The following is a 72089-nucleotide window of genomic DNA, read 5'->3' as shown; positions in this document are numbered from 1 at the left end:
TAGATAGACAGACAGATATAGATATAGATATTTATTTTAAGGAATTGGAGCTCTTGCAGTTATGGAGACTGGCAAACCCAAAATCTACAGAGTGAGCCTGCAGCCTGGAGACCCAGAGAAGAGCCAAATGTTGCAGTTCAAGTCCAAAACCATCTGCTGCAGAACTCCCTCTTGCTTGGGGGCGGTCAATCTTATTTTTTTCTATTCAGGCTTTCCACTGATTGGACAAGGCCCACCACACTATGAAGAGCAATCTGCTTTAGTCAAAGTCCACCAATTTAAATGCAAATCCCATGTAAAAACAATCTCAGAGAAACATCCAGAATAATGTTTGGCCAAACAAACACCTGAGCCCTAAGGTCCAGCCAAGTTGACACATAAAATTAACCATCACAAATGTAGCTTAGGATTAGACCAACCAGTGTTTGAATCCCAATTTTGCCACTTAACAGCTTTGTGATTCTCTGAGCCTTCCTTTATTTGTCAATCACAAATAATAATACAAATCTTGCAGGGTTGTAAGAATTAAATTATGTAATGAATATAAAGTATCTGGCATATGGTAAGTACTTAATAAATGACAGCCATTTTTATTATCTTTACTCATAGATTCCTCTTTCAGTATTCTAAGGAAATAACCTGAAACAGGAAAAAGGTGTTTATTGCTATACTATTATTCATAATACAGAAAAACAGGAAACAACCTAAATGTCCAACCACAGAAGAATGACTAAAGAAACTATAGTAGAAGAGAATATTAACCAACCATTAAAACTGATGATTACAAAGTATTCTCAATATTATAGGAAATTACTCATGTTATATAAAGTAATAAAAGCAGAAACAAAAATCATATACATTGTATGTGCTCGACTATATAAAAAAGGATAATGAAATATTACTAAAAAAATACTCCAAAACATTGTTTTGATTTCTTTTTCTGTACTTTCCAATTCAACAATGAATTTTCATGTTTTAATAATTAGACAAAATTAAAATAACTTTGTTTAGAAACATGCAGCATCAGATTACCCTCAGTGAAAACATACTGCTCTTTGGCGTGTGGCAGAGTGGTGACTGGGAACACCCTCTCCCCAACCTGGACCTTTTCACTCCAGCTGGGCCTGAGCTGCCCCTGGGCAGACATGGTAGGTGCAGCCCACGCTAGCTGCCAGCATTCTTTGGATAGTTTACAGCCAGATCACCCCACAGAAATGCTCCAAATATTTTTTCATCAGTTGGCTCCCTCACAGAGTAAGGCCACCTTCCCTACTCTGTAGCCTATATAATGGTAGCTCTATTTTCTTGATTTCTTGAGCAAAAGTGAAAGGGTGACCATGGGCATTGGGGCTGGCTGCAGTTTACTAGCCTTGGAGGTGCAGTTAGTAGACAGAAGTTCAATACACTGAGTTTCTGGCAGAACATGTGTCCACATGGCCTATGTGCTCAATCCACAGTACTGAGGTCTAATTACTATGACATCCAGCTAAAATTACCAATCTCTCCAGACGACAAAGGATTGGCTTACCAGGGATCCGGCATCCAAGAACTGAGATAACTCCTTGCCTTATCTCATGAGCTGCATGTGATTAGAAAAACAGATTACTCACCACAGAAATCACAGAGGAAGAGGTCAGGAAAGAAGGAAAGAGGCAGGTTGTCTTCTCTCTGCAACTAAATATGTATAAGTAAAGCATTAATGAAGATCATAATTTTGTCAGCATGACAAAAGTTGAATTTCTGCTTGAGATGAAAGGTTAAGAAATGATTTGTGCAGCTTATTAATAATTTAATCATGGTATCTGGAATTATCATGAATGAGCAATACCTTTCCCACAGGGGCAGGCCTCAAACCAGAGAAAAATGTGTGAGTGGACAGCATGGCATAACTGGGCTTCCACCTTAGGGGTCTTCACATAAGATGGCACCAGAGTGATCTTCAGCAACAGGCTGGTTTAACCTGCCAACATGAGGCATTAGTAAATGCTTCTGGCTCCAGGCGGAATGGGAAAGTAAACATTTCCTTGGCATTTCCCATCTTCCCTGCAGCGTCCTCTTCAATTTTCACATCTCTTCTTTTATCCTCTCCCCTCCATTTCTCCACCCTGGATTGCATTGCACTATTTCCTGCTAAGGGCTTGGCTAGATAAGAGGTTAACTAATAGAAGTATATAGTGTGTACAACCACCTACCCCATGCAGAGGTATTCACTAGTAACTAAAGGATTCTTTAAAAAGAGGGAAAAAAGGGAAAAAGAAACTCTTTCCCTTATGAAAAATAATATTGTTAACATTTCTGTATAACCCCTTTCATCCCTTACTTTAGGCATAATTTTCATTTGGTCTTTGCATATAGCCGAGATGACACTGTATGAATGATTATGAAGCCTGCTTTATTTTTATTTAACAAGCATTTCACCCAAATTATCATAGACTCATAGGAAGGATCATTTTTAATGTGTGTATAACATTCCACTGAGAGGTTGGACCATCATTTACTTAACTCCTTCTCTATTGTCATACAATAGTCGCGCCTTATCCATGGTTTTAGTTACCTGCAGTCAACCATGGTCTGAAAATATTAAATGGAAAATTTCAGAAATAAACAATTCCTAAGTTTTAACCTGAGTGCTGTGCTGAGTAGCGTGATGAAATCTCACAAGTCCTGCTCCTTCCTGTCCAGGATGGGAATTATTCCTTTGTCCAGCGTCCCCGTGCTATAGACGCTCCCTGCCCATTAGTCACGTGGTAGCCAGCTAGGTTATCAGACGGACTGTTGCAATAGTACAGTGCTTATGTTCAAGTCACCCTTGTTTTACTTAATGACGGGCCCAACGTGCAAGAATAGTGATGCTGGCAATTCAGGTATGCCAAAGAGAGGCCGTAAAGTGCTTCCTTTAAATGAAAACGTAAGTTAATACAATAAGATATTTTGAGAGAGAGACCACATTCACATAACTTTTATTACAGGATATGTAATAATTGTTCTACTTCATTATTAACTGTTGTTAATCTCTTACTTTGCCTAATTTATAAATTAAACATTATCATAGATATGTATATATAGAAAAAAACAGTGCATATAGAGTTCGGTACTATTTGCAGTTTTAGGCATCCACTGGAGCCTTGGAATATATTCCCCATAGATAAGTGGGGACTACCATATTCCCCTTAGGGAAGAATTGTCTGAAACTTAGAAAAATGCTTTTAAGTCCTAGAAGTAATAATAACAGCTAACATGTGTTGCATACTGACTACATGACAAATATTAGGCTGGTGCAAAAGTAATTGTGGTTTAAAAGGTTAAAAATAAAGGCAAAATCCTCAATTACTTTTGCACCAACCTAATATTATTCTAAGTGTTCTATATTTTCTAACTCACTTGGCTCATACAGTAAATCTTATAAGAAGAGTATGTACTATTGATTCACTGCCATTCTGTAGGTAAGGAAACGGGTATAGAGATGGTGAGTAACTTCTGGCTAGGAAGTGGGAGGGCAGAGCTTGTGAATCCATGCACTTTGGCTCCAGAATTTGGGGTCCGAACCACCAAGTTCTGGATGGATGGTAAGGCCAAGGACTGAGGCCTGAGCTAGAGTCACAGCTCAGGGATGAGGGCAGAACTGCTCAGCAGGAGCGAAGGAAAGAAATTTGTTGTTGAAGCAAGAGAGGATGAGTGGGGAGAAAGAATGGAGGGGAGGAGAGAAGTCAAAAAATGATGTGGGAAAATAAAACAAGAGAAGAACTGCCCCGTGGTTGGGAAGCCTAAAATAGGACTTTGGAGAATAGGAATATCTACACTGGATTACAGCTTTACTGAGGCATAATTGAGAAACTGTACATATATGAAGTACAATAAGATATTTTGAGAGAGAGACCACATTCACATAACTTTTATTACAGGATATGTAATAATTGTTCTACTTCATTATTAGATTAACTTGAAACCATCACCACAATCAAGATAGTGAAGAAATCTATCACCCCCAATGTGTTCTCATGTCACTTTACAATCTCCCAACCCCCTGCCCACCAAGGCAATCACTGATCTTATTTCTGTCATTGTAGATTAGTTTGTGTTTTCTAGAGTTTCATATAAATTAAATTCTTTCTGTCTGGTATCTTTTACTCAGTGTAATTATTTTAAGATTTATTCATGTTTCAGTGTGCATCAATAGCTTCTTCCTTTTCATTTCTGAGGAACATTGTATTTTATCAATATATCAAAATTTGTATATCCATTCACCTGTTGATGGACATTTGGGGTGCTCCCAATTTGTGGCTATTACAAATAAAGAGGCTCTGAATAGTCCTGTTTGTCTCTGTATGAAAAAAAAAATACTTTCATTCCACTAGGAGTGGAATAGCTGGGTCATATTTTAAGTTTATTTTTAACTTTTTAAGAAATTATTTTCCAAAATGTTTGTACCAGAAATGTAGGAGATTTCCCATTCCTTCACATCCTTGTTAACACTTGTATCATCAGTCTTTTAATTTTTAACATTCTAAAGATGTGTGATCGTATTTCATCATGAATTTAATTGGTATTTCTCTAATAACAAATTATGCTGAGCACCTTTTTATGCACTTATTTACCACACATGTATCTTCCTTGATAAACTGTCCATTAAAATATTTCCCTATGTTTGTTATTGAGTTGCTTTATTGATTTTTGAGAGTTATTTATATATTACTTGGATGCAAGTTCTTTATCAGATATGTCACTTGAAAATATTTTGTTCCAGTCTGTGGCTTGACTATTCATTCTATTAACAGCGTCTTTTGAAGCAGAAATTCTTAATTTTGATGAAGTCCAATTTATCGGGGGGAGTGGGAGTTTCTGTTTTTTGTTTTGTTTCGTTTTGTTTTTCCTTTTATGGACCATACTTTTGGTGTCATAGTTTAAAAAACATTGCCTAACTCAAGGTCACAAAGACATTATCCTATCTTTTTTTCTAGAAGTTTTATACTTCTAGGCTTTAAATTTAGATCTATAATCCATTCTGAGTTCATTTTTGCACATGGAGCAAGTATGGAGCACAGATCATATTTTTGTATGTGGATACCAATTATTCCTTCACCATTTGTTGAAAAATTATCTTCTGCTGAATTGCCTTCATATTTTAGTCAAAAACCATTGACCATCTATATGTCAGTCTATCCCTGAACTCTATTCTGTTTCATTAATCCATATGACTATCTTTATACCAATATCAGAATGTCTTGATTACTGTAGATTTATAATACATCTTGAACTAAGGTAGTGTAAGTCTTTGAACTTTGTTCTTATTCTTCAAATTGTTCTGGCTATCCTAGGTCCCTTACATTTTCATAGGATTGTTAGAATCCTTGTCAAATCCTTGTCAAATTCTATCCCAAAAAGCCTCTTGAAGTTCTGATTGGCAGTGTGTTGAATCCACAGATCAATTTAGAAAAAATTGGCAATTTAACAATATTGAATTTTCCAATCTATGAAATTGGTGTATATCTCTCCACAAAATGGATTTTTGAAATGTTATTTGGTATGTGCTGACTTCAGTACCCAGTTCTTCAGTGAAGTCATAAAATTATAAATATATGACTATAAATGATTTTGTGGAGTGTATGTGTGTGTGTGTGTGTGTTGTGTGTGTAAACTGTTGAAAGGGCTGTTTCATGTTTTGATCAACATGGTAAGGGCCAAAGCAACCTGTGTGGAGCCAAGAGCCTAGGGCTGTGGGAGGATGAATCCTAAGAATTAGTAGAAATTGACAGGGGACCTGCACATGTAGTAAAACTCTTATGTTATGTTAATAAGCTATGGAAATATATTACTGAAATCTCAGGGTCAAAAGTGCTTCTGGTGACATCTAGTTCACAGACTGAAAATGCCTTGTAAGAGAAAGAAATCCCCCTCACCATGCACTTGGATCTGGCCCCATCCTTTCAGAGGGATAAAAGCAAAAGTCCAGCCTTAGCACTTTAGAAAATCTGTTCACCTCTCCTCCACATGACACGCGGCTCTATAGCATTGAGTTGCAATTCCTTTTCCTAGCAACTAATGATACTTGTGCACTCAGCCACCTTACAGTCGTTCTCCGGTTTGGAAGGTCACTAGTGATGAATTAGAGAAGACTTTTTCTTTCTCTGTCTTTCTTCCTTCCCCCATTTTACTTCCTTTTGTTTTTGAATTTCAGTCCCCTTTTGATAAATTGATAAATGTAAAAATCTTATATCTCCCTAAACATCCTCCCTCCAAGATTCTGGTAAGCCCTCTGGTATGGGCTCTTCTCACTTATCATTCACACAAAGTTGATGCACCAGGCTGAAAGTTCACCAATCTCTACTTGCTTCTTAAACGGAGAAAAAGACTGTTGACTTGTGAGAGTTGCTAAATTTACCTCTGCCTGTACTATTTTATGTGGCTAGTCTCAATCTCACAATCTCCAATCATCCAGGGTAAAGTTTAGAATTAAGATCTGACAAGTAAGTTTGCGAACTCATCCTAGAAAAAGTGCTACATACCTCATTGCTGAATATCACTACGGTCACCTTCAAAGTACTCCCCTTGGGAAGCTATGCACCAACACCAGCACCTAGTCCACCCTTCAAAACAGTTTTGGAACTCTTTTCCTGGAATGGCCATCAGAGCTGTCATCGTATTACCCTTGATGTCCTGAATGTCATGAAAATGTCTTCCTTTAAAAATTTCCTTTATCTTCAGGTAAAGAAAGAAGTCACTGGTGGCCAGATCAGGTGCGTAGGGAGGGTGTTCCAATATAGTTATTTGTTTGCTAGCTAAAAACTCCCTCACAGACAGTGCCGTGTGAGCTGGTGCATTGTCGTGATGTAAGAGCCATGAATTGTTGGCAAAAAGTTCAGGTCGTCTAACTTATTCACGCAGCCTTTTCAGCACTTCCAAATAGTAAACTTGGTTGATAAATTGATAACTGTTAACTATTTGTCCAGTTAGTACAAATTCATAATGAATAATCCCTCTGATATCAAAAAAGTTTTGCAACATCATTGCAACAAATTTGCAAACTTAATTGTCCGACCTCATATCCACAGGACAAGGATTCTACCTTATTTTCAGTAATTCCTTTGCTACCTGAGGAACTTTCTACAGCTACAACCTTCCTTGAGTCCATTAGGATCTGAGCAACACAATGACAAAATGCATCTTCCAGCTGGGACTTGGAATCCTACTTCACGAGAGGAATGGAATTAGCATATAAACTACAGCCACCAAAAAGAGAACTATCTTAGCTTTTTTTCATAATCCCTTCCTTCTAAAAATGACTTTGGTTACTTTCAAAAGAAAAGCATTCTACTTGCCCTGAGCCTGGTGCAGAATAACATTCCTTTAGGACTAGTGACCTGGCATTCCCTGAAAGTCCTCCTCCAGGATCCAGAGCTATCCTGAACCTTACAATGGAGCTGGATATTGGGAGTGTAAATAGTGGCTCTCTTAACCAAAAACATGAAGGAAGGTACTTCAAGGTATACTCAGAACTCTTGTCCTGACTTTAATTTATTCAACATTTTTGTCAGTGACTTAACAGGAAAACACAGAAAATCATGGAATTACGATAGCCAATGTGGCAGAGAAAAATCAGTGTTCACCAAATATTTCATTTCCCACCCTACATTTCCCAGCCTCCCTTGAAGTTAGGTTGGGCTCATGTCACTAACTCTAGCCAATGGACTATGAGCCAGTGTCTTCTTCATCTTTTTCTTCCTTTGCATCAGAGACCTTGGGGGTCCTGCTATAGAATAGAGGGGGTTGGCCACACTGACATGGGACTTCACATGAATGAGAAATAAACCTCTTTGTATTAAGTCACTGAGGCTTAGGGTTTTATCTGTTCAGGAAGCTACTATTAATTATGTCAATCAATATAGCCAAACTTTTTAATACGGTTGAGAAACAGTCTCTTGGCATAATACCAAATCAGGATGAGTAGAGCTTTCAGTCATCAGATGTTGTTAGCTAAAATGGTAAAAGCCACTAGGGCCACCTTTCTGTGTTAGGTGTTTGTGACCTAGCAGTGCAACTGATCCCACAGACACCACTCAGATAACTGGAACCAAAGGCAGTGGGAGCAGACTTGATGTGAAAATATTAATGATGTCTTGAAATGTGCGATTCAGTTATCCCTCTAAATGAGAACTTTATCGCCTGCTTGTCTAATGTGCTTTGAATTGCAGCTGTGGAGGTGTGGGAACCTCTGCTAGCCCGTAGGCAGAGCCCAGGTAAGCAGACTTTCCTTCCAGAGACATGATGTTTTCCCATTCATGCCAAGGGCTGACATCAAAACTTTTCTGCAACAAAGAGAAAGCAGTGTGACACTTGCCTGATCACCACTGACAATCTCTAGCTCATTATCAAGGAGGAAAGAAAAGCCCTTCCTCAGTGGAAAGACCAGAGATAGTTTCTTTCTGATGTAGTGTTTACATAATACTGCCACCCTCAGAAATTATATTGCAATAGGAATATTGGCAGCACTACCAAAAATAAGTAAATAAATAAAACTCTGGTTCCAAGCTTACCAGATTTGCTTTATAGCTATGACAAAGAATATATTAGGAGAGTCCATCAGGGTTGGAGTCTTGTTCAAGAGAAACTGATACTAATCTACAGAATTAGGAAGTTGCAGCTTGATCATATTTCCTTTTATACAAGGATTGCTCTTTGTTTGGAGCAACGGTGAACCAATCTGTTTAGAGCTAATTGCTAAAGAAGCAAAGTGAGCTCTTGGAGAAAAGAAGAAAAGGAACTTTTAAACAACACATTAGTCTCAGAATAGCAAAGATATCCACGTCTAAAAGAAGGAAAAATAGTCGGGACAGTTTTCTGCTCACTAAAGAACTCAGATATTTTAGAATTCTTCCAGATTTGGGATGTGAAAAACTTTTGACAAGTTATCCAAAATGATATCCTGATGTGACAGGACCAAGCGACTATTTAGCCAAAGTGATTGTGGGGTTTTTTTATTTTGTGTTTTTGAAGTTTGTTTGTTTGTTGCCATTCTGCCTATACAGCGGCTTAAAAGCTCATTGTTGATAAAGTTCTGAAAAGGTCTCAGTGGCCTCAGAACAGTTCCCAGAAGAACATCCCAGTTTCTCTAAGCAATTGTGGCAGTTGCTGTGTAGACAGAATTTTAGGTCTGGAGGTAAGTTTATGCAGGGAGAGCCTGGTGTGTCTGTGCCTGGGAGCAGTCGCCCCAGGCACCCTTATCCCGTTTAGCGGCCTAAGGCCGAGGCAGAAGGGATGAGCTCCTCTTCCGCTGCCGGAAGGCCTTTCGCTTGGCAGCAAGGGGCTTAGCCTCATCCTTGCTCAAACTCCAGCGCCACCTGCAGCCTGAACAGTATCAGATCACCAGTGGGCTGAGAAGGGTGCTTCAGAAGTGAAAAGACTGGTAACAACAGGCAAGGGGTTCAACTGTGCTTCCTGTCCAGAACCAGGATTGTGTTTATTTATGGTAGACTAATTCCAGATGTGGTGAAGCTACCAAAATGTTATAAAATATATTGACAGATGAAGTGATATTCTATTTGGGGTTTGCTTGAAAATTACCCAGTGTGTGGGTGGGATAGGGATGGGGGGGTGAGGTTACAGATGAAACAGTGATCCCTAGGAGTTGATACTTGTTGAAACTGGGTGATGGGTGTAGGATGGTAATATTCTTCTCATGATATTCTTCTTATCTCATACAAGATAATGGATATAAAGTACTCAGCATACAGTAAGTGCTCAATAAATAGAAGCCGTTATCCTCACTTTACACTTGAAGCTCAGAGAAGTTAAATAACTTGCCTGAGGTCACAATTCTAGGAGGTAGAGCCTTCTTATCTAAACCATACCTATCGTATTCCAAAGCCTGTGCTCTTAGCCACTCTGCTGTCTAATAGATACTGTACTCAGTGCCTAGCAGAGTGCTGGCTTCGCAAACACTACAGCTAGGTGCCACCCACTGTATTAAGTACTTTGTATGAATTACCATATTTAATTATTACAACAGCCCTATGATGTAAATGCTATTGGCATAGCTGTTTTACAAACGAGACTGAAAATATAGAGGATTTGAGCATTCTGCCAAGAGAAAGGTCAGTAGGGTTGGAACCCGGAATGAGGCCCTGGCACTCTGACTCTAGAATCCACCCTCCTACCCACAGTGCAGCATGTCAATGCTTGCTCTGGGTCAGGCTGTGAGAAGTGCCATTTAAGGGGAGGGTGGATCGTAGAGATGGCCCTGGTGACCCCTGAGCTGTCTTTGGAAACTACCAACAAAAACTGAGTTGTTTAGAAACAATCAGCACTTATTCCCTTCTCAATACTTTTTCTACCCCCGTCACTAAGGCAACTTCCTCTGGCATTCTCCTCCCTGCGTATCTCTCTTTCCTCTACCCTTTTTCAGTTTCTGTGGTTGCCCCCCAGTTGGCTCTTTTTTCCTTTCAAAGTTGCATTTGCTTAATCCTCCCTTCACAAAGAGCCCTAAGTGGATCCAAGTCTGGTTATGAAGTCAAATTTCTCAATGATTCATTCAGCTAATATTTGAGTGACTGACACTGAATGAGGTCCTAGAGGTTGTGGAGATGAAGGACCCAGCTCTCAAGGAACTCACAGTCTACTGTTTGCAGACAGAGGTTAATTGGTGAAGTTATTGAGTGCCTACCATGTGCCAGGTCCTCTTGCAGGATTCTGGGATGGAGCAAACATGAATGTAAAACATGCAAGTTCCCTTGCATGCAAATTGAGGATGAGGTAGAGGTGACCCAGGATAGTGGCAGGAAAACCGATAATGGTAGTAAATTTTGGTAGGTACTGTTCCTGTGTTAGAAGCAAGAGCAGGGCACTCCAGAAACACCAGGAAGCCTGTTAAGGAGAGTGTGCAGCCTGCAGAACAGTGGAGCCACAAGCCAAGACCTGGAGTCATGCCTCAGGGTGGTACATATGAGTGTTATGTCTGCAACCAAAAGTGTGAGCAAGAAAAGATGGGATTTGAAGCAAAGTAACAGAAAATCCTGTGTGCGGTTTTAAGGTGCCTCTACTCTGTTGACCTGTGTTTCCTAAACTTGCAGAAAAGAATCACCCAAGGTGCTTGTTAAAAGCTGTTTTCCAAGTTCTACACCAAGCCTGCTGCATCACTCTTCAGAGCAGAGGCTTTGAATGAGTTGCTTTAACAAGCCCTCAGGTGATTGTAACAATCAGGCAAGTTTGGGAACAGCCTGGAGGTGATGTGGGCCATGGGGACTACATCTAGACCAGGTCTTATCTGAATATGACAATCCTCATCCCTCCCCTTGCAGAACTCTAAGTCACTGAACCTCTACGAAATGTCTTCATAGTGAATAGGGGTTGGTATGCTGACCTAGCCTTCGGACTTCTGGGCTCATGAACTACCAAGGTTGTGTGTGATCTTTGCCACCAGAGGCTTCATTACAAATCAGTATACATATTTCCACAGGTAGAAATCAAACAGCAGACATGGAGGAAATGGCATACATTCTGTTTCTCCTTTTCACTGTTTTTCCTTTTTTAAAAAATTAGGTTATTAAGGGCTTGTGTTTATAACATACAGTAGATACAGATGGACTGAATGCTGCAATGATAAAAGAAAACAAAAGGTAGAAAGAAGAGAGGCTGAATCCTGGAAGAGGGGTCAGAGTGGTGAATAGAAATTTTTATGGGTCAGAAAATTATGTTTGTAGCTATTTGGCAACTGTACTGGAACGTGCTTTGATGAAGAGACAAACATTATCTCCTCCTTCAGCATTCTCAGGAGTGCTGGCAACAGCTTCCTCAGAGAGAGTAGTGAGTGATTTGACAATGTATCTATACATCTTACATATAGCAGTTTAGGGATTAGGTTTCATAATGCCATGTTAGTGTTGCTAAAGCTTCCCATGATGAAAAAATGCTCTCAATGTTCACAATCTTGGCTTCAAACTGTTCAGAAAGGATTAGTGAGAAATTCTATTGCAATTCATGGTTGATACAAAGAAAAGGTGGGGGGGAAGAGGGAGGAGAGAAAAAAGAAAGAGAGACAATGCCAAAAAATGAAAACTCATTTTAGCTCTTCTATTAAAGCCAGATGTATTTTAGGCCCTGTTTCTAGGCAACTGCATAATGGTAATATTCTTGAATCCTTTTTTAAAAGACACACAACTGTCAGAGTTAGTAAAGGTCAGAAGGCAATTATAAAGTAATAAGGATGACATACGAGCAGGATCACTCTAGCATTGCTTGGGAAGCAGTGACATTTTGTATTTTGCATTCATTTTCAGAAACTCTAAGATCTTCCTTGGGGCACTTAGCCATGGCCCTTTGGCAAGACCAGTGACAGAATCAAACTTGATCGTGACATTGGCATTTAACCGGACCATTCTATTATTACACCTCTCAAATCATCCATTGGGGGTTGATGACGGTCCCTCTGTGTGCATAACATTCCATTGGTTGTTAAGAGGGTATGACAGAGATCTAAGACAATATAGAATCAATAAAGAGCTTTCTAACTGGAAATTTCCTTAAACAGCAGTCCAACAAGGCTCAATATACCAGGGGTGCCAAAAATGCATACAAGTGGACACTTTGGTCAGTGTTGCTCAAGCAGTAGTTTGCCATAACCAGAAGTGTTTGGACAATGATCGTAACCACGTTGAGCACCTTTTGTAATTGCAGAAGTCAATCATGACCTGTATTCATCTTTTGTTATCAGTATATGTGGAGTATTACAATTTTAATACAGTTTTCCTTTCTTAAAATGTGTATACATTTTTTGGCACCCTTATATAGATAAGGAAACTGAATGAGATAAGAGGTGAAAAGGAAAGAGAAGGAAACTAATATCTATGAAGTGCATGGATGTACCTACTTTAGGTTCTCTAAAGGTAAAGAGGTCTTCTATCTAGTGTTGATTCTGTTGTTATGTGTGAGACCTTGCGATAAAGAAGGAAATTAACATTGACTGAGTTGTTCAAATACTTTGCTAGGCTCTTTTTTACCATTTGATTTTCACAATAATTGTATAGGGCCTATATGTAACATTCCTATTTTACAGAGAGGACAAGTCAGGGCTTACAAAGTTTGTCTTCCTGGCTTTCATACTTACCATATATTTGCCCTTGAAGAAATTCGTATAGTTCTCACCTGCAAAATAATTATAATACCATACACCTTGCAGGGTAATATACAAGATTAAATGAGGTAGTTTATATGAACACCTAACACAGAAAGCTGTGCATATGCTAAGTCAGAGCATTATACTGCTTTCCTAAAAACCTTCCAGCAGCTTCCATCCCATAGAAATAAAGCCAAGTCTTTGCCGTGGCCTACAGGGCCTGCACTATCAGGAAATTCCCATACTCTACTCATTAACCTTTCTGACCACCCTCCTAGTACTCCTTGGCCCTTGCCTACTCCTGAGGTGGCTCTGTCTACCCTGGCACAGTTTCCACCTCAGAGACCACCCAATTTAAAATTGCATTTCCTCAGAGATTTCCAGTCAAGATGGCAGAGTACGTAAAAACTGTTTGCCTCCTCTCACAATGACGTCAAAATTACAACTAAACTACAGAAAAAACATCGTTGAGAATCGATGAAGTCTAGCTGAACCTATATCGATCTCTAAGCACATACAGAAGAAGCCACCTTGAGACTGGTAAGAGGAGCAGAGATGCGGAATGGGCTGGTCCAATGCCCACGTGTGACCAGTAAAAATCGGGAGGGATATCTTGGCTGCAGAGGTCCTTCCAGAGGAATGAGGCAAACCAGCCCCACACCAGGGTCCCCGGCCCAGGGTTCCAGTACTGAGAATAGAATTCCCCATAACTTCAGGCTGTGAAAACCAACGGAGATTGTGGATGAGTAAGACAGAGCGTTGATGAAATTCCAGTCATTCCTCTTAAAGGACCCACACACAGACTTACTCACTGATGGACTCACTCGCTCAGAGCTCCAGAGCTGAGGCAGCAGCACCAAAGTCACCAGAGACATACAGGGAGGAACTGAGTTGTCTAGCTTTAAGGCAAGGGCTGGAGGAGCAGCTTACTTCTAGATAGAAGTACTGGCAGAATTCATTGTTTTTTTGTTGAGCCTTCCCCCCATCCCACCCCAACCCCCACATGCAGACATAGTCAATGCCATATCTGAGTCTCTATCAACTTAGCTAACACTGTTTGCCCCACCCTGGTGATTCCCTGAGACTCTGCCCCACCCAAATTCTGGGCACACCCAAGCTACTTCCTGTGGCTTTTCTGTACAAATGACCTGTCTTGGCTCATATTCCAGACTTCACTAAAATCTCTCAAAGGCTCACAAAACCCAAACAAGCAGCATCTGGCTTCAGCTTGCCCTGTACTTCTGACTGAGCACCCCCAAGGCTGGCACTAGCAGCAGCCAGCCTTGGTTCACGGCTTGACCTCTCAAGGCACCTCCAAGCCCAGCATGGGTGGTGGCCATCTGGGGATTGCTTTGTGACTTATTCCAGGTGGCCCTGGGAAGGGCACAGGCTATGGCTGAACTTGGCCTGCAGCAGATCCCTCTCAGGAGACCCTGGGGCTGGCACCCCTGGTGACCAGCTCTGAGTCAAACTGTAGCATGACTTGGGTAGCTCCAAGGATGACACATTCAAAGGGCAAACTGGGCAGGCACCAGAACCCTGCTAAAGTGAATCCTGCTCCATAAGGTCAGCCCATGCACAACAGCTCTTCCACTGTATTCACAGCCAGTCCACACAACCAATCAACCTAAAAGTCAATCTTTCCTATTAACACTCAAAGAGCAACCAAGACTCCACTACATCAGAGGGCACACACAACCCACAGTTGTAGCATCCAGATCAAGTGATCAGTAGATTATACCACTGAGCCCCACAGGACGTCTACTACATAAGGACACTCTACTAAGACCAGGAGACATACTAGCTGCACCTAATACATAGAAACAAACACAGGGAGGCAGCCAAAATGGGAAGACAAAGAAACATGTCCTGAATAAAAGGACAGAACAATGCTCTAGAAAAAAAGAAAAAAGTGCTAAACAAAATAGAGATGAACAATCTACCAGACACAGAGTTCAAAACATTGGTTATAAGGATGCTCAATGATCTCAGAGAGAATTTTAACAAAGAAATAGAAAACATAAAAATGGAGATAGAGAACATTAAAAAACAGTCAGAAATAAAGAATACAATAACTGAAATGAAAAATACATTAGAGGGAATCAACAGTAAATTAGGTGAAACAGAGGACAGAATCAGCAATTTAGAAGATAAGGTAGCAGAAAACACCTATTCAGAACAGCAAAAAGAAACAAGAATCCGATCAAATGAGGATAGTTTAAGAGACCTCTGGGACAAGATAACACGTAACAACATTCACATCAGAGGGTTACCTGAAGAAGAGAGAGAGCAAAGAATTGAAAATCTATTTGAAGAAATAGTGACTGAAAACATCCCTAACTTGGCGAAGGAAATAGACATGCAAGCCCAGGAAGTGCAGAGTCCCAAACAAGATGAACCCAAAAAGACCCACACCAACACATATCATAATTAAAATGCCAAAGGTTAAAGACAAAGACAGAACCTTAAAAGCAGCAAGAGAAAATCAGTTAGTGACCTACAAGAGAGCTCCATAAGACTATCAGCTGATTTCTCAACCTTGCTGGCCAGAAGAGATTGGCGTGAAATATTCAAAATGATGAAAAGCAAGGGCCTACAACCAAGATTAGTCTACCCAGCAAAGCTATCATTTAGAATCAAAGGATAGATAAAGAGCTTCCATATAAGAAAAAGCTAAAGGAGTTCATCAGTGCCAAACTAGTGTTACAAGAAATGGTAGAAAACTTCTTTAAGAAAAAGAAAAAAATATTAAAAATATTAATGATAAAATGGCAATAACTACATATCTATCAATAATTACCTTTAATGTAAATGGATTAAATGCTCCAATCAAAAAATAGGATAGCTGAATGAATAAGAAAGCAAGACCCTTACATTATACTGCCTGCAAGAGATTCACTTCAGATCGAAAGATAAACATAGACTGAAAGTAAAGGGATGGAAAAAGATATTTTATGAAAATAGAAAGAAAAAAAAAAAGCTGAGTAGCAATACTTATACCAGACAAAATAGGTTTTAAAACAAAGGCTAGACCAAAGGACCAAGAAGGACCCAGTAATCCCACTTTCCCACTTCTGGGTATTTATCCAAAGAAACCCAAACGCTACTTTGAGAGAACATGTGCATCCATATGTTCATTCCAGCATTGTTTACAATGGCCAAGATGTGGAGGCAGTCTATGTCTTCATGGATAAATGAATGGATAAAGAAGAGGTGGTACATATATACAATGGAATATTGCTCAACCATGGGAGGGAATGGATTCGTACCATCTGTGGTGGCATGGATGGACCTGGAAGATATTATGCTGAGTGGAGTGTGTCAGACAGAGAAAGACAGATGCAATGTGATTTTGCTTATATGTGGAATCTGAAGAAATAAACAAACAAACAAAACAGAAACAAACTCATAGATACAGAAACAAACTTATAGATACCATTAATTTTGATGGTTACTAGATGGGAGGGAGTTGGAAGGGTGGGTGTAAAAGGGGAAGGGATTAAGAAGTATAAATTGGTTGCTACAAAGTAATCATGGGGATGTAGGGTATAGCATAAAGAAGATAGTCCATAATATTGTAATAACTATGTATGGTGTCAGATGGGTACTCGATTTATTGAGGTGATGGTTGGGAAGTGGGTTCAAGGCAGGGTGAAAAAAGTGAAGGGATTAAGAAGTACAAATTGGTAGTTAGAAATGGTCATGGGATATAAAGTAAAGCATAGGGAATATGGTCAATAATATGGTAATAACTATGTATAGTGCCAGATGGGTACTAGACTAATCAAGGGAATCACTTCTTAAATTATACAAATGTCTAACCACTATTCTGTACACCTGAAATTATTGTAAAATAATATTGAATGTCAACTGTAATTGAAAAGGGGGGAAGAAGTTGAAGGGGAATAAGAGGTTCAAATTTCCAGATATAAAACAAATAAATCATGGAGATGTAATGTACAGCGTAGGGAATATAGTCAATAATATTGGGATAGCATCATACAGTGTCAGATGATTACTGGTTTTATCATGGTGATCATTTCTTTAGGTATATAAATGTTGAATAACTATAGTATACACCTGAAACCAATATAATATTGTAAGTTAGCTACATTTTCGTTAAAAATCTTTTATAGAGATATTACCTATTACCCATTCATAAGGTCCAGAGTTAGTGAGATTACATATACAGAAGTGGGCATTGATACACTATTATGAGGTTTTTGGAAGTCAATTTGGCAATAGCCACCAAATTTTAAATATATATTTCCTTTGGCCCAGAGAGTCTAAGTGTGTGTCCTAGGAAATACCTTTGTGCCCCATAAAATGTATGTACAGCAATGTTCATATTTAGCACTGTTTTTAACTGTGAAAATTACAACCCTAAATGTTCCAAAATGGGGAAAATATTTACTAAATTATGAGTTAAATAAATAAATCTGCAACTCTTCATCCCCGCCCCCCACCCACACACACACACCTTCTGGTTAACACAAATATCCCAGCTTTATTGCTCTCCAAAGCACTTACCATCTAAAATACCCTGTATTGCTATTTCCCCCAATGGAAAGTAAGCTGTGAAGACATGGATTTAATTGTTTTGTTTAGTTCTTGCTGGATCCCCAGCACCTCATAGATGTTCAATGAATATTCATTAAATGAATCAATGGATATTATCTTCCTTCCCTCCTCTTCCAAGGTCATATCTCATTAGATCAGAAGTCTCTGCCTTTTCAAAATGTTAATAAGACAAGAAAAAACTTAGCTGAAACATATTTAAATGGCTCTAAGACAACTCTTTGTCCGTATTGTAACTCCTTCCTGACTTGGGATATTTAGGACTTTATATGTTTATTTTTTAAATTTTGTTTATTTATTTTACTGTTCACATGGGTTGTGCCCTTAGCATAAAAGCACCCACTCTCTGCTTCCCAACATTTGAATATAAGCATCTACTTACTGACTAGTGTGTGCCAGGCACATGTCCTGGCTAGTATACACAGGCTGAGCTTGTGGCGTCGTGGCAGAGACAAACACTGACAGCCAATCTGATCATAAACATTCCTGGATGCCTCCTCCTTATTCAAAATCATAGCCCCTCATCGCCAGTCTGGGTTTATCAAGTGACCAAATTGAAAAGTTCTTTCAAGTCCTAATGAGTCCTAGGAATAAACTCTCTCCGGCTAATTACTTGATGCTAGTACTTGATTAGATGGGAAAGAAATCTTGGAAAAGGAGGACATAATAGGCACTACACTACACAAAGGGAAGAACAGAGATAAGGGTAGGGTCAAGTGAGGAGTGGGATTAGGCGGACCACTCAGAGATTCAGACCAGAAGGCTTCAAGGAGCTGGGCCAATATAAAAAGGAAAGACATGAAAGTGGAAGAGACTGGGCAGAGGAGGAACTAGAATAGAATATGCGTCTTCGCAGGATGTATGACTTCCAATGGATAGGGAGGGATTCCTCTCCTTTTCAAGCCTCATGGACAAACGTTTAAAAAAAAAGTATCAATAGCCATGCACTTCTAAGTTTTATTACTAATTAGAACTTAACATGCTTGGGAGTTCTGAATGAGGTGTTATGTGTAAAGTATGTTAACTTGGGCAGGGATAAGCTTTTTCCAGTTCAAAATTAATGCTCCTACAAAAAAAATAAGAATAATGGAATGTTTCACCCAGATGGTTTGGCTCTTTGATATCTACAAACATTTTGAAAACACTTAAAATATTTTCAACTTTTCTGTGCAGTTGCATTAGGTGATGACTGTTGGCTTACTTATTTCCTGTTTAGTTTTTCCTTTGCTCTCTCTCCAAACAACTTTTGCTTTGGAAGCCTGTAGTCCATCCACAAAATTGGACTCATGGCACAAAAAGTTGTGTAATAATGGAGACACAAGTGCCAACAGGTGGTTTCATAATCTAATGCCTCCTGATAAGTTCTGTTATCCTGCCACTCAGTATGAATTCTGAGATTGATGATGGATATTTTGAGGTGTGCATATTAACCACATCAAGATGAGGCTCTGACCTCCAAAGGATGGGGTTTAACTGGGGCTATGGAAGAGCTCCAAGATTGTGCATGATTACCGCACAAATATAACCAGCCAGTTGACTGAGAACTGGTGAAAAGTTTGGCTGAGAACAGTGAAATGGTTGGACAAACATTATAGTCCTTGGTAGAGGAAGAAAAACCCAGGAGAGTCAGCTTCCTGGGGCCAAACTCTCTTGTCCTCTACAACAAAAGAAGCCTCCTCCATACCCTAAAGTCATGTGCACCCCAGGACACACAAGTAGAAAGAAGCTGGTAGAGGTGGGGGCCAGGTCAAAGCATGTCCACTGCACTGCTGTATACATGAACACTTTCAGTTTAGTTAATTCTGGCAGCATGCTTAAAATAAATAATTATTCTATCCTCTTGAAGAGTTCAACTGTCTGGCAAAAGTAATAGATTAAAAAACACTTTGAAGTTTTTCTCCTCATCATCCTGATAAGAAGTATAAACCAAGACTTTAACCTCAGAAGCTGTTGTTGGTATACAACCTTTCTGCTTTTGTTTGGTTTAGCCGACTCACTTAACATAATTACACTTATTCAATCCAAAACTCTAACCCGAGATTTTTCTCCTCCTGAGCCCCTGCGATTTTACCCCAGAAACCTTTCAGGGCACATTTCTATGTACCCTGACTCCTGTTAAATTGCAGTTAGGATGCAGGCTCAGAATATAGGCCTATATTGAGCTCATGTAGTCTCATCCATTACAGGTGACTGCCACAGAGCAAAATACAAGAAGCATATTCCCTATAAGACCAGGTTTTGATTAATTCCAGTACGTGTTGTATACTTACTGTGGGCTAAACACTGCAGTTACAAAGTTGAACACAACTCAGTCCTCATTCTTAAAAAGCTTAATCTATTGGGGGGGAAATGTAGTGTTTTAACTGTGCTTTATATAAAGTCATATAACACACATGTAGCAAATGCTATAAAGGGCAATCTGGACAGAGCACTGGGACAGATGAGCGATAAAGTCTACTGCGGTAAATCAAGTTGAGTGTTAATGGTTTCAGAAACAGCTAGTAGACAAAGGGACACAAAGGCACAACAGCTCTGCCTAATTTTATAACATTATTGCTAGATTAAGTCTAAAAATTGGATGACAAATAATACATCCAGATAGTAAGATAAATGGGAGTCAAAAAGAAAGAGGAGTAAGACAGTGGTTCGATGATTTATTGCTATCAGCTTTTGCAGAAGTGATGCCTCTCTGTAAAGACCTTTCCCATCAACTTCTGGCCTAAATTGCTTTTGGTAAATTTATCTTTTAACTCCCTGTTTCTGTTCTGTTATAGCCATATTTGTGCCTGCAAGTGATCATGCTTTCCTCCTTCCAGCTGGTTTTCTAAATTTCCAGTTTCTAGAAACATATAAACAGAAAAAATCTGATAAAAATAACTTGATATCATGTGATGTGTTGACACATTAAAAGAATCCTGTTATTGCTTAACCAAGATCTTATTTCTATTCTTAAATATTTCTCTAATAGGAAACACAGTTTATATGTAATGCTTGAATGTCTTTGAATGGTTTACACTTAGAATAAAGTTTCATATGTTATTTTTAGAAATGTACATACAACACATAATTTCCTTTTTTTAATTTACAAAGTGGTAAGTTATCCTGTAAACAAGAAATCCACCTAACAAATGATTTATCACAAAATTTCAGGTAGTTTCCGGAAAGGAAAAGCAATTAAGAGTTGTAAAAAGGAAGAAAAAGAAAATATGGGAAAACATAATGAATCTAAGTTTCCCTTAGTAAACAATCTTTCAAGTGAAATATAATTGTTCTAAAAACTGCTGAATAACCATTATAGAAACCACATGGATTGCCAAACTATACTTAGTTATAAAGAAAATAGAAAATTGTCCTTTAAGACAAAAATTAGATAACATTTTCACAGTGAAAAAGTTAGGCAAAAGGTTTTGAAAATTCCTAGAATTGTTCACTTAAAAAACAAATTCAGCAGTTCTGAATTACTTATATAATTGCAGTTTGGTTTCATCTGTGAAAACCACACACAATATTAATTATTAGCACATAACCAACAATTATATAGAATACTATACCAAAGGAAGATGCCTTTCTTGATGGCAAAATAGCAGAGAAATATAAATTAAAATTACATAGCATTGAAAGGGAGCCCACCATTGTACCCTCTGATTTAAATCAACTGTCAAGAAGAAAATCATTGGGAGTTATAAAATAAAACAAATGAAACATCATAAAAAAAAGACATGAGAATCTTTCAAAAAATAATACAAGACTAAAATCTATCCCTTCTTTAAAAGTTTAGAACACTGTTAGTTAAAAGGCCCACATTCATAGGCAATAATGTGTCAGTAAGTTAACCTGAAAAAAATGGTTATTGTGGTGGCTTTAAAACATGTCTGGAGGGGCGGCCGGTTGGCTCAGTTGGTTAGAGCACTGTGCTCATAACACAGTCGCTGGTTCGATTCCCACATGGGCCAGTGAGATGCACCCTCCATAACTAGATTGAAAACGACTTGACTTGAAGCTGATGGGTCCTGGAAAAACACATTGTTCCCCAATATTCCCCAATAAAAAAATTAAAATTAAAATAAATAAAATGTCTTGGAGGGGAGTAGATACTCTGCCTTCCTCCTCTGTGAACACATTAAAATTACAACTAATTTATAGGAAAATCAACCTGGAGAACCATCTGAAATCTGGCTGAACAGAAGTTTTATAACTAAAGATATAAAGAAGCCATGGCCAGACTGGTAGGAGGGGTGGAGACACGGAACTGGCTAACTCCAAACCTCCATATGGTGGTTGAGAACCGGGAGGGATATCTCAGCCGCAGAGGTTCCCCCCAGAGGAGCAAGAGAACCACAGCACCACACCAGCCTCCGCAGCCCAGAGTACTGGTGCTGGGAAGAGGAGCCCCCACGACATCTGGCTGTAAAATACAGTGGAGATTCTGACCATCCAGGTGGGAGGGAAAGTGGTAGGAAACCCAAGCACCCCCTTAAACAGCCCACATGCAGAGACTCTCACTCCAAGGCACTCACCTTGAGTTCCAGCAGAGGGACAGTAACTCAGGTGAGAAAGGGGGCATTGGAGACATACAGGGGGCAGACTGAATTGTGTCACTTTGGGTGAGGACTGAAGGACAGTTGGCATTTTCATGTGAGGGATCCTTCTCCCATGCAGCCGGCAGGCAGGCGTCATCTTTCCTGTGTTGAGCTGGACACAGGAACACCCTCTGCTTACAGCCAAATCTGAATCCGATTGGTCTGGAGAGCTCCATAGCTCTGCCCTGCTGACTCACTGGGACCCCACCCCACCCAGCTCCCCCAGCGCTGGAGGCACTTTCTCCAAGAGCAGCCGGTCTTGCCCTCATTGCACTTTCTTGAAAAACAGAGTCTGACACACCCCAGGTGGGTGGCAACTGGCCTCAGTGTGCTCTGAGACTTTTTTTTTTAATTTATTGGGGTGACAATTGTTAATGAAATTACATAATTTCAGGTGTACAATTCTGTAATACATCATCTATAAATCCCATTGTGTGTTCACCACCCAGAGTCAGTACTCCTTCCATCACCATATATTTGATCCCCCTTACCCTCATCTCCCTCCCCCCACCCCCCTTACCCTCTGGTAACCACTAAACTATTGTCTGTGTCTATGAGGTTTTTTTTCTCATTTGTTTGTCTTATTCTTTTGTTGTTTTTGGTTTATATACCACATATCAGTGAAATCATAGGGTTCTCTGCTTTTTCTGTCTGACTTATTTTGCTTAGCATTATACTCTCAAGATCCATCCATGTTGTCACAAATGTTCCTATATCATCTTTCCTTAACGCCGAATAGTATTCCATTGTGTATATATACCACAACTTCTTTATCCATTCATCTATCGAAGGACATTTTGGTTGTTTCCATGTCTTGGCCACCGTAAACAAAGCTGCAATGAACATTGGAGCACACGTGTCTTTATGTATAAATGATTTCAAATTCTTTGGGTAGATACCCAGGAGAGGGATTGCTGGGTCATATGGTAATTCTATTTGTAATTTTTTTGAGGAACCTCCACACTGCCTTCCATAGCGGCTGCACCAGTCTGCATTCCCACCAACAGTGTATGAGGGTTCCTTTTTCTCCACAGCTTCTCCAACACTTGTTACTATTTGTCTTGTTGATGACAGCCATTCTGACTGGAGTGAGGTGATATCTCTGAGACTTTTACTGAGTAGCTTCAGGCTCAGCACTGGCACCAAACCAGAATTTACACTAACCTATGGTGACCACAACTCTTCCACACTAGTGACTCTCTGAAATCCTGCCACCCTTAACTTGTGTACCACATGAGGCTTTATCAGTGGCTAAAACTTAAGGTAGCCAGCAAGTGGCAGCAGGCCTCAGGGTGTCCTGACATTTTGCAGTTACCCTGGGCCCAGTACCGGTGGCAGATGTCCTTAGCTCTCAGCGTGGCCTCTTGCATATGCCTCCAGGGTTATCATAGACAGGAAACAACTGCAGATCATTGCATTGTAGCTCTTACCAGGTTTTGGTTTATATACCACATATCAGTGAAACCAGTCCCCGAAGGTCACAGGCAGTGTGGACCTGGGCCTGCACCAGAGGCCCTCCCAAGAGGTCCTGGAACCAACATACTTGGAGGTTGGCTTCAGGCCACAGCAGAGCACCAACCAATTAGCCCCACAAGCGGCACACTCAAAGAGTGGTCTCAACAGGTACCAGAGCGCACTGGAGCAAATCCCACTCTGTGGGGGTAGTTCCCCCACACAACAGCCTGTAAGTTGTGGATGTGGCCAAACCCCACAGCCAATCAGCCTGAGGGTCAATCTTACCCACTGAAGTGCCAATAGCAACAAAGGCTCAACTGTAACAGGAGGGCACACACAACCCACACCAGAAACACTGCTGGAGAACCCAGTGTAGGTGACCAGGGAGACTGTGCCCCTGGGCCCCACAGGGCACTTACTACAAAAGGTCACGTGGCCCAGACTGGCAGATGTAGCAGATCTAACACACAGAAACAAATAGAGGCAGTCAAAATCAGGAAACAAAAAAATGCATCCCAAATGAAACAGAAGAAAACTCCAAAAAAAGAACTAAAGAAAATGGAGACAAGCAACCTACCAGATAGAGTTTAAAACAACTGTTATAAGGATGCTCAAGGAAATTAGTGAGAACTTAAACAAAGAGATAACAAGCATAAAAAGGACATAGAAACCATAAAAAAGAACCAGTCAGAAATGAAGAATATTATAACTGAAATGAAGAATGCACGAGAAGGGATCACCAGCCGACTATATAAAGCAGAGGATCGAATAAGCAATTTGCACAACGTAGAAGAAAACACCCAATCAGGAGAGAGAGAGAGAGAGAGAGAGAGAGAGAGAGAGAGAGAGAGAGAGAGAGAGAGAGAGAGAGAGAGAGAGAGAGAGAGAGAGAAAATATCCAAAAAGAATGAGGAGACTTTAAGTGACCTCTGGGACAACATCAAGCATAACAACATCCGCATCACAGGGGTGCCAGATGAGAAGAGAGAAAACAAGGGATTGAGAACCTATTTGAAGAAATAACGACAGAAACTTTCCTAACCTGGCGAAGGAAATAGACATACAAGTCCAGGAAATGCAGAGTCCCAAACAAGATGAACATAAACAGGCCCATACCAAGACACATTATAAATAAAATGGCAAAGATTAAAGACAAAGAGAGAATCCTAAAAGCAAGAGAAAGGCAACTAGTAACTTATAAGGGAGCTTCCATGAGATCGTCAGCTGATTTCTCAACAGAAACTTTGCAGACCAGAAGGGATTGGCACAAAATGTTCAACATGATAAAAAGCAAGGAAATACAACCAAGATTACTCTACCCAGCGAAGCAACCATTTAGAATCAAAAGATACATAAAGAACTTTCCAGACAAGGAAAAGCTAAAGGAGTTCATCACCACCAAACCATCATTACAAGGAATGTTAGGGCTATAGACTCAAAATAAAGGGATGGAAAGATATTTAATGAAATGTAAATGAAAAAAATAAACAAACAAAAAATCTGGGGTAGCAATACTTATCCCAGACAAAACAGACTTTAAAACAAAGGCTATAACAAGAGACAATGAAGGACTCAGTAATCCCACTTCAGGATATTTATCCGAAAAACCCAAACACTACTTCGAGGGGACATTGTACATCTATATGTTCACTGCAGCATTGTTTACAGTGGCCAAGATGTGGAGGCAGCCTGGGTGTCCATCGATGGATGAATGGATAAAGAGGACGTGGTACATGTATACAATGGAATATTGCTCAGCCATGGAAGGGAATGGGTTCTTGCCATCTGCGGTGGCGTGGATGGACCTGGAGGCTATTGTGCTGAGTGGAGTGTCAAGAAAGACAAATGAAATGAGATTTCACTTATATGTGGAATCTAAAGAACAAAATAAACAAAAACAAACTCATAGATACAGAGAACATTTTGATGGTTGCCAGATTGGGGAGGGGAGGGTGTTGGGGATGAGTAAAAAAGGGAGAGAGATTAAGTACAAATTGGTTGTCACAAAGTAGTCATGGAGACGTAGGGTATAGCATAAGGAATATAGTGAATAATATTGTAATAACTATATATGGTGTCAGATGGGTACTAGATTTTTGGGGGGTGATAGATGGGTGAGTGTAGAGACTGGGTGAAAAATGTGAAGGGATTTAGAAGTGAAAACTGATAGTTACAAAATAATCATGGGGATGTAAAGCACAGGGAATACAGTCAATAATATAGTAATAGCTATGTATAGTGCCAGGTAAGTACTAGTCAGGGGGATCATTTCTTAAGTTATACAAATGTCTAACCACTATGCTCTTCACCTGGAATTAATATAAAATAATACTGAAAGTCAACCGTAATTGAAAAATTAAAATAGGGGGAAAAAGGTGAAGGGGAATGAGATTCAAATTTCCAGGTATAAAACAAGTCACGGGGATGTAATGTACAGCATAGGGAATAGAGTCAATAATATTGTGATAGTGTAGTACGGGGTCAGGTGGTTGCTGGACTGATGGTGATCACTTCTTTAGGTATACAAATGTTGAACAACTATGAAACTAATATAATATTGTATGTTCACTATATTTTAACAAAAATCTTTACAAAATAAACTGGGGGAAAAAATCAGCAAATTCTTTGACACCCCTTGCTTCATATAATGGACCAAGCTTAGTGCCTCACTTCTAAATGAAAAAAACAGTCAAAGTGATACTGTGTGATACAGTCAGAAAGTGATACTTCCATGACTAGGTCATTAAGAAGATTCAGCTTCTGCTTTGCGTGGAAGCTTTCTCAGGGTGCTGGCTCTTAGAACCCAGCCACCATACTGTGAGGAAGCCCAAGCCACGCCGACAGGCCACATGTAGGTATAGAGTCAATAGCCTCTGCTAGCCTCCCAGCTGACCATCATCATCAATGTGACAGTCATGTGAGGGAATCATCAGTCTTCAGATGATTCCAGCACCTGGCCTGTAAGTCTTCTAGCTTAGGCCCCAGACACTGTGGAGCAATGACAAGCCATCCCTGTTCTGTACTCTGTGAATTCCTAACCCATAGAAACTGTCTGAGACAGTAAGAGATTATTGTTGTTTCAAGCCACGAAATTTTGTGGTAATTTGTTTTGCAGCAACAGATAACTAATACAGTCACCCATAATGCACACACCATTAAATATGGAAGGATTTTTTTCCAAACAAAAACATAATCTTTGTACAAACCAATTATAGTATATATCCTCCATTTAATAAGTTTAGTAGGTTTTATTTAATACAATTAAACTTAAATCAATATGAATTTTTCTAATTTGAAATCTGAGACAATTAGACTCTAAATTTTAGTTCTCAGGCTGAATGTCCTCAATAAAGTTCTGGAAAGGCGAGTTTAGGTAATCCACAGAAGAATACAAGGAGAATACTGAAGGTAATTAAGAGAACAAATTGTTTTAAAGTACTTTAATGTATAGTCCTCTCCATACAGAAGTCATTTGACAGTTCCTAAATTTCAAATGAACATCAGAAGCCCTAAGTTCTTCCTAATCACTTTTTACATATCAATTAGTTTTAAAGTATTCTTTTGGCAAATTGGTCAGTTTAGATCAAGCAAATTATTTGTGCATACTTATGTTTGAACTTTTCCTAATAAAAGCTGAGCTCCCCGAGGGCATTCCTTATCTTGCTCATCTCTGTATTCCCCAACAGACATAACACAATGCTGTAGGTCAAATACTGTACTCAGCAAATATTCGTGCAAATGATCAAACTGCACAGATGTACCTGAAGCTAACTCAAGTTCACGTTTTTCTTTTTATTAATTTATTCTGCCCTTCCCCATGATTAGTCCAAGCTAGTGGGTTTTATTATATTTCCAAAAGCATACATATTATTCACCAGTTTATTCATAGTAAAGATAAAGATACAAATGTTTGCCACACATAATTGGTCATTGTGCTACTCGAGCCAATCCCTCCTTTCTGGGACTATGCACGTTGCTGAGCTGAGCAGCTCTGTCCTCGTGGAGGGGCTGGCACCCCTGCTCAGCTGTGCAGTGTGAGAAAAACTAATCCATAAGATTTCTATTCTGTTACAGGCAGAGATTTGGAGATCAACATTATTTTTGAAAGATTACAAAGACAGACCATTCTGCTTAGGATAGAAAAGAATAAGACATCTAATTTTTAGTTTATTTCTCCAGTTTAGTCAGAACTGAGACCAAACTTCTTTGACAGTGTTACATTGACTGTGCTCAGACTTATATTTTTCACTCAGTTAAAATTTTGAAATATTTACTTATAAGGTAATAACTGTCTTTGAAATTAAGCAGTTCACAAAGCAATTATTTTCCATACACATTGACATTTATTACTACTATAAATAAGATATTCATAATTTCTCGAGTTTCAATCTGAACATATAATTTGTGGTAACAAGATGTGGGTTCTAGTACAGATTTTATAATTCACTGTATGATCCTAGAGAAACCATTCTGGATCTCTGCCTTCATCCACATCTAACAGGAATAATAATACCTTTTAAAACCTACTTTATAGGCAAGTTAGACTTAAGATTTATGTGAAAACATTTTGCTAAAATTGTCATATTTTATCACATTAACTGTTTTCTAATACTTGATTTGCTTTTCATAATTTAACCAAAATAAAGATTGCATACTTTCAGACCTACAAAATTTGGTAGTTATACAGGGTGAATTAAAATAGTAAAGCTAGTCATATAGTCAACCCATTCACCCATGTTCTCAATTACATTAAGAAATAGTAATTATAAAAATAGGTAAATTTTTGTGAAAATATTCCTATTTATTCTGGCTTAGGAGTTCTTGCCCATATCAATGGATTGTCTGGCATCGGCCATGGCATCGGGTACTTGAACAGTCATATTGTCCATAGACTTTGTCAAGCAGATTTGGCAGCCCAACCGGGATCTGTATAAAAAAAGGGGAGGTGTGGTTTAGTATTAAGTATATATTATTCACAAATAATGCAGTTGTTTAGGACATTTTCTTACCCAGAGCAGTTAGGAATTTATTTACCTTTCAAATTTCCATTAAGTTGAAAAAGATACATTTAACTGTCAACTAGACGGTAACAAAATATAAATATGAAGAACAAAAGCCTACTGGGCCAACACTTGATTTTAGTCTTTAATTTCTATCACCAATTAATTGTTTCACCAGAACTACTGCTTTTTGGTGAAAGGGCTGACAAGAGATGGAATAATCAGAAGACACAACAGTAGAGAAGACTACAGAGGTTTTAGCAATGCCAAGAAAATGATTAATCAATTCTCAGATAATTAAAGCCATACAGACTATTAAAAAGCTCCACTTTTAAAACTCTTGAAACCAAAGGTTTGGAATAAACACAGATATAAGTCATCAATTATCAGATGCATATTTCCCCCCATATTTTTAACATCTCTGAAACCAAGATACATCTTAAAATCAATGTCATCTTACAGTCACTGCTATAGTGTGAGGTGGCAGTCACATCAGAGCTGCAAACTTGGTTACAATATTCATATAGGTGTCTCTTCAAATGAGTTATAAGAAGTAAGTTAATACTAAATGTGTTCAATTTAATTACTAGTCAAAATAAGTCCAAAAAGATTATAAAACAAAAAGTTACGAATACAGAAACAGAGCAGGATATAAATTTGATATTTGTATATATAATTCCATTTTCTTTATTTTTCAGAATTTCTACCAATTTTATTTATATTTTCCTTTTCTAACAGTGATGTACAAATCATGTCTAGATAATTCAAAATAGTTCTTTCACCATGTACAAAAATGGTTAAGTGATAACTGTGTCCTATTTTTACTAGCAGTGCTTTTTTCTTTCTTAGTGGCACATAAAAATAAATGTCAATTTTACAATCAAATTGTCTTCGATTTGATGGAATGTGACATACAGGTTTCACTAACACAGTCATCAAACATTTATAAAGACACAGTACTAAATATCAGTGGGGGTACAAAGAACAGCAACTCACTTTAATCCTTACTGAACACCTCCTACATCCTGTGTGACAGGGATGCAATAAGAAGGCAGCAGGGGGTTAGATCCTTACAGCCAAACAGATTAGTGGTCCAGACCGAGCCTAAACATGGCGTATTCACAGGCAACTTTCTTAATGCCCCGCCCCCCATCACTAGTTTCCTCATCTCATCCTAAAAATGGCTTATAAGCAAGTTCCTCACTGGAGTGCTGCGAAGATTGGTTGCCAATATCATTAAGAAGTGAATTTCAATCAAATAGAAAAGATGAGACACATTCACAGATAATTAATGTATGAGCTTCTGACAAAAGCCACAGAGAGATAAAGGCCAAGAGGTCTAAGGAGAAAGCACTTACTTCTGTCCAGGGGAAATGGTGTTCAGAATGGGCTTTGAAGGCTGGGTAGCATTTAGTATTTAGTAAAAGATAAAGGAGAAAGGCATTTGAGGCTTCAAGGCCTGGCTGAGGCAATACGGGGTTTTAGCTTGGCTACCATGCAGGACAGACAAAGACGGGAGATTGATGGGCTAGAAAGATGTCCAGGCCACAGACATCTTTGAACACCAATGAAAGTTTTAACTGGCGAGCAATGAGGAACCACTGAGAAGTTTTTGAGTAAGGGAGTTAAGTATAACCTTGGGAAACACTGTTTGCTGATAGGGAAAAGAAATCCCCTCCTACCTATTTGCTGAATTAGAAACAGCCTTGACAATACTCAAATAGGTATTAAGATCTGTCTGCAAGACAGAAAATGAGGCAAGCCAATTCAGACCAATTCATTAGCACTATGGAGAGCCATCAAGAGACAGCTGGTTATTCTGGGTTTTCATATAAAGTAGAATAATGCTAGTCTTCAAGGAACTTTTAATTTAGAAAGAGAAACAGCTATCAGTGACACAGGGCAGAATTCAGTAAGTGTGGCAAAAGAACAAAAAGTGTGTTATGGGAACATAGGAAGAGGGAGCACTGAGAACCCTGCTGGCTCTATGGCCCTAGAAGATAAGACAGTGGCACTATGTGGCTGTTGTCTCACTCTCCTGCTTCTCTGCCGTCTTAGCGGTCACTGGCTTTGAGGTCTACCCAGTGTAGAAAGTGTCTTACACCTCTAGACAAAGAGACACACGGAAAGTCTTCCTTTCTCTTATCATTAGTCCCCCAAAACTCTGACATTTGTGCAAACCTTGAAGACCGTTTCTCCAGCCATCTTTGCCATATATACATGGAAATACACAGGGGATTGTGTGCACTTTACTTCTGTGGTTTGGTTTTCAGTTCAGAGATGCAGCTGGAAATACCGTGTTTCCCCAAATATAAGACCTAGCAAGATAATCAGCTCTAATGCGTCTTTTGGAGCAAAAATTAATATAAGATCCAGTATATCTATTTATTATATTATATTACACCCAGTCTTATATTAAAATAAGACTGGGTCTTATATTAATTTTTGCTCCAACAGATGCATCAGAGCTGATGGTTTGGCTAGGTCTTATTTTCGGGGAAACACGGTGTCGTGCAGGAGACACTACTCGCTGCGCCATGTGTCGAGCGGGGCAGCCTGCAGGGTCTCTGCTCCCGCTCCCCGCATAAGAACGCAGGACATGGTGAGGCCAAAAAGGAACACCCACGGAGCCATAGGTAGGGGAGTCAGACCACTACGGTCTCGCTGGAGGCTGGATCCACACGACCTGCCAACCGACCGACTGACCAACCAGCGCAGCCGGGGCAGTTATATCAGGGGCTAATTGGCTCACTGCTTACAGCTGATGGTCAATTAGCCACAGCTGACGGCCATCTACTACCCGAGCCAGCACCTCTCCACGTGAGGCCGAGAGCCTGGAAACTGCTCTCTGGGGCTCTGTCCCCGCACACGGTAGTAAAAAATCAAAGGCTTGGCACTCAAATTCCTGATAACTGAACCTTGTTTTCCCACCTACAAAATGGTGATAATACTGCCTAACCCTGATGGTTAGAAATAATCTTTGTATAAAGTGCCTACACGTTTATATAAATTGATATGATTATAGTTCTAATGCTAACAACTACTTTTTAATGAATGTTTTCTCCACCAGAATTGTTCTAAGAGCTTCACAAACAACCCTATGAAGTAGCTACTATTATTATCCTCATCTTACAAATACAAAAACTGAAGCCTCTATGTAGATTATCCTTGGAAACTGGTTGTAGCAAGCAATGACAATCATCAAATATAGATTTACTGCTAATTCCTGAATGTCTCTATCAACCACTACTTCCGCAAATAGCTGGTAATGCTCTATCGTGAATCAGGTACTGGAAATACAATGACGAAATAACACATGGCCCCTGCTCTAAAAGAAAAAGACACAAATAACCAGTACAATAACTGCCATATGAACCCATGTATCATCAATCTATCAATAATCAAGGTTAAGTACATCCTATAATAAACTTTAAAATTACAGTGTTTTATCTTAAAAATTAAAGATATTTATATAGCATTTAACTTTAAAATAAATGTAGGAATTAAAAGACTGAATGTCCGTCTTCCTTCCTTCCTTCCTTCCTTCCTCCCTCCCTCCCTCCCTCCCTCCCTCCCTCCCTCTCTCTCTCTCTCTTTCTTCCCTCCTTTCCTCCCTCCCTCCCTTTCTTTCTTTCTTCCTTCGCTTTCCTTCCTTCGCTTTCCTTCCTTCCCTTTCCTTCCTTCCCTTTCCTTCCTTTCTTTCTTTCTCTCTCTCCTTCCTTCCTTCCTTCCTTCCTTCCTTCCTTCCTTCCTTCCTTCCTTCCTTCCTTCCTTCCTTCCTTCCTTTCTTCCTCTCTCTCTCTTTTCTTTTTGGAACAGTATGGTACCCTAGAAATAGTTTACATGAGATTACTACCTTTGAACAAAACTATTTTCATTCCAAATATGTGAAATTGTTTTATAAATGCTACTTATAAAAAGCATTATCCTCTTTCCTCAGAAAGCATTTCTACTAAAAGTCTGTATACTTAAGAATACCAGCTATAAAATGTCATAAAAGCTACTGCTTGCTCTCCTTTATCTTGTTCTAGAACTTCTGAATTTTATTATTGAAGTTCTTGGCTACTTCACCTTTACATTAGATCTTTTGTATCCTTTTACATTTGTGTATCTCTTGCTTTTTTTGTTAACTTTGTAAGCACTTAGAAAAGTCTTTTATCTATCAGCTGACTAGACAAGCCTTGAACAAATACCGAATTCCATCTTATGAGCAAGTAATCGCCTCTTCCCCAAATGTCCTCCCAAGACCTCTCTCCCAGAAGACCTCACAGAGCCCCTCCCGACACCAACTCAGTAGCTACTCTTCCGCAGGCCCACACCGGTCTGAGCCTTTTCTCAACTCACAGAGTTAATGTCCAGGCTTTCAAAGTCTTCCCAGACTGAACTCCAGAGGGCACAGGCAAGTCTGATTCATCTGTGAGCTAAGTGCCTTGTACAGGACACTCTGTGAGTGCTGGACGAAGGCAAATGAGCCTGTTCAGACCCTGAAAAATCATTTACTTCGTTCCTCCATCATCAGTGAAAAAAGCGTCTCTCTTCTAACTGTATTCTCCTCTAATTTTCTTTTCCTTTTCACTTAGATTATCTGTTCCACGGACCTATAAATTTTATCTAAATAAAAGAGCAAGCAGTTAGCTATGATTTACCCCTCTCATTAGGAGAGAGATAAATTCTCATAACCAAATTAACACAATCATTGAATATATTCTGCATATTAATTATTCTTTATGAAACAAGGGTATTGCTATGTGGCATATGAAGATGTGAGGGGAGACAGGCAGATAGCAGCCATATACTGGTTTGCTTGAGAGTCTAAGAAAATACTATTTTCCCAGTTTCTTTTCCCAGGGTATTACTCTCACCTCCACCAAGAGGGAAATGAATTACAAAAGGAATAAAATTATTCTTTACCTCTAAATGAATACTAATGACCTGAACATTTTTGTGAGGATGAAATAAGATAGTTTGTTTTTAAATGAGATAGTTTATGTTAAGAGTCTAACAAAATTGTAGTTATGTAATACACATGAAATAAAGCTATTATTATTACTATTACTTTAAATTTTTTAAAAATTTCTTTTTTCATTAGGGTCACCAAATTAGTTAAACACCAAAGCCAACCTTACGTAAACCCTCATTATCTTGCTCCTTGAAACAGTAAGTCAAATCAACTAGCTACTTTCCCTAAGTCCAACCAAAACTAGGTAATTTAAAAAAATAAGGCATCACTTGACATCACTCACTTGCTACTTTAGATCTTATTTCTTTTAAGAGTAATTCTACCTATTAGTTAATAATAACCTCTGACTGATTTACTTTAACGTACACTTAGAAAGAGAACTATTCATTTTAACATAATTACTATTATATATTAAGTTTCTTTAAAAATTCTATTCTCACAACTTGGGCTTGGAGCTGAGCCGCCAGTGGGCAGCTGGTTTTCTCAGTGGTCAGAGCACAGTGCTCATAACACCAAGGTTGCTGGTTCGATTCACACGTGGGCCAGTGAGCTGTGCCCTCCACAACTAGACTGAAAACAACGACTTGACTTGGAACTGAGCTGCGCCCCCCACAATTAGATTGAAAACAACGAAGTGACATGAAGCGGAAGGGTCCTGGAAAAACACACTGTTCCCAAATGTTCCCCAATTAAAAAAAATATATATGTATTGTTCTCTCAAGTAGGTAGAACTTCCCATTATAATTTCGTTCAATTATCAAATCGGTCCTTCAATAGCATAAAAAGCATTAAATTTAATTCCAACTCATTACATTGTGATAAATATTAATTCCTGGAACAAAAATAGACTAAAGATTTGTTAGGATCTAAAACTTGTACTTCCAATACCTCCAATTAATGTTTTTTTCACTTTTGTAAAAAAGAAATTTTCATAAGGGCTAAACTGCAGAATAGTGAAAAAGAGAAATGTCACATATTTGATCATCAAAGTTTCTGGTACTATCTACGCCAGGAAAACACTACTACAATGCATAGGTCTGGTCTTAGACATGAACTAGTAAAACCTTTATCTTCCCAGATTAGTAGCATTACAGAAGTGGTCTGAAAATCTTACCTGTCTGTTAGCCCATATGCCAGATCAAGCATGTCATTCTCCTCATCAGTGATTGCGTCTAACTTCTCATATATGTGCTTTTCAAAGATAAGGTGACAAGTAGAACAAGCCAAGGTTCCCTCACATGCACCTACAAAAGCAACAGACATTGAACATACTCCCCTCTACATTAAATACAATTCAAACCTGTTAAGAATTTTAGTTATTTCTAAATTTAGAATCAGCATTAGCATACACAAGACTATTTCCAAATAATAATGAGAATTTCCAAATAATAACTCTCCCAACCACAATTTAAAGTCACTTTCACATATTATTTCAAAAAGGTTCTGGAGAGCTCAACAGAATTAATGAGGCCCTGTGGTATATAAGAGGAATTAGAAAGCAACCAAACCTACGTCTAAATAAAGTTAAATATTCTTCCCTCTCAGTTTCTCTTGTAATCAGGACAGTCAAGTAAGTCATTTAAGAGTCACATTTGTTTTAAAAAAACAAACAAACAAAAGAAGTCACATTTGTTTTAAATAATGAGACAAGAATATTTCTCCTTTCCCATTTCTGTAAGTGATTAATTTACTTACTGAGAGCCTATTATGTGCTAGGCCCTGTGAACAGGGAACTGAGAAGTCACGCAGTCCAACCACACCATGACTGACTGCTCTGCAACATCCCTTTGCCAGTGGTTACCCAACCTCTGCTGGAAAATCTCCTGACAGAGAAATCCATACTGCAGAAAACCAGCCAATTCTGCATTGTACTGAGCTAAAGTCTGTCATTCTGTAACTACCTCTACCTATTGGTCCAATACCATACCATGGAATCCAATCCTTTTTTTCCACAGCTTTACCAAGGCATAACTGGCAAATAAAATTGTAAAGTATTTCAAATGTACGTTGTGATTGTAAAAGGATTTCTCTCATCTAGTTAACACATCCATCACCTCATATATTTATTTTTTGTTTTTGGTTTTGGTTAGAACATGTCGGTTCTACTCTCTTGGCAAATATCAATTATGCAACACAGTGTTATCAATATAGTCACCATGTTATACTTTAGAGTCTCAGGGCTTGTTCATCTTATAGCTGAAAATCTGTACCCTTTCACCACCCTCTCATGATTTCCCCACCTCTACCCCACCCCCCTGTAACCCCCCTCTACCCCACCCCTCTGTAACCACTTTTCTACTTTGTTGCTGAGAATTTCATTAACTATTTAGTGAATCCTTCTTCTAAACAATAGCTTTTCATACATTTGAGATTGTTCTTCCTTCTCCAGGGTGGGTACACCCAGGTCTTTCAAGGTTTCTTTATATAGCACTTCTAAATCCCTTCCCTCAGTCCGGGTGGGCTTTCTTAAAATATGTTGTCCAGAGAAGGGTCTGACAAAACAGAATTGTGCAGAATTGTGTTTTGGTTAAATTCTACCTCATAAATCGTTTTTCTGGTTTGTTTTTTAATACTAATTTTTAAAAAAACATTAAATGACTTTAAAGATTATAGACTCCTAGGAGTTACTTCAGTTTTAGATTCTCTTTCAGTCAATAAACAACATAAAATATGTAACAGAACTACCATAAATGACTAATAACCTTATTAATTTTCCTTTGAATGAATGGATCATTTTAACAAGAATTGTTCCCTCATAATTTAAGCATTTGTTACTTATATTGTATCACCTAAAAAAAAAAATCAAGAAAGAAAAGAGAGTCTTCCTTACATGTTCATTTTTATTAAATCTAATTCAAAGAAGTAACAGGATTAAATAGAGAGAGACCATATAGTAGTAAAGTACAGGAGTTATGAGTGTGGGCTCTGAAGCCAGACTCCCCAGCTTCAATCCCAGCTCCATTTTTCACTAACGGCATACCCTCCATGCCTGTTTCCTCAATAGTTTTATCTGCACCTTACCATGGTAGTTGTGAGAATACACATGAGCGTGTACTTAACATATATACTTACAACCATGATTAGTAGATAGTAAGCACTATGCAAGTGTTGGTAATTATTATTATTTGAAAATTATAAGAAATCTTACAGTAATTCAACTTTCTTTTTATAAACATAATAGGAATTAAACCCAAGAAGTTAAATGAATAGGCTAAGGTCATATCACTAGTTAGAGATGAATCATTACTTCAGCTAAGTTTCTTAATGCAACTAGTCCCTGCCATTCTATAATCTAAGTCATCTTACTTAAATATTAGATATATATAAACATACATGTACATATACATATATAATACACAAATATACACACCAATTAGTTTTTTGAATAAATAGCTTCCTTTTCTAATTTTTGCAAATTTGAAATTATTCACGCCAAAAGATAAATGGGTGCATTTTACTTGAAAAGAGGGGGGTGATTAATCAAGTTCGAAAACCCCTGCAGTAAAAGAATTGGTGTAGTGCGACCTTGAGGTCAGGTGTCCAGGCTCTAGACAGACCTACCACACCATCTGCAGAGTCCTCAGCAAGCCTCTCAAGGGCTTCAGTTTTCTTCTCATCTGTATAATGGGAGATGGAGGTATTTGATACCTAAGGGCCTGTTGGCTCTAATATTTTATGACTCCATAGAGAATTACCATTGTTAGTGGATTTATTCATTAAACATATTCAATAAACATATACTTATCTTGATGTCTACTTTTATCTTATCAATGCCCAATGCAGACAAACTCAAAACTAAAATAGCAAATCCCTCCAGAGATACTGCGGGACAAAAATCAGGAAATTTAGCCTTCTTTTAGTAATCCCGAGGACTACAAGTCATGTGTAACAAATGATGCAAGGAAAACAAAACTCACAGTCCAGAGCAGGATGAGATGTGTGGGGGCTCCCCACACATGGGCAGAGCATGGAGAGCCTCCCTCCGATGTGCTCTAAGGAACTTTAACTTGTTCTATGAACCCTATTATTCTCCACCTTGTTTCCTGACAACACTGGGTGGGTAACTCTTGCTCAGGTAACCATCTGTCATGGTGGAATGCCACAGATATGACACTGGCCAAGAGGTTATGGACACCTGTCATTCCACCTCTCCTCTCCCAGATCCAGCCCCTAGAGAGATGGTGGTTATGAACCTCCTCTAGAGATTACGGGAAGTTGCTAAAGAATTTTGAGCAAGACAGTGACATGGCATATTTTATTTTGGAGAGCTCTCACTGATGGCTGTGTGTGACGAATGAATTTGGGATAAACAAGACAGAAGCAAAGGCCATGAGATTTCACCAAGGCGGAGGGGAAAAAAGGGAAGGAAGGAGCAGAGCAGAGTGAGCCAAGGAAAGAGCCTCCCCCACCCCCAGAAAGGGAGTCAAAATAAGGATGCCCCAAATAGTAGAAAGAGAACCAGAAAAGTGCAATGTCAGAAAAGCTCAGGGAACAAGACAGTGCACACAATCTGGTCTCAATCATCTTGGAATAGAAAGAAAATTAATTGCCCTGCAAAAATTTAGGACAATCCTTTCTGTACCACCTGGTCAGACAAAATGAAGAGTTACAAGCCATGTTCCAGTTCTTCATAAGTTTTAAACTCTCTCTTCCCCAGGAAACTTCAATTCTTTTAACCTTCTCTTAAAGGTTTTATTTTCATCCTCTAATATAATTTTTAATGCCCTCTCAGGAACCTTGCCAATTATTTCCACATCTTGTTTAAATTGCAAAGCTCAGAGCTGAAGAGAGTATTCTAATAAGAATTTGACAAATGTTGAGTATCTACAGAAGATTAACTTTTGGTTCCTACATGTTAAGGTCCTATTATACTTTCTAGTTCCATATTTATTCTTTAAATAAATGCATTACATCCATGATCTCTCCTTATTTTATGGTCCCTTTCAAACTTTTTTCACCACAACTTGTCAACAGATATGATTTTCTTATTCTTTGTACTAGGAAGAAACTCAAATATAACAGAAACTTTAAGACTCAGAATGAAATCAACTCAGTCTGTGTAAGAGGGCTAGCACTGAACCAGAAAAACATAACAGTAATATTGTGGTCCAAGTACAAGCAAAGATTTACAAGACCCCATAGATGGCACTTAGAAGAAATAGACAATTCTACAAAACCCCAAGACAAGATAATCTGATCAATTTTCTTAGGGTTTTTGTTTTTTGGTTTTTTTTGAGATTTAACCTATATGTTCTATAAAGAAAACCAGAAAGAATTTTAGAAAATAGTGAAGAAATGTCTCTGAAAAAAAGGATTCAGGAAAAACAAGATTTTAAAAAGAGTCTAAAACTGCAACAAGAACAAGAGGCTATTTCAGAAAAAAAAAAAGGTATTCCTTTTTTTCTTTTTTCATCTCATAAAAAATTACTTTTTCATGATGGCTATTTCCTCCAATTTATTAGTTTCCTGGTCATGTAGTTAGAGGTAGTCCCTAATTAATAAGCACCTCACTTTTGTCTTTTTGGTATACAGTTCTATAAATTTTAACACATGTATAAGATTTTGTAAGCAACAACACAATCGGGATATAGTTTCATACCCCCTAAAATTCCCTTGGGCTGCACCCCCACTCTTAACCTCTGGCAACCACCAATCTGTTGTCCATCATCTTACAGTTAAATCTTTTCTAGAATACCATATAAATACAATCATACAGTATGTAACCTTTTGAGACTGGCTTCTTCACTCAGCAAAATGCCTCTGAGATTCATCCAAGTTGTCATGTGTATCCACAATTCATTTCTTTTTACTACTGAGAAGCATTCCATTATATGGATGTACCATGGTTATTTCTAGTGGGTATATAGTGGTATCACATTGTGGTTTTTATTTGCATTTCTCCAAAAATTGAAGAAGCTGAATATCCTGAGTTTTGGGTTGTTTTTCTTTTCTTTTTCTATTTTTCCTTTTTTTGGCTTTCCATCATTTTCCTCCAAAGCCATTTGGGAAAATGGCATTATCATTCATCTCTCGTACCACTAGGAAAAAGTTCTAAGTAGCACAGAGTTGCGCATTTGTACAAGTTCAGGTCCAGTGTCCTTGACTATGTTTTCATGTGCTTGTCATCTGTATATTCTCTTTGGTGAAGTATCTGTTCATGTATTATACTCATTTTTTAACTGGTAGTTTGTTATCTTACTATTGAGTTTTGAGCATTCCTTACATATTAGAAATACAAGTTTTTTATTGGAATGTGATTTGCAAGCATTTTTCCCCACTCTATAGCTTATCTTTTCATTCTCTTGATAGTATCATCGACAGAGCAAAAATGTTGAATTTTGATGGAGTCCAATTTATACATTTTGTCTTTTACAGACTGTGCTTTTAGCATCATGTCTAACAAATCCTCAGGTCCCAAAGATTTTCTCCTAAATTTTCTTTTAAAAGTTTCAGTGTTAAGTTGTATGTATAGATCTAAGTCATTTTTGAGTTGAATTTTGTTTCAAGTGTGAAGTTTAAGTTGAGATCCTTTTTTTCCTCCATATGGATGTTTTTCCAACATTATACCCTTTGTTGAAAAGAGTATTATTTCTTCATTAATTGCTTTAGTACTTTGGTCACAGCCAGAAAGTGCCAATAATCCAAATATCTATCAGGTATGAATGGGTAAACAAAATGTGGTATATTCATAAAATGGAATATTAGTATTATTTAGCCATAAAAACAAATCAAGTAATGATACATGCTTCAACACAGATGAACCTTAAAAATATTACACTAAATGGAAGCGGCCAGTTACAAAAGACAACATATGGTTCCATTTATATGCAGTATCCAGAATAGGCAAATTTATAGATATTAAAAGTAAATAAGTGGTTGTTTAGGGATAGGGAAATGGGGCATTTAGGAGTGATAGCTAAAAGGTAAAGGATTTCCATTTGGAGTGATGAAAATGTTTTAAAATTGTGGTGAGGAAATGACAGCAGCAAGATGGCCAAAAAAAATGTCCCTCAATCATATTCCACTCTCGACAATTTGGCATCCATCCACAGATAAAAGTGCCTTTGTGGGAGCTGTGGGATGCAGGTGGAAGACTGAAACTGGTACAGTCCAAGAATGAAGAGAGCCATTTTAAGAACACATTGGCAAAGAGGCCGCTTTCTCTCTTGCTTCATCCATAGTGAGCTGTGGGCTGAACAACTGGGGCCAGTGAGATCTGCAGTTGGAAGATCAGTAGTCCAGCCTCAGAATGCATCAAAGGGATGTGGATCTCACTACTAAGCATGTCACAGACACTACTGGAAGGCCCACCCATGAGGGCTGGGAACGCCTCCCCCACAGATCTACCCAGTTGGCCTGCGGGCACCCCCAGCATTCTACACATTCACCCACACATCCCCCCATCCAGTGACCGACTCCCTGTACATTTTCCCAACTATAGCAATAGTGAGCTTAGGCAGGCAGCTAGTGAGATGCACAGAAAACCAGTGCAAATCTGCAGACCTGGGAGAGATTGTCCTTGGGAAAGTAAAAGGGAGGTTGTAAGCACGCAACCTGGTGCTGCAGAATTGAGAGAAGACATAGAAGCTTAAGAATTCTGCCACAAGAGGGAGCAAGTGTGGAGCAGGTGATTCCATGGAAAGCTTGCAAAAGCCTCACAACCCCTAGCATTGCTGACGAAAGGTACTTCTCAGTCAAAATCAGTCAGTAAAGACTGGAGTAGTTGACTGCTACTTCAAATGCAGAGACAGCAACATCAGACTTCAAGGAACATGAAAAATCAAGGAAACAGGATACCACCAAGGAAACACAAGTTTTCCAGTAACCAACCCGAAAGACATGGAGACCTGTTATTTACCCAATAAAGAATGCAAAATAGCTGTTTTAAGGCCTCTCAATGAACAAAACAAAAAACAAACAAAAAAAAACACACACACAAAGAAACCCCACAATTCAATGAAATCAAGAAAATAATGCATGAACAAAATGATGTTTAACAAAGAGCTAGAAATCATAAAAGAGAACCAAACAGAAATTCTGGAGCTGAAGAATAAATGACATGAAAAGGCAAAAGAGACCATCAACATCAGAATAGATCTAGCAGAAGAAAGAATCTGTGAATTAGAAGGGCTTTTGAAGTTAGTCAGAGGAGAACCAAAAAAAAAAAAAAAAAAAAGAAGACGAATGAAAGAATGAAGAAAGCCTATGTGGTCTATGAGACATCATCAAAACAGTGTGTGAATTATTGGAGTCCCAGAGGAGAAGAAAGAGAAAAAAAGCTTTCTTAAAGAAATAATGCCTGAGAACTTAACTTCCCAAATCTAGAAGAGATTTGGACAACCAAGTTCATGAAGCTCATAAATTCCCCAAACAAACTTGATCTAAAGAGATCTCCCAGACACATTATAATAAAACTGTCAAAAATCAAAGAAAAAGAGAAAATCTTAAAAGCCGCAAGAGAAAAGAAGCTTGTAATTTACAAGGGAACCCTCGTAAAATTGCCAGTGGATTTCTCAGCAGAAACCTTACATACCAGGAAGTAATGGGATTACATATACAACATAATAACAAAAAAAACCTGCCAACCAAGAATACTCTTTCCAGCAAAGTTGTCCTTCAGAAATGAAAGAGATAAAAACTTTCCCAGACAAAAGCTGAGGGAGTTCTTCACCACTAGACCTGTCTTATAAGAAATACTGAAAGGAATTCTTGAAGCTGAAATGAAAGGATACTAACTAGTAACATAAAAATAAATGAAAATATACAACACACTGGGCAAGGTAAGTATATAATCAAATTCAGAATACTAATACTGTAATATGGTGGTGTGATTAAAGAACAAAACTATTAAAAAATAGGTATAGCTACAATAATTTGTTAATGAACACAGTATAAAATGAGGTAAACTATGATATCAAAAACTAATAAAGGGGAGAGCATTTGAGACCTTGCTCCCTGGCATATGCTGTTCATTTGGGTTAAATACTCACAAAAATTCTCAAAAAACAAAACGGTATAGCTTTTTGGCATACGGTCAAAGTTAAGTTATCGACATAAAATAAACAGTAATAACATATTTGATGTAAGCCTCATGGTAACCACAAAGCAAAAACATTCAGTAGATACACAAAAGATGAAGGGAATCAAAGCATACCATTACATAAAATCAGCAGTTCACAAAAGACGACAGCAGGAGAGTAATAAAGGAAAATGGGAACTACAAAACAGAAAACAATGACCAGGGTAACATTAATAAGTCCTTATCCATCATAAATACACTAAATGTAAATGTATTAAACTATCCAATCAAAAAGCACAGTGTGGGGCGGATGGGTAGCTCAGTTGGTTAGAGCGCAAGCTCTGGGCAACTGGGCTGCTGGTTCGATTCCGACGTAGGCCAGCGAGCTGCGCCCTCTGCAACTAGAATGAAGTCAATGAGCTGCCGCTCAGCTCCCGGGTGGCCAGATGGTTCAGTTGATCGGAGCACATCCTCTCAACCACAAAGTTGCCAGTTCAACTCCCACAAGGGATGGTGGGCTGCGCCCCCTGCAACTAGCAACGGCAACTGGACCTGGAGTTGAGCTGCGCCCTCCACAACTAAGATTGAAAGGATAACAACGTGACTTGGAAAAGTCCCGGAAGTACACACTGTTCCCCAATAAAGTCCTGTTCCTCTTCCCCAATAAAATCTTTAAAAACAACAACAAAAAACGGCACAGTATGGCTGAATGAATAAAAATACAAGACCCAACTACATGCTGCCTACAAGGATTCGCTTCAGCTTCAAGGACACACATAGACTCAAAGTGAAGGGATGGAAAAAATTTTCCATGAAAGTGGAAACCAAAAGAGCAGAGTTAGATTTACTTTTATCAGACAAAATAGACTTTAATTCAAAAGCTGTAACAATGCATAACTAAAACTGCATAATTATATATGCACCCAACATGGGAGAACCTAAAAACAGTAAGCAAACAGTAATAGATCTGAAGGGAAAAACAGACAACACAATAATATTAGAGGACTTCAATATCCCAATTTCAACAATGGGTAGATCTGCCAGGCAGAAAATCAACTGGAAAACGTTGAACTTTACGCTTGAAGCTAAGTGAACTTAATGGACATATACAGAATATTCACCCAACTGCAGCAAAATACACACTCTTCTTAAGTACACACTGAACACTAATGTAACCTAGATCATATGCTAGGTTACATTAACAAGTCTTAAAATTTTAAGATTGAAATCATACCAAGTATATTTTCCAACAACAATGATATGAAACTAGTTGTGCATATAATCCCACTACCAGAATGGGGTGCAAAGTGGAGAAATGAGTCCCTGTGTGTGTGGGCTGTGCAGAGTGTGTGTGTGTGTGTAGTAGGTAGGTCCAGGGAGTTAACGTGTTCTTGATGTGGCATTGGAAGTCAGAAGTTGCAATACATTTCCTCATACAAACCAGGCTGTAAGTGGTAATTAAGTTTATTATGAAGAAATAGTTACTGTGGGTTGACCTGAAAATTTTCCCACCATATATAACACTATTTTCATGGGAAAACAAATTCCAAATGTCAGGTAGTTGTACACATTGGGAGGCAATCTATTAAAGGGAAAAGGATACAAAAGTAACAACCACTGCAGAGCCTTCAATCTAAAACTGACAGTTGATCAGAATATGAGTATACTAACTAATAACACCTGTGGAGAGACTGAAGTTATGTAACTTATGCTTATATACAGCTCCAGAGCAATCACTATTGGTCAGCTTTTAGTGTCTTTGTAAGTGGCTGGTTATATAACAGTAAATTAATGGGGAAATATGTGTATGTGTGTATATACATATGTATGTATAGATATCTATGTATTTATATATACAGATACACACACAAATATATGTAAGTATAAGTGATTGCATTTTATGAGGAATATATTCTCAAAGGTTTTCAAAATTGTTTAAGTCTCATAATTTAAGAGTTATTTTCTCAATGACAAAATATGAAGTAGGGAGATGGGTTCTTACAGTTCATACATCTGTAATCCACATATACTTTTGTTTTAAAATATACTTGAGTAGAACAAACATTTGAAGTAAAACTTTTATATTACAATATCCACCTTTCAATTAATTAAGAATACCATATACTTTAGCACAGATAATAATTGGACTTAGGGACACATTACCACCATACTGATTTAGCCCGTGGTGCCTACATTTTATCAATCATCCTTACTTGGTTATACAACAATTTTCATGAACTTAAGAGGTACACATGCTTTAATGCTGCTTTTATTTTGTTGGCATTCTGGCTAACGATTCAGAGTTCTTTATCCTACATTAACAATAAGATGTATCAGACAGGTTTTTGGCTTTCTTCATAGCATCTAACTGCTAACTTCCAAAATAATTCATTTTCAGATGTATTTTTCGGCATTAGCATTTAATCAATGCTTGGCTGAAACTGTTACAGGCTTTAAAAATATTATTAAATTATAATCACAGTTTAAAATATCAGCACTAGAGTCAACAAAATTACAGACATTCAGATGTCTATAAACAGCACAATTCATATACTAACAAAGGATGGCAGATCTTTGTTTACCAACTAAAGTGGTACTATTTTAGCTGCAGTTACAAATGTAAAATTTACAATTCACACAGCCAACTTGAAATTATCAGATGCTTGACAAAAGTTTTGTGTTTTCATAGTACTTCTGATTTTGCTAGAGTAAGAACCTAAATAGTGTTAATGTACACAATTTCAAGTTTGTAAAATTTAAAACTTATATTAAGAATAAATAAGGTATGGTTACTGTTCAACTTCAAGGTAGGTAATGAATAAAACTTCTCCACACTGAGTTTTTTTTTAAAAACCAAGACTACTGATATTAAGGTTTTGCTCAAATACTCAGAAATTCTTGCCATAAATTAATTCCCAGAGAAATTTAGATTTTTGCAGACTATTGCTTTTTTCCTTTCACGTAATTTGAATGTTTGCCAACAGGAAAAGACTGGTTTGTGTACGTGCACACATAGAGTATTAAGATGATTTTCTGGCTCTATTCTGATGCTTACAAGACAGATGCCGCCCCCCCCCCCCGCCCCCAACACCTTTCCCAAACAAAAATCCATTGGATAGCTATGTGGGAATATTACACGTATATTAAAATGTGAAACTACATATAAATACAAAATCTAATTTACTAAAATAATGTTTTATCTAGCATAGCCAGAAATAAATACATTATACCAATATGGAACCAATAAACACGAGAGAAATAAATACAGATTTATATTAACATTATCAAGACCTCCCAATTTGAATACTCTCCCTCAAAACAGACATATGAAAGAGATAAGTAACATAGAAGGAAAAAAATGAAGCCTGAGATAATAAACTAGGTAAATTTGATCAGTTGTAACTGACCCCTAGTGACAGAATAGTACAATACACTCTGAAAACTTACAGATCCAAAAGATATTAATATAAAAGTTGGAAATAAAAATACTTATAAATTTGTGTTGTTTCCCAAATTTACAGTTGTTTCTTTTTACTCACTTATTCATTCATTACTTCACTTCATATACAATAAGGAATAAAACAGGAATGATTTACCCTTCATTGCAGTCTCTTGGGAGAACGATGCACAGTAAACAAAGACACATATAATTAATAGATTGTGATAAATACCATGACAGAAATGAAGAGGATGCTGTGATAGAGAATAATGGGTACAGGGTAATAAGAGAAATCCTACTTTGGATTGGATGGTTGGGCAAAGCCTGGTAAGGAAGTACCATATAAACTGAGATTAGACATATGACACTTGTACACAGGATTTTCAGGATGTGGGATGTGGGGGAGTGTCCCAGGTAGAAAAAAATGTAAAGTGTGTGCAGTCTCCAAGGTAAAAATTCTGGGTGAGTTCAGCTCTTGGGAAAGGCCTGTGGAGCCAAAGTGAGAAAAAGAATGGAAAGGGGGGAGGGGGGCAATGGGACCAGATAATGCAGAGCCTTTAGGCTACGGCAAAGAATGTGGATTTTATTTTAAGTGGAATGGAAAGTTATTCATGGTTTTTAATCAGGAGATATGTCTAATGTGCATTACGACATATCGTTCCAACTGCTGGGGCTCAAGAACAGAAGCAGATCAGTACAGTCCCAGGGATACTGTGACTTGCCAGCCCCAAGTAGTGACCACAGAGATTGAAAGAACAGAATATACCAGAAGCATATTTTGGAAGCACAAGTGACAGGAGCTGCTGATAGACTGGAGGTAGGGGATGAAGGAGAAGGAAGAATATAAGACGCTCTCCAGTTGCAAGCTTCATTACTGACAGAAAAGACTCAGGGAAGGACAGGTTTCAGTGGGGAGAGGGGTGCAGCAACATCAAAAGTTGTTTAAACATGTTAACTTTAAAATGCCTGTGCACTTTCGAAGAAGAGAAGCAAAGCAGAAAGTTGGATCTCTAAGTCCAAGTCTCAGAAGAGAGGTCTGAGCTAAAAGTGTACGTTTTCGAGTTTATGGGCATCTAGATGGGGTTTAAGGTCACAGAAGGGGTGATATCACCCAGGGAGAAAATGTAGAGACTCTGTACGTGGTCAGCCTTGTTCAAGTATGGTTTTCATCTGTGAGTATGACTTACGACGAGCAGTATTTAAAGGGTCTCCTGTATTTGACTTAAGGAATTAGTGAAATAGCTGCCTCCATAATGTTGTTACAGTAACCTCTTCTTTATAAAGAAAGCATTTCATACTTCCTGATCTCTTTTCATCTTTCTTCTAGAAAGTGGCTTAGACTTAGCTCTATCTTTTGTGAACCTACTTTAGCTTATCTCAAGTTTATATCTACATGCCAAAATTCTGGACACGTTAGAATCCTTGATCTTTAAAGCTTCTCATCTAAGTCTACACAAGTGTATGCAGAATTCTTATCAAACTACTAGACTGTGTTGGCATTAAATTTTCTCTATTTCTGGTATACTGGGGGGAAAGATTCTTTTAGTGATTACCTCTGTGTGATGAGATTACGGGAAATCTTTTTTAATGTGTTTTTTTAAATTTGTTATAATGAATAGTGAACCTGTTATTAATAACTATGTTAACAATAATACCTAATGTTTATTTTAAGTACTTATGTTTCACAGCTACTATAGTTCTGAGGCTTTAGGTTTTTTAAGGCTTTTGGAACTGGGGGAAGAGAATTAGAGCAGTCCAAGTTAAAATGCCACAAATCCTACTAGTCTCAGCAAGGTAGGCACTGTACTAAGTACTTTACTTCCAATACCCCATTTAATCTTTAAAGACCCATGAGGTTAGAACTATTATAATCCTATTTTACAGAAGAGGAAACAGGCATAAAGACGTTAAAACAGCATGCTCCAGGTCTCATGGCTAGTGACAATGTTGGTTTATGAACCATAAGCTGTCTGATTTCAGTCTATTTTCCATTACTGGGCTATGTACTACTTTTCATTTGTGGAGGAATAATTCAGAGAAACTAAATTTAGTTAAACATGTACCTAAATATGAACTCATATATAAATTTTATAGAATATGTATTGTATGTAAATTATCAGTGAGTTCCTTCACTAAATAAGTCACCTAAACCATGGTATATATCTGAATCATGTGGAACATTTCAAAAATAAACCTGCAAAACTCCCCTCTCTTCCTGTACTATCTAGGGTGGAACACAGATTATGTCTGCACTTGATAAATTCTGCAGATTCTAACTCAATCCCAGACAAGAACCACTTAATTAGACTAAAAACTCCTTAAAATTAGTACTATATTGATATAGTACTATTTCATCAACTAATTCCTATAACAGTTCATACAGGAAAGATGCTTCTTGGAGAAAATGGCATGAAGGAAAAAGCAGAGGTTTGAAAGTCAGGGGCCAGCCCAGTGGCTCAGGTGGTTGGAGCACCGTTCCTAATGCTGAGGTGGCGGTTTGATTCCCACATGGGCCAGTGAGCTGCGCCCTCTACAGCTAAGGTTGTGAACAACGGCTCTCCCTGGAGCTGGGCTGCCATGAGCAGTGATGGGTTGCTGTGTGCTGCCATGTGCTGCTGTGTGCTGCCGTGTGCTGCCATGAATGGCTGGCAGCCACCGTGAGCAGTGGCAGCCAGCGAGAGCTGCCGTGAGCAGCCGATGGGTGAACGACTGCCTCAGCCAGGAGGAGTGCAATGATACCAGCATGGGCCAGGGAGCTGTATCATAAACAACTAGGTTGAGAAACAATGGCTTGAACCAGAGTTGGGAGAGATGGGGAGGGAGGGTGAGGGAGAGGGAGGGAAGTGGTTCGAAGTGGGGAGGGAGGTGGTGGTAGGGTAAGAGGGGGAGAAGGAGGTGGGGAGGGAGGGAGAGGAGAAAAAGGAGAGGGGAGAGAGGTAGTGAGAAGGGGAGGGAGGTGGTGGGAAGGGGAGGGAAGCAGAAGAAGGGGGGAAAAAGTTAGAGAGCCTTAGGTTTGAATCTTAGCCCTCTCAAATAAATTCTTAAAAGTGCATTGTAACTGTGCCTTGAAAGACGCTACATGTATGACCCAGGAAAAAGTTAACTTCTCTGAACATAGTTTCTCCATCTATAAAATGGACGTTTTAAAAAAAATCTAACTCTTAGAGTCATTACCAATCACAGATAACACATGCTGGAATGTAGTATGTGCTCAACTGGTAGTTATTACAATTCATCTTGAAACTGACAAAACAAGTATTAGATTTAGATATTCAGCAAATATACTGAGTGCCAACTCCGGACAAAGTACACCCTGTGAAATTACCTGACTGGTAACAGTTTTCTAAGAGCTCACAATCTAAAAAGGGAGAGGGACATTCTCTCTAAAAAAAGAAAACTGTAATAAGCATTAACAATGAGAGGTTTATTTCATATATCATAGATAAATGAAAAAAGTAAATCTGATGTAGAAATGGTTCTTAAACATATAATGTGAACTGTGCCTTGAAAGAAGCATAGTCAGATATGCTCCTTGGACCTATGGTTCACAAACTTTAACATGTATCAAAATCACCTGTAGGGCTTGTAAAAACACACATTGGTGGGCCCTACCCCAAACTTTTCAATTCAGGAAATCTGGAGTGGGGCCTGAGAATCTGCATTTCCCAAGTGACAATGATGCCAATGGTCAAGGGAATCCTCTTGAAGAAGCTTCACACCAGACAAAGTGCTTGGGCAAAACTGACAAGTGATATAAAGGGTACCCTTGAGCTGTATACTATACATCACCTGGGACATGGGCTTTGTGTGAGTGGTTAAGGAATACAGTCAGAAGTCTAGAAACAAAAAGCTTTCTCAATAAAACACTTCCTTATCTAATAAGAGGTCAGTAAATTACCCTTCGTAGGAAGGTGAGCTAACGTTCAAGACTAAGTTAAAACTATGTAACTACCCCTCGTGATCTGACATGTATTGTCTCTAACCTGTTATCTTTCAACTCCCCTTGCTATTCCTGGCTTTGCATCACATAGGCAAACAGTAAAGTAATGAGGCAACAGTAGATCTGCGGTCACATAGCTAATTAAATGTACAAAGAATAAAAACCATGTCACTCTTATTCCTTATAAATGAGAATATAACACTAATACATCCTGAATTTTAATATGTTACTTAGTATGCGATAGGTTAAAAACCTTCCAAAACACAGAGTTCAAACTTATTCAACTGTAAATTTTAAGGAATCTTCCATACTCACCAAAACCATCAATATCTAGATTATTTTCAACCACAACATCTAGCAGAGAGTCACCGACTTTTCCTTTGGTTGTTAATATTTCACCGTCACGGTTTAAAAAGTGGACTGTTATTTTATCTTCTGAGCTAGAAAAGGAAGCAATCCTTTGTTATTTTCAGTACTTTCAAAAGATACTTTAAAATAATTGTTTTAAGAACCTGTAAGTTGAAAGAAATAGTATGGTGTGTGTGTGCGCATGTGTGTACATGCGCACACATGTGTAAATACGTTCTTTTATAGTATTTTCTTTGCACAGTTCATTTGGGAAGAAGAAACCACAAATCAAGGGCACGTCTATCTGCCCACCTACCAAGAAAACTATACCACCTCCCAGGTAACTCGGGGATGCAAAGTACACCATGGAGAATATAGTGAATAATACTATAATAACTATGTATAGTGCCAGGTAGGTACTAGACTTACCAGGGAGATCATTTCATAAGTTATATAAATGTCCAAGCACTATGTTGTACACCAGAAACTAATATAATATTGAATGTCAACTGTAACTGAAAAACAAATTTATAATTTTAAAAAAGAAAATAACTATATCACTATCAAGACCATGTGTTTCCCTATGTATCATGTGTCTCCCTAACAGTCATGGTCATGGGTCTCAGTCATGTGAAAACATTCAGCAATCATTATCACCCAATCAAGTCTATTTTGCTCTCACACAGCTCTGAAAAACAAGTCTCTATGAATGAGTACCTAAAAGACTAGATTACTTTTGTGGTGAACTTTAGAAAGCAAATCATTCTGCTATCAATAAGGCAATTGGACAGGTGTCTGACAGGTACTGTTGCTGACAGGCAGCAATTTGATAGTTTTCTGAGTGTTTGAACATTTTACCGTGTTTCCCCAAAAATAAGACCTAGCCAGACCATCAGCTCTAATGCATCTTTTGGAGCAAAAATTAATATAAGACCGGGTCTTATATAAGACCCGGTCTTATATTAAAATAAGACCCAGTATATATTTATATTATATTATATATTATATTATATTATATTATATTAATTATATTATATTAATTATATTATATTATACTATATTGTTATATTATAAAGACCCAGTCTTATGTTAAAATAAGACCAGGTCTTATATTAATTTTTGCTCCAAAAGACACATTAGAGCTGATGGTCTGGCTAGGTCTTATTTTCAGGGAAACACAGTATTTTGGTCCACATTGTGTACTCAATAATCAAAGGGACTTGGGGCAGCCAGTTGGCTCAGTTGGTTAGAGTGCAGTGCTCATAACACCGTCACCTGTTCGATTCCCACATGGGCCAGTGAGCTGCACTCTCCACAACTAGATTGAAAACAATGACTTGACAGTGGAGCTGATGGGTCCTGGAAAAAAAAGACAGTTCCCCAATCTTCCCCAATAAAATTTTTTTTAAAAATCAAAGGGACTAAAAAAGGTTGTTTGTTTGACTCTGTGGGAAGATAAAATTTGGGGAAAGAAATTATACTAGCAACTAGATCCTTACCCTCCACCATTGGTCATTTTAATTTTTACCTAACAATAGAAAAGATGTACTTCACCTTAAAATAATTAGTAGTAATTTTCACCATTGCCAATATGGTAATAGTCCATTGAAGAAAATTTTGTTAATATAAGTAAACCCAGAATTAAATAATTCCAGAGCTATAAATATCTTGCAAATTATCAAATCTAATTCTCATTTCACAAACAAGGCAAATGAAGCTCCTATCAGATAATGGTCTCCTTAATATTTCAACACTGAAAAATAATTCCATTAATTCAAAATTATCAAGTGTGTGAAAATCCCTCAAAAGGGCCTGTGCTCTCCAACTTCTTTTCATAGCAAGAAAATGCTTTAAAAACAACTATTCCAAATATTATTCATGATTTTCACGGTAGAATGGCTGAGAATGAAAATACTTTGTAAAATTATTATAAGAGCATAAACTAAGCAAGGATGTAAGAGACATTGACTGTGAACACACAATGGGATTTATAGATGATGTAATACAGAATTGTATACCTGAAATCTATGTAATTTCACTAACAATTGTCACCCCAATAAATTGTAAAAAAAAAAAAAGAGAGACATTGACTTCCAAGATATTCAGGAGGTAGAATTAAAAGGTTTTGGTGACCATTAATACAAGGTGGATTGACAGAGAGGCAAGAAATATTGTTAAAATTTCCAGCTTAGGCAATTAGGGGGTATAGTTCTAATATAGTGTTAACAGACGAGGAGAAGGAACTTTGGGGAAAATGGAAATTAGTTCAAGTTTAGACCTGTTTTAATTTAATAATAGAAAAAACAGATGAGAATGTCTAGAAGCCAGATGGAAATATGGGTATGAGCCCAGCAGAGCACTCTCTACAGATGTGACATCAACAAACACCTGGTAGATAAAGCTACAAGTACAACACAAAGAATTCCTTCATTTATACTCAGTAAAAAAAACCAAAGGTTTTAGGGTTGCTGTTCTGGAGCATTCTGGAGCTAAGTTACAGCAAAGGAATTCAAACTCTTTTACATGAGAATCCTCTTCTATAAAAATGGGTTAACAGAGCATGCAAAATACGTAACACAGAGTGGATCTCAACAAACACTGATTAATATCTTTTATTTAAAGCCACAGTCCTTTTGTTGCTAAGAAGGCTGAACTTTTGCTATATATGAGGTGTACAGCCCAGAAAAAACTGCAGAGTACGGGTAATAGTAAATTTACCAAAGGACAGGAGGGGAAGCAGAAATGAGAGAGGAAAGGTAATTCTGTAGTTGAAAATGTATGGAATGTAAGAATCAGCGATGTAGACTCTCACCCTGGTTCTGACATATACTCATTAAACGACCATAGGAAGCCACTTACTCCCTATGGGTAAGATGCAGATAAGTTATTTCTCCAAGCTGCTGAGAGAATTAAGGGAGAGAAAGTTTGTGAAAACTTTACTCCTTAAAGCATTATACACATGTACTTTACCCAAGTAATTCTACGCATTCACTATTAACAATTGTTGGTGGGTTTTGTAGCTTTATCCTCCCAATTCAAAGAACTGGCAAAAAAACTTTTAGCTGCTCCCAAGAAGGATAAGATTTCATGCACTGGGAAAAAAATATGATCCTTCCAAATCTTCTATCATCATCAATTAATCAGCCAACACCACAAACAACTATGTCCTACACTTGTTACCCTTCCTCACTCACTGCCACTTACTTTGCTCAACCATAGCAGACATCTTAACGAAGCTGTCAGGGGATGCTATGGCCAAGTTCTTAACAGAAATCTAACGGAGGGGAGTTAACAGCTGCTGATGCCCACCCTTTCACCATAGCCGGGAACAGTTGGTCCAAGGAAATGGCCAAGTCTAGGGCTCCTTATGTCTCAAGCCACTATAACTCTTCCAAATGACCCTATGGGCTAAAGAATTATCAACTACTATGGTGCTCAAAAAAGAAAAACGACATGAATTTTAGTCCTAGTTTTGCCAGCTACTTAATATGGAATTTTTATTCCCATTTATCTACCCTACCTACCTCATGGGATTTTAAAAGTCAAGTGAAATAATATATGGAAAGCTCTTTGCAACTTAAATCTACAACATATAAAGTACTGTGTCAGGGTATTTTGGAGTTAAAGGCGTTTTTTTCGGCTCTTTTAATTGCTGACAGCTTATCTAAATGTTAAACTTCAGAGTCAGAACCACAGCTTCTAGATTGCTCTGTCCAATCAACCTTTATGCACTGCATACCTGCAATGTCCGATACAGTAGCTACTGGCTACTGAGTACTTGAAATATAGCCAATTAAACTGATTCTTTAATTTTAGTGAAAAACTTAAATAATCAGATGGTTGGGGTGGCCGTATTGCACAGCATAAATCTCAGATAATAAGAGCTGGAAAATCTAGTTGTAGTTGTAGCTCCAAAGAGTGTGATAGGAAGCACAAAGCCACCAATAGAAACTGCCAACGAGTGGGAAAGCAGCATTATAAGGGAATAAAACAAACGAGCTTCCCTTTAAGACAACTTGATAATACCCAAATCTAAACAGTAAGTTTGGGGGAGATAATTCCCATTTACAAACACATTCACGTTCCTTTTCAATACTAGTCACACAAGTATGTTCAATACATGTCCCAATTTATACACAATTTTTCAAGAAACCATCCATTGTAGAAAACAAGGCATCCGCGTAGAGGGATGTCAAAGGCAAGGAAGTGTAGGGAAAATAGGGACAAACAAATCCGACTTGCCTTCTCCACTGTTCCCCTCAGAGTTAATGCAACAAATGTATTGAGCACTCACTGTATAATAAGATAAAGGGGGAAAGATGAGTAAGTCCTACACTCTATTTTCAGGGACCTCATCAAGACGTAGAGAAGGCAGAATCCAAATCCAACCGTTTCTCCCTCGGGTTCTTGCTTCCTGCAACAAGCCAGCAGGGGCTCAGGGAGCAGTTCAGATATCTGCAGTATACAGATTCAGGTTATATCTATCACGTTGCTAACCTGTGAAATGATGAGTACGTTATATCTAAGATATCTATTATAGCTAAGACGACTGTGTCTTTTAAAAACAAACATGCAGAATATAAAACTCCAAAATATTTGGGGGACATGTTTTTCATCTCCCTTTCAACATGTACTACAAAACAGCACTGGGCGCCCGAGGAGCTGCGGCGGCTGCTGACAGGTGACATCTCCAGCGCCCTGCTACTTGCCAGGCACAAGGCTACCTGTACTACCTGTCTTCTCTCATTTATTCTTCAAATAATCCCGTGAGGCCTATATGCTTGTTTTCCTCCATTTAGGAACGGGAACACTTGAGGTTTAGAGGTCGAGGAAGTGAGAGAAGTTAGTAAGTGCCAAAGCCCAGTTGCAAACCCAGCCTCGCCACTCCCACGCAGGGCCTTTTAACCCTTTATCCACCAGAAGACAGCACACGGGGAAGCCCGGGGCACAGTGAGTGTCTTCTACACGGACGCTCCCCTGACAAAGAATTGGCAACACTGTCCTAACACAGCAGGAGAAACGCCCGGTAAAAAAAACTGCCGGCGGGGACGTCAACGGGGTACATGTTATGAAGGTCACTGCAGGCTTCAGGCAGAGCAAAGGTTAGATGCAAGCCAAGCCACGAGGACACCAGCGGCAGCAATGCGCCGGCTTTCACGAGCCCACAAGATGCCCTCGAAAAGGGACATCGGGGGTGCAGGGTCCCCGTTTCCCGCCAGGCCTCGGTGACTCGGCAAGGAAACTGAGGCTGCACAGTAGGGGACAGCCACGGCGCCGAGCGGGCAGACAGGGCCGCGAGGCGCGCCGCGGAGAAGGAGCGGGAGGCGGGCGGTGCCGGCCCGACCTGCGGGCGTCCGGGACAAGCCGGCCGAGCGACACCCCAGGCCCCGGGCTCGCAGCCGGCCCGGGCGGGGGACGACCCTGTGGAAGTGGGATCCCCGCTCCGATGCGCCGGCCCGCGCCTCACCCGCTCCGCGCCCGTGCCGACAGGCTCAGCGTCCGGACTGCCGCCGCGCCGCCGGCCCGGCCCGGCTCAGCGCTCCCGCCCGGGCCCCGGGGTCCCGGAAGGCCGCCGGCTCTCGCGCTGGCTCCGGCGAGAAACAGCCACCGCCGGGCCGCGCCGCCGAGGGCCACGGAGGAGGCGCTCAGGAACCGGGCGCCCCCCGCGGCGGCCATCGCCCACAGTCTGCTAACCACCGGCTGCGACGCAGGCCGCACGGCCGCGGCCGCGAGAGGCTCCCGAGTGCAGGGGACAGCTGCGCCGGCGCCTGGCGCCCGTGGGCCGCGGCGGAGGTCACGGCGGGCCGCGAGGCGGAGGAGTCCTGCCGGTGCCTTCCGGGTGTCCCATAAATCCTCCTGCGCCCCACGCGCAGCCCCACCCCCAGTCGGTTCCCACGCCTCCCGGACGGGGTGTGTTTTTGAGGGCGGGGCTAAGCCTTTTGTTTTTTCACCTACTGACCAGGTTGCGGGAAGCTTCGTTCTTCGCGTCTCGAGTTGTCTCCAAGGAACAATACGTTTTAAAAGATAGTTGAACGTCTCACGGAAAGATAGTTAAATAAGTCCCAGTGACCGAAGCCATTTTCCTCTGTTCGCACTTCTCTCTTCCTCCTCCCCATTAAAAAATAAATAAATAAATAAATAAATAAATAAATAAATAAATAAAAGGCAAATACATGCTTCCTGGGTAGTGATATTTTTAAAAGACTTTTACAAAACCCAGAAAGATGAATTTAAAAATACACTTTATCACGGTTAATACGTTGTGGTGGAAAGAGTGTGTGGGCCTTGAGGTCAGAAATTGGTAATCCTCGAATCCAAGGTCTGCAACTTTTGAGCTCTGAGACCTTGGTGAAATTACTCTCTTGAGAGGATCAGAGTTTCCGTAACACTTTCACGGATAAGATGTTCTATCTCTCAGGGCCATTCTGAGGGTTAGACAAACTAACACGCATAATGCACAACGGGCCTAGTGCGTCACAAACAGTGATCGATAACTTCCTGGGCCTTCCTCCCTAAGGTTACTCTTAAGGCGGCTAAAGGCCAAAGGCAAGTAGTAGATATTGCACATATGCTAAACACAGGAAAAGATACTTTAAAAAATAGTCAGAACAGGAACGTACAGACCTGAGTCAAGTCTCTCCAGACAATATATGGTGGACACGGAACCTGATGGCAGAGAGATGGCAGTCATTCGGTTCCTAAATTGCCTCATTTGAGGATAAAAAGACGTTGAAGTTGGAAAGGACAAAACAAACCCTGGCAAGTAATCCGTAAGAGGAGGTTGTAAAAGAACAGTTAATTTTTCTTTTATATAGAGAATCAAACCTCCAAAATCAGATCAATTAATTGTAGGAAGAGAACTGGAAAAAAAAAAAAAAGGCAGATGTTCCCTCTCCTATCAGCCCTCCTATAGCAATCCAGCTCCAATTCGGTGGTGGCACTTAACAGCTTTCTGCTTTGTAGGGTAGTTTGTATTCATAGTTCGTCTTAGTAGCCCCCCACACCACCAGGTACAGGGCCTTGAACATATCAAGGGTTCAATAAGTATTTGTGAATATATTACTGTAACTTCCATTAGCAATCATCAGAATTCATGAAACATGTGCATGAAAATTAAAAATGGAAAAAATGGTCTCCAGATTTTCAAAGGTAGGTAAGGGTTGATTCCAAAGATCACAGATATCAATATCCAGCATTATACCAGAGGGGATTTATAAACAAACGAATCATGAACATAAAAAGGCGATATGGAATAAAGAAAAAAAAGCAGTTCATGAAGATAAAAAAGCAATATGGAATTATTGAGGACAAGCTTTTGCTTATATATTTCTCTGTCTTATAAAACTCTCACCCGTTCATTTTTCACTCCTGTCAAAAATCCATCTATATTTTGAAACTCCTCAAATTCTATCTTTCCCATGGTGATGCCGATTCATCCCAATAAATCATTCCTCCCTCTGCTGAATTCCTAAGATCTTTGTTTATTCTTGTAAAACTTGTAGTATCTATTGTTTAAAATAGTATAATGTTCATGAAAGTGTTTTGTAAACTATAAAATGTCATAAAAATTCATTCAAATTCAATGTTTATTGAGCACATGCTCTGAGCTTCAAGGTACCAGGTGCTCCATCAACATACTTTGTGTAGCTCCTCTAGACTGAAGCTCTCAAGAGTAGGGATGCTCTCTGTTCACTTTCATATTCCTAGTACCTGGCATAGTGCCTGGCACAAAGCAGCCATTTACTAACATCTTTGTTAAGAATTGTCTTAAGAACTTTCACAATTTTTATTTTTTTACATCACAACAACTCTGGAAAGTAGATATGCTTATAATCACTAAATGCCTTTCATCAAGAAATATTTATTGCCATTAACAGTGCATAAATCACTGTGCTAGTGCTAGAGACACAGCAATGAACAAAAAAATCCTTGCCCTCTTAGTTTTAGCTGAGGAAACTGAGGTGCACAGTAATTGTGAATTTCTTAGAATCATACTGCTAGTAAGTTGCAGATCCAAATTTTAAATCAAGGTCTTCCTGGTCCCAAGTCCAAGGCATAAGCACAAGAAATAATCATTTTATTATTTTTATTATACAGACGATCCCTGATTTACAATGATTCGACTTAACATTTTTTTCCACTTTATGGTGGGAAAGTGATATACATTGAATAGACACCAACTAGGCTAAGCTTTGATGTTCAGTTGGTTAAATACCGTTCCAATTTATGATATTTTCAACTTTCAATGGGTTTATCAAGATGTAACCTCATCATAAGTTGAGGAGCATATGTATTTTATTATATATTTACATATATTATTCATATAATTTTATTACATATGTTATTAATGTATATTTATATAACATATTTTTCAACTCTATATTCAATAGTAGATGCTTACAGCTCCACATGATCTACATACCGGCATACCTCAGAGATATTTTGGTTTGGTTCCAGATCACTGTAATAAAGTGAGTATCACAATAAAGTGGGTCACAATCTTTTTGTTGGTAGTTTTTGCCTTCAGTTTGTGAAAAAACACACCACCGGTGAAGCGCAATAAAGTGAAGTGCAATAAAATGAGGTATAATTTAGGGATAATGTCAGAAATTATCATTATCTAAATTTTTTAAAAGGAGTATGAAATTAAATCTAAGTATATTTCACCCCAAGAAATTATTCACTTTATCCCTGGGTAATCTGTTAATATGGCTGATGACCTTTGTGAGTTTCCTAAATGTAAATTAAAGACATAACATATTTAAATAAATTGCTGTCTTTGTCTTAATTGATCTTCCTGCCTGTAGTCTTACCTCGGTCTAAAGCATCATGCAGGTAGGCTTCATAGCTCAGGGGTTAGAGCACTGGTCTTGTAAAGCATCATGCATACTTCCAATAGGTTGATCCTACAATGTGTGATCAAAACATAGCGTGAATGTTTAAATTAAAAAAAAAATTATTATAAAGACACATTGCCATTAATCCCCTCAAAATATTCCCCCTCACTTTGAACACACTTATCCCATCATTCTTGCCGCTTTCTGAAGAAGTTCTGGAAGTCCTCTTTCGTGAGTGTCTTTAGTTGAGCTGTCATGGCTGCCTCGATGTCCTGAATCTATTCAAAACGTTTACCTTTCATGGTCATTTTGACTTTGGGGAAGAGCGAGAAGTTACACGGTGCCAGATCTGGGGAATAAAGTGGATAAGGACACACTGTAATGTTTGTATTTGACAGAAATTGCTGTACCAGAAGCAATGTGTGACACAGAGCCTTTTAATTGTTATCACAAAATAAAGTGAATGCTGCTATCAACTGCCATTCAATGGAAAGGCAGGGATCTTCAATATAGAAAGTGGTGAGTCGAACCTTAGTAACAGTGTGTGACAAGTTTCAACTTGTTTGGTGCAGTCAGTTGGGTGTGAGCTACAGTTGAGAGGAGGTGTGTTTTAAAGTGTACCATAAATTATCCTCCATCCTGACAACACTGCATGTCACATATCACTTCTGGTATATGGCAATTTCTGTCACATAAAAATATTATGGTGTGCCCTCATCCACCGTATTCACCGGCTCTGGCACCATATGACTTCTGGCTCTTCCCCAAAGTCAAAATGGTTCAGGACTTCGAGGCAGCCACTACAGCACAACTAAAGACACTCACGAAAGAGGACTTCCAAAACTGCTTTAGAAAGTGGCAAGAACGATGGGATGAGTGTGTTTGAAGCAAGGGGGAGTATTTTGATGGGGATTAATGGCTATGTGTCTTTTACTGTAATACTTTTTTTTATTTAAACATTCACCATATTGCTTGATCACACCTCATACTAAAATACTGATGTGATCACGTTACTTACTTGGTGAAAATACTTGAATGACATTTCCATCACTATTATGTGATATTCCATTATCATTGGAATGACAATGGAATAACATTCCATCACCATTTATTAATAGAATGAGACAAACTGCTCATTTAGACATACAACACCCCTCCAACTCTTTCCACCACCCACAGAGCGTCTGTCCTCTCTTATGCCAGCGTTGGTCCTGCCTCATGCCTTTCTTCTCTTCAGGTTTTGTACTCCTATGCCTGCACCTGGCTAATGCATAGCCAGAATCCAGGACTCAGTTCAGTCCTTTGAAGAAACCATTCTCTGACATATGCAACTTTCGTGAACCTTGCACACTATAAATCCCTAACATCATATGTAAATAGAACTTGGATCAAGTGGTTTGCTGGGTTTCAGGTCGTATTTCTTTAAGATTACTTTTCAACTACTTTTTAACTTTTTAACATGTCCCTCAAATGTTAATAGTTCATTGTCTCTTTTTGTGATATTAGCCACTCCTGATGAACAGTTCACTAGGGGTGCAAAATGCGAGTGTTCTAATTGTCATTCCTTTTTCATTGATTACCTAGCTTACTTCTATAAACACAGACTTACCTTCATCTTGCATTCCAAAATCCTGAAGTAGAGCCTGTATAGGAAAGGTAGAGTAAATGCTCAATTGTTTCCCTTTATTTATCCATCATACTTACAGGTTTATTTATGTTTTCTATTTATTCAAAAGCTGATTTAGGAATTTATAATTTTCTATAGAATGATATATTTCACCTAAATTTTCAAATTTTATTGGCATACAATTTTTCCTAGTATTTATCTTTTTAAAAACATCTCATACATCTATAGCTATATTGCTTTTTATATTTCTTGTATTATTTTCTCAGTCTTCTCTTTTTGTTCCTTGTGTAGTCTTGCCAAAAGTTTCTCTTATTAGCCTTTTCAAATAACAACTTTGGGCATTAATCTTCTGTGCTGTACCTTTGCTTTCTAATTTTATTTACTTATCTTTATAATTTCCTTAATTTTAAGTTCTTTGGATTTACTTTTTCTAACTTCTTGATCTAGATATTTAGCTCATTAATTTTTAATTTTGTTTTTTTATAAGAAGTATTTAAATTTCTCTAAGAATTTGAATTCTCTCGAAGTGGTATGTTTAGGTGTTTCCAGAGTTTGAAATGCCATAGTTTCTTTATTGCTGAGTTTAAATATTTTCAAATTTCCACTGTTTGTCCTTTGATGTTGAGACATTTGGAAGTATGTTTTAATTAAGGTTTCAAGACTCTCCTCAACATATATTGTGCCTACTATGGGTACCATGTACAAAGATTCTATGGTCACATAAAATTACTAACAAAATAATAAATATGATAATAGCTAACATTTATTGTGTGCTTACTCTGTTCCAAACACTCTTTTAGGTGCTTTACATATGCTCTTATTTAATCACAAAACCCTATGATGTGGGTATCTGCATAATTATTTTACTGATGAATCAACTGAGGCACAGTTTATATTTAAATAAAATGAGGTTTGGGGTGTTATCGAAAGAAATTATACTAGATAGCCTTCAGTATAGTAGTTTTTAAAACATACAAACACAGCAGATACACTATATGTTTTATATTACATTCTACCAAAAAAAATGGATGTATTCACCTTTAGAGTCGAGAGGAAAACTAAAATGGAATCTACACATTTCCATTTCTTTGAATCTGAAAGATTCTGCTGGTATGGTGTGTGTGTGTGTGTGACAGAAAGGGGGGCAGGAGAGAGACAGAGAGAATTTAACTGACTCAGTATAAAAATGGATTTCCTCCAGCTCTGTTTTTCATTTTGCTTGTACCATTTTCACTCTATGATTCTGTTCAAGACATTAGATGTGTATTATTTTGCCGTTGGAGCTATTGAGGTGTAGGCCAGACTAGAGCCTAACAATAAAGAAAATTTACTTAACAGTGCTGTGGGACAGCTCAAGGCCAGTCTCCAGGAATGCAACATTTGATCTTTCTGGATTAAGATTGAGTAATTCAAGAGCTATTGCCAAATTTCCTTGAACTAGTTGACATAAGGCTTTGAGTTACAAAAAAAAAAAACAGTTTTGTTTTGTTCCAATGTCAATTACTATGTACAGGAATTTCTGCTGCAAAGCTTCAGCCTTCGGATTTATTTTGAAAAACCCATTTCTATCTAAAGGTACCTTAAATTTTCACCAGCATTTCAATTCCTCAACTTTTTTTTTCTCAAGCATTTTTTTAAAGTTTCATCTTCATGCAAATTAAAATCACTCTGCATACCATTTCACTATCAGATTATTTAAAAATCCAGTGTTTGACAACTTGATGTTGGTGAACCTATGGAGAAGCAGGCACTTTGAAATATTCCTAGTTGGTGTGTAAAATGTCCAACTTCTACAGCAGACAATATGATAATATTTATAAAAATTACAAATTTATTTATTCTTTAATCTAAGAATCCCACTTCTCGGAATTTGTCCTACAGATACAACTGTGTATGATATGAAATTATATGTGTACAGTGTTATTTGCAGCATTGTCTGTAATAGCAACATATTAGAAATGCCCTTCAATGTCTTTCATTAGGAGATTAATTAAATAAGCTATGATACAGTAGTTTCCCTTTATCTGCAATTTAGCTTTCTGCAGTTTCAGTTATCTGCGGTCAACTGAGATCCAAATATATAGAGTAGAAAATTCCAGAAATAAACAATTTATAAGTTTTAAATTGTGCTGTCTGAGTGGCATGATAAAATCTCTCTCCCTCCCATTCCATCATGCCTGGGACGTGATTTATCCCTTTGTCCAGCATATCCACGCTGTACATGGTCCCCTCTTGTCTATCACTTAGTTTATCAGATCCGATTGTCCTGGTATGGCAGTGCTTCTGTTCAAGGAATCTTTATTGTACTTGACAATGGCTCCAAGTTTCAAGAGTAGTGGTGCTGGCAATTTAGATATGACAAAGAGAAGCCATAAAGTGTTTTCTCTCTTCCAGGAGACTGCTGCATTTCCCACCCTTGTTCCCTTCTTGCTAAATGCCTTGAGTTCATTCACAAGATTATCAGGAAGTTCTTTTTCTTTAAGTAAAAAGGTATGTGTGTATATAGGAAAAAAATGTAGTGTATATATGAGTATAAGGATCGGCACTCTCCATGGTTTCAGGCATCTGCAGGGCATCTTGGAACATATCCTCCACAGATAAGGGGGGACTACTGTACTCCCCCACAATTAAATAATATGCAGCTGAAAAATGAATAAAGGAAGGAAGCTCTTTGCATACTGATGCAGGGTAATTTCCAAGACATATTGTTAAGTGAAAAAGACAAAGTATAATGGTGAAAATAATGCATTATCTTTTGTGTAAGAAAGGAGAGAAGATAAGAATATATTCATATTGCTTGAACTTGCATAGATAAGCACTGGAAGGATAAATAAAAATAAATAATATCGCTTCGCGGCCTTTTGGCTAAGATCAAGTGTAAAAAGAAATAAACAAGGGGATGGGGTATAGGGAAGAGGGCACGGCAGGGATCAAAACTCATTGTATGACTTGTGATACAAGTCATTGACTTTGACTTTTAGACAATGTAAACGTACTACCTATTCAAAAGAAAACAAAACAAAATAAGCAAAACTTGCAAAAGAAAAAAGATTCCTCTTTCTGTTGTTCACAGATTTTTCTAAGCATGCTACACTTCCTGATAATCTTGTGAATGAACTCAAGGCATTTAGCAAGAAGGGAACAAGGGTGGGAAATGCAGCAGTCTCCTGGAAGAGAGAAAACTGAATCCAGAAAATCATGAAATGACAAAATAGCATACGTTTCTAGCTGGAAGGATCTAAATGATACTTAATCATTTTTATAGATTTTTATAGATTAAGAAAACTGAGGCTCAAAATGTTAAGTGACTTGTCACTTAGACACACAGAAATCAGGACTAGAATTCCAGGACCCCTGATTACCAATCTCAATGTTTATTTCTTTATATCTTGATGCCTTCTGTTGACTAAAGATACACCTCTAATCAAGTAAAACTAACATGTGTAAAGTGCTTTAAGCATTTTAACATACATTAACTACTTTGATTATCTCATTATATTATCATGATGAATGCTCTGGATGAAATTGGTGTCTTTATGTGAGAAAAACCTTTCAAATTACAAATTAGATATCAGGGAATATAATGTTAGCACACACAAAATAATTAATATTTATTTATAATCTGTTAGATCCTGTAATGACAGCAAAATAAAATCTGATTGAATACAAAAGATTTTTTTTCTTTTCTCCCATGCAAACGCATTTCTTTTCTGTAAAATGGCTCATAAATAATCCAAAGGTATTTTATTGAATTCCAGCACAACCATTTAAGATGATTGGTAAACATGTAAACATTTATTTATAAATTATATATTATGTAATTATATATGAATAATATGTTATATATCATTTATGTGTATAATTTATATAATACTTAATCCCGGATAATTATGTATTTAGTATTATATATTATATATTTTAATTAAAAAGTATTTATGTATATTTACATAAATGCAGTTTACATATTGTATATTATATAGGGATGGAAAGAGTATGAGATTTTGAAGTGAGAAAACAAAGATTGAATTCTTGATTCACCACTTAACTTTTAAACTGCGTATGTATCCTTGAGCAAGATACTCAACCATTCCCTTGAACCTCAGTTTTTCATCTGTAAAATAAAGTAGTAACAGTAATAACATGCAGGGAGCACATAGTATGTGCCAGGCTAAGTCCTTAATGTGCATTATCTCATTACTTTTCACATCAACTCTTTGAGGTGGGTTACCATTATAATCCCAACGTATAGATAAGGAGACTGAGGTTTGAGAAGGTACAAGTAAGTAATTTGTCCAAGATCACACAGCAAGTAAGTAATGAGGCCAGGATTCAAATACTTAAAATATTTAATACTTATAAAAATATGGATTATAAAAATATGAAGAAAAATATAAACTGATGTAAAGGAGTTACTGTCATTTTAATTAACCTATGTTTAATAGCTTTTCCGTCTGGACTTTCCAAAGCCTTTTCAGTAAACACATTGCAAAGTGTTCTGTCTCAACCTCTGAGTGTGTTCTGTATTGTGCAGACATGAAAAATCAACCGGTTTGTTTTGTATCTGTAAATAGCCTGGTCATCGGACCATTTTCAGCCAACCATCATATCCAATGCAACTTTGCAAAGAAGACTTAGAGTGTGTTTTGTAAGTATGACCTATAAAATAACTGGGATGAATTCCAATGTATACCTGTATTAAGTAGATTTTGTTAACTGCAATGTACTTTAAAAAAAGATAAAATCTGTAAATAAATTGATTTCTAAATTTAAAAAATATTTTTTCATTGTTTTATTGAGATATAATTGACATATAACATTATATCAATTTCAGGTGGACAACATAATGATTCTACATTTGTATATATTGTGAAATGATAACCACAATAAGTTCTAGCTAACAGCCATCACCATACATAGGTACAAATTTTTTTTATATGCCTGTGTATATAGTATACTCATATATATGTATATATACACATATAAATATATTTTTATATAATTGTAAACAACTCCAGTATCCCATCAACAGGTAAGCAGATAATTAAATTATGTATGCACATACAATAGAATACAAGTCAGCAACCTAAAAAAGAAATGATCTGCTGAAAAAACACGACAGGGATGAATCTCAAGAGAAAGAAGGTAGATGAAAGATTGCTTATTGTGTGATTCAATGATATTAAGTCTAAAAGTGGCAAAATAAATAATGATAGAAATCTGATCAGTAGCTTCCTGGGGTGGGGATGAGGGCGTACTGGCAGCAAGAAGCATGAGGGAACTTTCTGGGGTGATGGAAATATTCTGTAAAGTGATTGCAGTGGTGGTTCCTAGGATAGAAGAACTTGAATGTCGTAATTTATGGCCCAACATTTAGATTTTTTGCAGTTTGAACGCCGAGGCTGCTTAAAGAACCCGATTCTGCTCCTTGGACTTGGTAACTGGCTGCGGAACAAAGTCTTTCTGTGCTGTTTCATCTCTGTTGATAAGTAACCCAAATCCTTTTGTTCTACACTCCTGAACTGCAACTTAGATGTTGACAATTGCCTAATCATATGTTACCCATTGTTCTTCCATCATAGTCCCACTTGCTGAGTACTGAAACATTTTATTGTATGTAAATTATGCCTTCATGCAGTTGAATTAAAAACACACACCCCTTAAAGTACAGCTTAGGGTATATAGCCACTAATATGTAATAACTATGCATGGAGGAGAAAGCTGCACAAGCCTGAGATTGACCAGTAGGGTCTAACAGGAAAGTGCCCACTGGAGTCAGCTGATTCTTAGGAGAAGCTGAGGAGGGAAGTACCTTCTACATTTATGCTTGTTGAGCTTGGAGGCAGAGTTCAGGAGCCTGTAGGAAAGAGAGAAGCCTGACTAAAGAATGGCTAACAAGCTTTTGTGCCAAATAATTGGTGTTTTTGAGGGAAAGAGTGGGAATTTGGAGAGTCTGTCTGTGGGGACAGAGCCAGGAGTGCAGTTTCCAGGCTCTTGGCCTCACTTGGAAAGGTGCTGGCTCAGGTAGTAAGTGGCCATCAACTGTGACTGGATGGCCATCAGCTGTGGCTAGTTGGCCGTCAGCTGTAACCAGTGAGCCATTGGCCACTAATATAACTGCTGTGGCTACACTAGCAGAAAATGGGGGCTAGCAAGAAGATGGTGGCTAAGCTAGCAGGTGGCGGAGTATGGATTGCTGATCGTGTGGCTCCTGCCTCCTGTGTCTCCAACCCAGTCGCCGGTGAGACTATAGTGGTGTGACTCCCCTATCTATGGCTCTGTGTGTGTTCCTTTTTGGCCTCACCATATCCTGCATTCTTATGTGGGGAGGGGGATCAGTGACCCCGCATGACTCCCTGTGTGACACTGTCTCTGGCATTTTCAAAGGTAAACAAGGGAGGCATCCATGAGTCCTATCTGGGTCATATACGGGAACAGGAAAGTGCCCACTGGGTTCTTTGCAGTAAGCCATTTTTTGGAACACAAGAGTAAGAGAATTTCTTAACCTTCATTGTTTACTAGGTTCAGGTAAAATTTATCAGCTGGGACCAATTACAGAGCACACTACCCTGTATCCACTGAACTAAATATCTCTTCTGTCACATAAGGTCACAAATATATTTCACTTGATCTGAACTCTAGCACTGTCTCTGCAATCTGATTTCAAAGGAATTTTGTTCTTATGAATTTATTTTTCTAGGAACTCCGAAGTTTAAAATCATTTGATCAAGTTTCAAAATGAATGTTACCCTCCAGAAAAAAAAAACCACAACAAAACTCTTATGATTCTAATTTGAATTGTTTTACATTAATATAATAGTTTGGGGAGAGTTAATGATTGTTATTATAATTAGTCTTTGTATCTAGGGATTCAACATGTCTATTTGATTGTCTTGTATTATGTGCTGAAGTGATATTTTACAGTCTTCTTATAAGTTCATCATGTTTTTTGTAAAATTTATTCTTATTTATAATATTTTTCTTCTCATTGTTAAGACTTATTTTTGCTAATCATATGTGCTTGCTTCTAGTATAGGAAGAAAGTACCTCTTTTTATGTTGTATCCAGCTCCTTATCAAAACTACCTACCAATTCTGGTAGCTTCTATGGTCTCTCAGGTGCTACCCTAAGAAGCCCAGGAAGTCTGCCTGTGCCCAGAAGGACTGGTGGTGCCCTGTAAATCATATCAGGTATAAATAATATTCTCTCTTTTATCCAATATTTGATATGATTATGTGGGGACAGAGTCTCAGAGAGAAGTTTCCAGGCTTTCGGCCTCACACACAGGGGTGCTGCCTTGGGTAGTAGATGGCCATCAGCTGTGGCTAATTGACCATGAGCTGTAACCAGTTAACCAATTAGCCACTGATATAACTGCCGCGGCTGCGCTGGTTGGAGAGTCGGGAGTCGAGAGTCGAGTCAGTCGGTGGGTTGGCAGGCAGAGAAGTGGACAGCAGGTTGCAGGTCGTGTGGATCCAGCCTCCAGTGAGACGATAATGGTATGACTCCCCTACCTATGGTTCTGTGGGTGTTCCTTTTTGGCCTAGCCATATCCTGCGTTCTTATGTGGGGAGCGGAACTAGAAGCCCCGCAGGCCGCCTCACACAACAATTGGTGCAGCGAGCAGGATCCCCTGCACGACAGATTATTTCTTCTATTTTCATTGAATTAGCTGTACTAGATAGTAGTCACTAAGCTTATGTAGCTATTTAAATTTAAATTTATTTAAGCTAAATTTTTTAAAAATTCAATTTCTTAGTCATCCAGACTCATTTCCAGTGCTCTATAGCCACATTTGGCTAGTGGCTACTGTATTGTACAGGACTAAATATAAAACACTTGCATTGTTGTGGAAAGTTGTGTTGGACAATGCTGGGATAGAGCCTTCAAATAATGTTGAGTAACAGATGTAATAGAGAGCACCCTTATCTTTTGCCAATTTTAATGGAAATGATTTAAACACTTTACCACTTAGTATTAAGTTTTCTGGCAATTTTTGAAAAATAGTTTTGTCAATTCTAAGGAGTGTGGATGAAAAAAGGTTCTGTGGAAAGTCACCTCACAGGGTGATCTGATCATAAATTCCTATGGGCAGGTCACGTGGGTAGTTATGCCCACCTCTTCCAGCTACGATTCTACCGTACTTCTCTGTTCCCCTTTACAGAACAAGTCCTGAAAAGAGTTATGCATACTCTGTGTTCCATTTCTCTCCTCCCATTCTCTCTTTAAAGCATTAAAGTCAGATTTTCACTTCATCACTTCATTGAAAATCCGAGTCAAAGTCATCGAAGACTTCCACCTGGCTAAATGTTGTGGTTGATTTTCAGTTCTCTTACCTGATCCATTAGCAGCATTTGTCATGTCAATTACTCTTTCCTTCTACAAATGCTTTCTTCCCTTGTCTTTAAGACACGTTTCTTAGTTCTACTCCCTTGGTCTCCTTTGCTGGTTTGTCCTCATGTCCACAACTCTAAATGTTGGAGTGCCCCAGGGATCAGTCCTGAAACCATCTATTTTCCCTCTTTCTGCTCAGAATCTCACGCAGAGTCATGGCTTTAAAATATATTTATATGCCTGTATGTTGCTGAACCATAAATTTATTATCTCCAGCCTGTGAACGAAAACAGGTATATAGAAGTTCAGTGACTGAAAGTAACCTCACAAGGTTATCTGATCATAAATTCCTGACTGAGCAGATCATGGTGGGTGATCATGCCCCAGGCCTATAACTTCTTTAGTAAAAGGTTTTTAAGCCAGCCCTGTCCATAGGTCTTGTGTACCTAGGTTAACACACCTTGAAATGCCAGAGTAATTCTTTTTTCCAGACCCTTCGAACCACCTCAAGAGAACACATAATCTTGTTAACTATTTTGTAATCCAATCAGAGTTTTCCATAGAGATTTGCCTTGCTTTCTCCCACATTCAGGTAATCTTCCTTATGTTCCCTCCTTAATTTCAAATGTATTAAAGAAACTGCAAAACTGTTGTTGTCCGGAGCATTTGAGATCTTGCTTCCTGACATGCCATCAGTTTGACTCATAAAATTTCTCTAAATGTTTGGATATTCCTTACAAAGACAAGCTTAAATTCCAAAACTGATTTTCAACTACTTCCTCAACATCTCCTCCACTTGAATGTCTAATAGGCTTCTCAAATTAACATATGCTAAATGGAATTACTGATTTCTCAATCATTCCCCATGAAAAATCTTTCTTTTCCCAAGGTCTTCTCTGCATCAAGGGGCAACTCTATCCTCTGGTTTTCTCAGGCTAAAACTCTTGCAGTGGTCCTTGAAGCTTTGCTTTATCTCTCATCCCACATCCAATCAATCTATCAGCAAATCCTATCAATTCTATCCTTAGGTTATATTAAAGTTAGACCAATTCATACCCTCCATGTGCTATTACTCTGGTAGCCAGCCTCTATTATTTCTTGCCTGGATCATTGCAATAGGCTCCTATTGTGTTGTCGGAGCCCAGGGCAGGCCACCCCAAGATATCTCACAATGGCATATTGATTATTTCAAATTAAAATCACTTGAGAAGCCAGTCTCTGACACTCTTCTGCCTCTCTAAATGCAGGAAATAAGTCTCCCATGTGTTAGCTGACCTCCCTGATCTTGAGGGCTGAGAGACAATCTTATCACAAGAGTTACAAAATCCAACATTGCAAAGGTCTGCTTAAGCAAGCCATGTAACTCCTTTACTAAAGACTGCTTAAGCCCAAACCCTGATTAGATTCCTTTCTAATGAGTACTAACATTCTTTGTCCTCTCAGTTTCTCACAAATATATTGTTTCTTTGTCTCAAAAGTTTTAAAAAGTGGTTGGTTTGATCATTTCTTTGAGCCTTATTTTATGATCTGAGTATCATGTTATGATTCTCCCTGGCGTATATATTAAATAAGTTTTTTCTGCTGTTAATGTAAACTTGTGTCAATTTTATTTCATTATTAGTGCAGCCATAGGAACTAAAGAAGGGTAAAGAGGGGATTCTCCCCCAACCAACAGTTTCTCTCTGCTTCTGCATTTGTTCTTCCTATAGTTTCTTTTCAACACACATTTTATAAAAACTTTGAGTAAGATTATGTCATTTCTCTGCTCAAAATATTCAAATGGCTACACATGCTTTTAATGCAGAAGTAATAGCCTTACAATGGCTTACAAGACCCCACATGATCTGCTCCCTTCTGCTTCTCTGATCTTACTTCTTACCTCTCATCTGTCCCTTTCCAGACACATTGACCTTCTACCTCAGGGCCTTTTCATTTGCTGTTCATTTTGCTGTTTCATTTGCTTCTCATTTGCGTAAAGTGTTTGTTCACCTAAAAATAAAAGGCCAGAGTGAAAGCCAGCAAGCATGTATTTGAGATCCAAAAGAATAGCTATTCAGGAAGCACTGATGCAGGAAGAAACCCAACTAGTGTTTTAATTAAGAGTCAAAGGCAAGGGGTATTTATGAGAAAGGGAAGGGAAACAATTACACCAATAGAAGGAAGGAATTTCTATAAGTGCAGATAAACTAACATAGTGATGCTAATTCTAATTTTAATTTTCAGTCTGGTACTCATCAGTCTGATAGTCATATTTGCTGCCTGTTATCCTTGCAAACATGTCTTTGAGACACACTTTTTCTTTAGGCCCAGTCCAAAGGTTAATTGTACTGTTTAACATTCCAAGATTTGAGGCATAGATATCCTCTGGGATGGCAGCTGCAACTCTATTTTTAAAGTGGCTCCCTTTATATTATATTTTTACATGCTTTCCCCCCAGATAACCACATGCCTCACTGCCTCACTTTCTTTAGGTGTCTTTTCAAATGTCACTTTTTTAGTGAGGCCTTTGCGGATCATAAAATAGTGAGTGCCCACCCCCTGCTCCCTGTCTTCTTTCCTTGCTTTATTGTTCTCTATAACACATCTCGCCATCTTACATACTTTGTATTTACCTATTTCTTGTCTGCCTTCACATCCATCTTTACCTACCTCCTAGAATATACTCTTCAGGAAGGTAGCAACTTTAATATACTCCCAATAAAAGTATATTAAATATTCTTATTTAAATAAATCAACGTTTTGCCCATAGTAGGTATTTAATAAATATTAATTGAAAGAATCAGTAAGATAAAGATACTCATCCCTAGACTTGAGAGTTGAAGTAAATGAAACAGCCAAAAAATGCAATTCCAAGTGTTAGAAATATGTAG

At 38.3% G+C, this 72089-nt stretch overlaps 1 protein-coding gene across 1 annotated transcript; it reads right to left on the bottom strand.

Moving 5' to 3' along the window:
- Positions 1–27583: 27583 nt before the first annotated feature.
- Positions 27584–56305, bottom strand: FDX1 (ferredoxin 1). The gene is made up of 4 exons (XM_081064733.1): positions 55892–56305; positions 50392–50516; positions 34793–34922; positions 27584–28644 (listed from the first exon to the last, which is right to left on the bottom strand). Exons 1-4 carry the CDS (start codon positions 56098–56100, stop codon positions 28530–28532), a joined length of 579 nt encoding a protein of 192 aa, XP_080920859.1. The 5' UTR covers positions 56101–56305; the 3' UTR covers positions 27584–28529.
- Between the last annotated feature and the right edge of the window lie 15784 nt (positions 56306–72089).

The sequence above is a fragment of the Rhinolophus hipposideros genome, assembly GCF_964194185.1.
Source record: "Rhinolophus hipposideros genome assembly, chromosome: 10".
Classification (NCBI taxonomy): Eukaryota; Metazoa; Chordata; class Mammalia; order Chiroptera; family Rhinolophidae; genus Rhinolophus; species Rhinolophus hipposideros.
Note: the sequence above shows the minus strand (reverse complement) of the source record. Positions and strands in the feature narration are given on the sequence as shown.

Bases quoted from the DNA above. Each gene is read 5' to 3' on its own strand.
- FDX1 (XM_081064733.1), bottom strand. From the start codon at position 56,100: ATGGCCGCCGCGGGGGGCGCCCGGTTCCTGAGCGCCTCCTCCGTGGCC. The intron at 50,517-55,891 runs GTGAGGCGCGGG...TTCCTTTTCTAG, and splicing joins TCGGCACGGGCGCGGAGCGG to CTCAGAAGATAAAATAACAG. The intron at 34,923-50,391 runs GTGAGTATGGAA...TTGCTTTTGTAG, and splicing joins TCTAGATATTGATGGTTTTG to GTGCATGTGAGGGAACCTTG.